Genomic DNA, 72,089 nt, shown 5'->3' with positions numbered 1-72,089 from the left:
AGTGCAGTCAGTCATCCAATCAGTCAGTAAGTCTGTAAATAGCCTGGCCGATGGCTCCTTTGAGCTTTCCTCTAAGAGGAATTCTCTTTCTCCTTGGTGTATTAATAGTGCCTGTGCATTGTTTCCTACAGCAGCACTGCTGCAATCAAAGGAAGTTGGCCTGCCAAGTATACAGATATTTTCCTTTGTCCCTATGTTTAGCAGGCATGTAAGAGTCAGATATGTGTGTGTGAGAGACTCTGCCTGGATGAAGGTGCTGTGTGGCTGCAGAAGCAAGTGCATGCGTGCTGATGGGATTATGTTAGGATGTCTGTTTATTTATGTGTGTTATCATACATGTACGATGAGACATCCTGGAATGATTTGTGTTTGTCAGTTTGAGTGTATCTGTAAGTCACTCACAGACTGTGTGACCTATTATTTGAGAATTCAGGTGCATTAAATGATTGTTGGGGTATTTCTGTTTGATGGACCACATTATTACATTTTACAACATGCTGTATTGGTCCACAGGTATGCGTTATAAACAGAAGAGATTGGGTACAGTGTGCATGGTAATTTAAAGTTTTGTTTTCACATTTCGTCTAACGTTCTTTGAGCTTTTCTGAATGGCTTTTAAGTGCTTTTTCTTGAAAACGAGATATTGGAGCCAACATTTCAACAAAGTAATTAGGTTTATTTGAATGGAAACCATTACATGCTAATGTTCTCTGTGGCCCTTTATTCATTTTAATTGAGAGTGTCCAATCGAAATATGATTGTCTGATATTTTAAATGTCACAAGATTGAAGTCAGTAGTTCAAGACCTGTGTCTTTGCAGTAAATTCATTAAGTGTTCAGACATTTTCACTTATTTTGTTAATTCAAAGGTAAATTAATAAAATTGCCACTTTTTGCCCCCCAATCTTTTCTCAAAAGTCAAACCTGTCATTTATAAAAATATTTAGACAATTTATCACAGCACCGGCAAATTTTGTCCATTTTGGCGCATCCTATTTTTCTTCCTTTTTGTTAATTATCGGGAACTTTACTGGAATTTGCTAAATCTCACTTCATGTCGGGTAAATAAATCAACTCCAAGAAACTTGCTATAAATATCTAAAGAAGATGTGGCAAAATATAGATCAGACTATTTCTAAATTCTGCAACCTCAGTAACTCTGAAATGGAAGTTTAAAACTAACTTTCTAGGCTTTTGGACAAAATAAATAACTAAAAAATAAGGACTGGTCAAAGTCTTGAGCAGTCAATTGAACATAACTTTGGAAATCCTTTGCAAATATGGGGCAAAACCTGCTGGAAAAACCATCATCCCATTAGTGCTTCCTTGCTAAAAAGGTCTTTATGATAGAGTAGCTACAAAGAAACCTCCTTTGAGTCAAAATCTTACGACACTGGGAGTTTTCCAAATGGCATTTAACAGCTCTGAAGGCACGAGGGAAGGGATTCTTTGGTCTTATTCAACAAAAAACTCAACTCGTTGAGCACAACTCCGAGCACTATGTCCACCACGTACACCATCCACTAAATACCCATGCATACCCTGTCCATACCCCTGTAGGCATTAAAATACTCGGGTTAATCATCCCCCATTGCACACACGCACATTAAATGTAAGACATGTGCGGTTACATCCTAAGTGAAGCTGGTTGGTCGTCCAGTGGCCAAGTGGTGGCGTTGAGGCATCATCAGTCACTTGGAGTCTGTCAGTGACTCACCAAGGGCACAATGGAATTAGTGAGATTCTCTGCAATGTGACAGCTTGCTCTGGCTAAATGGTGTAATAATCTACCCCTCCTCTTGCAAACCTCCAGCAGCACATGCACTCGTACACACACTCATTCACGCACCCCCCCACCCCCCATTTGCCCTCCCCATACCAACTGGCACAGATAACATTGTCTTAAGCTATAAAAAAGATTTTTTCTCCTCCCTCCATTGCGGTAATTATTGAATTAATGCAGATGGAGAGAGACATCTGCATGTTAAAGTGTTGGCCTCTCTCTTATGCACAGCAGATGTTCCCCTGTCATTTACTCAAATTATGCTGCTTAGATACAGAAGAGAGAGAGGGAGGGAGCGAGAGAGAGGATGCAGGAGGGAGGGACAGAGTGACAGAAAGTTGCTCGACATTGTCTTACAGTCCTCCAAGTGTCAGCTACCGAATTCATGTTGGATCTGTCCTTCAAGTAAAACGCCTACTTCTCTCACTCAGGCAGTCCTCACAAAATATTTGCTACTTCTTTTATTATAAAGTCGTGGCACCATAAATTGAGCAGAATATTTCACACGCACAATTTATGTGAAAGGAATTGGAGAAAAACACTTAATTTCAAACTAAAAACCATCAAATCTAAACACGTTTCGGAGTTACGTACGACTATAATAGCTATTAAAAAAAGCAGTTTCAATGCACGCTATATTGATGTCAATATTAACTTTGATAGCTTCACCCAGCAGTTGACCTCTTGACCCTTCTTGTAGGGACACTGCAGTAAAGATGAAACCTAAAGGACAAGATCCTTTTAAGATTATGAGTCGATTATTTGAAGCGATGGCGAGACATGGAAAGAGACTGTGTATTAGCGTGTGTCCATATGTGCGTATGGGTGTGTGTCCCTGATGACAGATAACCAGGGGACCTTCTCCTTGGGATTATATTCCAGGTTGGTTTGGCCTCATCTCTCTGGATTATGTTGATAAAAACATTCTTGTATTATATTTTCTGTGCTTATTTTATTAATACTCTCAGGCAGTTCCCAGAAAAAGCTCCGTCCCACGCCTGCTTTAATGTAATCTTCTTCCACTTGAGCTTTTAAAATGTTTTGGGGGGGGTTAGCTGTCTTTGTAATACCTATTCTCTCCCACTCTTGAGGTTATATTTACCCTTGCTGCATCGTTGCGCACTGTAAATGACAAAATTATTATAAATATTTGGAATCGGGAAGTCCCTGACTGGGCTAAAGCTTTAGAAAGTTTCTCCTTAAACACGAGTTATTTTAGGATATCTTATTGTTGTTCTGTAATGATAAGGTTTAGCTGCTTTTAACAGTCCAACATTTTAGATGACACGTGTAATAGAAAAAGCAAAGCATTAAATTCTCAGTTTTGAGAATGTGAAATCACAGTTTGCAGCATTTCAGCTTGAAAAATCAAACAATTCCCAAATTATCAAAATTACTTGACAGTTTGTTTTTTATTCCAGTTCACCTTTTGTAGCTCTTCCATTCATTGGTGCACAGCATGTGACGCTTTTTAAAAAATTATTATTATTCCTACTCACAAATGTAGCTAAATAGCAAAATGCTGCCATCCAGGCTTAGAGAAGTAGGATGTTACTTTTCCCAAATGCGCTTTGGAGACGTACATCATGAAATAGGTGCAGCCTGTAAATTGTATTCACCCTCATCTTCAACTTAAGGCAGCTGCTCAGTAGCGCACAAACATAACTGAAATGCATTATAAAGGTGGTGTTTAGACATTTTAAACGCATGAGTCAGATTTCCAATTAGCAGGCAGTGCACTGAAAACAGACCTCATCGTGTGAATTTAAGCTGTTTTCTCTGTTTGTGCATTATTTCCTGCAGTTTGTGGCACTGAAAGAGGTTTTGACCATAAGTTTAAAAAAAAAAGTCAGGAACTTGCATCATTTTCCAGTATGTTTAAAAATCATCAGATATCAACTCTTTTTTTTTCACTTGTTTCCATAATTTTCTTTGTAATTGCTTTGATCCATTTTTCACTTTATCAGCTTTTTTTTAATATCCATGTTCGACTGGATGATGGTGATTTAAACCTAATGGACCTCATTAGGTCTTGTAGAAATGTTTTCGTGCTTTTCCCTCTGTGCCTTACTTTGGCGAACTACATACTAGCGTTAGTGTTAGTGTTGTAGCTGTGAGTGCTACAGTGTTATTTTCTTGTGCTGGTTTGCCTGCGGTGCACATCCAGTAAGTAATATGTAATCAGACCTACATGAGGCTGACTGACCGGTCATTGATCTCAGCCCAGATCAGTGTTCGGCCAGTGTTTTTTATATCAACCCTTGTCTGAATGTTGAGTGATTTTTAGCCTCAAATTTAAGAATACAATTTTTTGGGGGTTGTTTTTATATCACTGGGTTTTTGAGGGTCAATCCTAAACACATGCTTTTGGAAATTGACTTTCTTGGGGTTTGGGAAACTGCAGTGCCTCCAAAAGTTGTGTTTTGCAAGTTCTACAAGGTCACATTAGTTTTTTTTTGTGATCTACTTGCAAATACACAGTGGACTGTGCTTGCTCTCTCATGTTCTCATGGAAGTTTTACTTTATTTTCCCGAGAAGCATTCTATGAATCAGCCCATCCACACACACGTATACGCGTACTCGAAGCCCCTACCTCTTTACAAAACCCAGCAATCCAATGGAGTCCGTAAAACTTCTGTTCTCAAACCAAAAGCCTTAAAGCCAACAGATGCCTTTTCGTTATCATTGCCAGTTATCACTCTTAGCTTCCTCTGATAAGACTTTACTTTCTGACCCACATGTTAAGGAGTTCAATTTATCAGATGCACCAGAAGCGCGGATGGGGAGGTGGAGGGATGAGCGAGTCTCAAAAATACCCAGAGGCTTGAGAGATGAGACGTAATATGCCTTTTTTTTTCCTGCCAGGCTGGTGGTGTTTCTGAAGCGGCGTTAGTACAGTAAGGAGCTCAGCATCTAAAGAGGCTTTGGTACATGCGGAAAGATGGGCCATATTACAGCGAGGCTAGAAGCCTGCTTGATTAATGGGCCAGGATAATCACCTCATCAAATCACTCTCACTTATTAAATCTTGTTTAATATCGTAATGAGGGCCCTCCCGAGCTGCTTTGGCAAATTCCCCTCTCTCCCCGACTCTCCACTGCTCTTGCTTTTCCTCTTCTGCCTTTCCGTTTCAGCAGGAAGGCTGCCGGTGCCAAGTTCCCCTCTGTCCTTGTCTGTCTCGCTTCCTTTTGTTGTCTTAAACTTCCTCTTTCTCTGTCTTCACCTTTGCTCTGCTCCTTAATATACAGAAAACTGATCCTTTAATTTGCTGCTGTAGTTTTCGAGACTGCGCAGTTACAATACATCATCTCTAAAGCTGGAATTGTTGTATCCACAGCCTCAGTCTATTCACCTAATCTCCCTTATTTATGATGGATGATGTGCTAGATCGTATGATCATAAATCAAAGTATGTGTGGGTCAGGACCTGATTGAAGAGTGATGCTACTTCCCAAGGCTTTGGTACACTGGAGTTTATGGAAACACTTCAGGTGAGGTAATATCTCACCTGTCTCCTTCCGCATGATTTGTGATCTATATCTGTAGTATCACGACATTCCTGAGGTTACTTCTACTTGTGCATAATGTGTGTGAGGTTTCTGGAATGGGCTAGCATCTCCTTCACTTGACCTCCGAGCGAGACGATGTGCCTCAGAAGAAAACAACATGCCATTGTCTTATTTATGGTGTTCCATGTGTCACGGTGCAATCTTGGTTGCACAGCTGTCACTTTGCACTTCTTCCAAGGAAATAAAAATATTTCTCCTTCCCTCTTTTGCCCTCTCTCTCGTCGCTCTTGTGAATTGTATATGCCTTTCAATATTCATCCCCCTTCCACTAACTTCATCTCAAAGTTGTACTCTGGTTTGTCGTCTCAGAAGGCTGGCAGGCAACAACTGGCTCAAGGTGACCAGTTCAGGCTTGGGATAGAGGTTAGGGCTGCATCTTCTCCCTAAGTGCCTTCCATTTTTTGCCTTTATTGTTGGGGAGCAGCTGTTGTGTACCTGGACCCCATGAGTGGCGCCTATGCTGGGTATCTTGGCAGCCAAGCTCCCTAGCTTTGGATACCAGAGTGAATCAATTCTTAAAGATGACTGTCTGCGTGCCGTGTCACATGGACAGGCCCAGAGTGAAGGGCTTAGGGGGCTCTGGAGCTGGAATGCTCTTTGATGGAGGGGCTGGAGAATGAGGAGGGAGGGGAGGAAAGGAAAATATGGAAGGGTATGGTCCTATTGTTGTGCCAAGGAATGCCCTTGACGGAGATAGAGGGGTATTGTTTTAATGTCCATGAACTCTTTTGGACATGGAAACCTAAAGGTGAAGGAACTGCAATGGTGATGAACATCATAGCATCTTTGCTGATTTCATACATGCCTGGAGAAGTTCAGCTGTCAGATCCTGCTTTTTGCTCTTAACTACGTGCTGAAAGTTTCTCTGGGATGTGGCATGTGCTAGCAGCTTAGACTCAAGCAGCCATGTGAACGTGTAAAGGTTGGCCAATTATTTGGGGGCTGATATCGCCCCTCTGCCATAATACCCACAGAACCAAACTCATCCTAAGCAGTGACTGACAACAGCTGACCAGGACCTTGATGATCTACCTGGCTCACAAGCCTAACCTGTCTAAAGTCTGCTCAGAAACCTGAGAAAGTGAAGATTATAAAGGATGACAAAAACACATTGCCACATAATCTGACCACCCTCCCTCCCACACGCTATCTCTTTTTCGTTCTTCTTATGCTCCTTTGGAAAACAATACCATTCGGACCGCCCCCTCCCTACCTTTCTACCTTGGAAAAAGCAGGTTTATTAATAGTTCATAGCAAGGTGCTTGGGGCAAACTGCACTAGAAGGTTAAGGATGAGGTGAGTTTGCAGTCGGTGCTCAGCAGCCATAGCAGCAGCAGTAGCGGTAGCAGTTTCTTTTTTGGAGAAAGAGCCTCATGGTCATCCCGTGTCCGTATCCATTTCATGACAAATGAAATACCACAGGCCCTCGCCAGAAACAATGGCTTGTTTGGCTGGCTGGAGGCTGTGGTTGTGGAACGGTGTGTGTGTGTGTGTGTGTGTGGTGGCGGTTGGGGGTAGCGGGGATGGGTGAAGGGGGGATTGGAATAAGATTGGCTTCCAACCCTTGCAGCTGTCCCGGTTGTCACTCCTTGTCTTAAGGCTCACTCCTGGCTCAATGCTCCAGCCCATGGATCAAGGGGATGTGTGTTGGCGCATGTGTGTGTGTGTGGGTGTGTATGTGCATGCATCCCGAACCCCAAGAGATACTGCATGTCGATTCTCAGTACTGAAAAATGGCTCCAGACACAAAAGGCAAGTTGTACGGTGTTAAGACCCCTTCGGTATGGAGCAGACCCCAGGCATGAGGTCATCAGCCTTGCTTTAGCAGCCTTTGTCCTACTGCTTGATTGACAGGAGGGGTGGCTATCAAAGACAATTGTGGGATCAGTTACAGCTATGGGTGTCGCTCAAGATACAGCAGATCTCAAGTCAAAACACTTGTGAATGTAGTTTAGAAACGTAAAACTAGAACCACGTACACTGTGTGCAAATGCACTGCGATATTCAAGCGTGATAATGGTTTCGCACCTCAGCCCTGGTGGGCTCACCTTAATGTCAATTATAAAGTCTGTGAATCTTTTAATCTGCGTTGATAACAGGTGATGAACTTTAATACGCAGCTAATATTCCATAAGCAAGCCTATGTGTGCATTACAAAGAATAAGACAAATCTTCCCCCCACCCTCTCTCTCTCTCTCTCTCTCTCTCTCTCTCTCTCTCTCTCTCTCACCCTTATGTCTCAGAGATTAGCCTTTGCTCAAACACCTCCTGTTCATCTAAGTAATTAAAACATTAGAATTACTGGATTATAAACTGCTTTCCATTTAATCCAGCACTCGATGCTCCCATCATCTTGCCAAATGGGTCAAAAGGAAATATAATGGGGCTCTGTGATTTCTGTTTCAGGGATCTGGAAGAGGCAAAGGATGCCAATAATGGCTATTAAAAGAGATGTGTGTTTGTGTGTGTATGAGGGAGTGATGGAGAGAGAGACAGAGCGAGTGAGAGCGAGAGAGAGAGCGAGAGATCCCAGACTGGCTTTGCCCCGAGTGCCATCTGTCTTGGACCCACTAGACCCAGTTTAGCCTGGAAGAAGCCAAACCAGTTCAGCTTCTATCTCTGCCCCCAATGCACAGTTATGTACACACAAACACACTCCCTGTGAACGTATCTTCTTTAAGTGATTAAAGAGCTTCTTAATTAAGAAAAACATATAAAAGGGAGTCTTTCATCGTTATTTGAGAATTCTACCAAGGTTAGGCGTTTGTGTGTGCGTGCTTCATAAAACCTGTTAACAGGTGTTTGCCCTTGGGACACCCACCTCATCCTCAAGGCCTTGGTGGGTGTCTTCAGTGGGCTGATATGTTTTATATATAAAAATTTCTTTTTCTTTTCAACTGGCTACTTTTAGCACATGTTCTCACATGTGCATGCATTCACAAACATTCACTTTTCTTTCAGTTTTCAGGGAAGTCCCTCCCTTCTCACTTCGCCCCCTGTGACATTTCTTGGCAGCTAAAATGAAGGGGTGCTGCGGGGATTCACAGTTGCTGTCTTCTCACCTACACTGTCTATACTAATTTGGATGATCAGTATGTGCTTGGCATGTTTTCTGTGCGTGCATGTCTCTGAGTTTACATCCCATATCTTTGTGCAGCCTTTTTATTTATTTATTTTTTTATTCTGTGGGTATGGAAGCACGCGCGTAGTGTCCTCCGCAGCATGTTTTCTGTCGGTGGGTGTGTGTTTTGTGCGCTCGTTCTTGATGGTTTGTGTTTGTGCTCCTCGCAACAAGAGGTCCAAGTTGACACAGTGACAGTTCCTCGCAGAGCGACAGTGGGGCCCTGCCATCCAACAACAGAGGCTTTGTCGCTTTGCTCCTCTTGGCTTGTTACGGACTTCCTTCTTTCTCTCTTTCTGTCGCTTTCTCTCCCTTTTTTATTGAGCCCATTTTCTTGTCTGAAGTCTTAATTTGGGGCGCTGGCCAGTGGGGAGAGGGAAGAGAGGGTAACCGAGGGAGGGAAGAACAGGGGGAGAGAGAGAGAGAGAGGAGAGGAAGTGCAGAGTGGTGATAGCTGCAGATGGACGGCCCTTTGTTCCTTCTTTCCCAGGCTCCTCTCTTGAGCCTCCGAGGCTCCAGTTGCGTTCAAGCCTTCCAGGGAGCGAGAGAGAGAGAAAGAGAGAGAGACTGGGAGGAAAAAGAGGCCACAATGAGCTGCCCAACTGGAATCTTCCAATTGCACAAACAAATTTGCACACATGGAGGAAAAATGAAAGCAGAAGAATTGAAGAAATAAGTGAATGAAGAATAAACAGAAGCACGCAAATAGGGACAAGATAGGACATGTTTAAAAAAAATCAGTGAGTCTAAGCTGTGCATACTAACCACTAGGTGTCCCCATCACTGGTGCCAAATGTGGGCAGCCCAGAGTTAATCCCAGATTCTGCCAGTGGCTCTGGAGCAGACTGGTGTGCTGCTCCATCGACAATAGCTGAAATCCAGTGTTAAATCACCAACACATGCAGAATGAATCCATCAATCTGTGCGCTGCGGAAATCGTTTTTCATGGTTTCAGATTAAACCCGAATCATTTTTTCTGTTTAATTATAGGTCCAATAATCAAATAAAAGCACAGATGAGCAAGAAAAGGTGATGCACAAATGCGGGCAAATGTCCATTATCTGTATAAAGACGGAATTATTCTACGATTCAGGCTTTTAGCCCGCAGTCATTTTGCAGGAGTAGGTGTCAAAATGTTTCAAAGAGTGGACAGCTCATTTGGTCATTAGTAGGAGGACTGCACAGAGAAGAAATCGAAATGAAATCCTAAGTCCTTGTGTTTCTTCATCACAAAGGTTCCCCAGTATGGGGAATTACGTCAGCTCTTGTGTGTGGTAATATTTACTAAAAGTTCTTCTATTTGTTGTTGGGTCGGCGTGCTGTAAATCCCTCGCTGCCACCGAGCTGTAAAACACACTTTTAGACTAAATGCATGATGAAAGCTTAAAGGAAGCCTTTCCAGCTTAAAACAACACTCTTAACTAAATGGAAAATGTTCTTGAACCTGAGTGTGTGTGATAACAAGTGATCACGAAGGGAGGAGGGACTTGGATAGGGACCTTGGGGACCGTGTCAACGTTTTGTGTGCCGGAGCAGGGACAAACATTGGACAAACATTGGGAAAGGCTGGCAGCCTTTGAGATAGTGGGCCGTTGATCTAAGACTGAGGAGCTAAAGTCCACTATCTCCTGTGTGATACGGCAGCCAAGGTCTTGCTGACACACAGAACAAACATGGATACCTGAAGACAATGACCTTTGAACCCTCAGCAGGATCAGTGGAAAAAACAGGAAGCAGGGAAAGTGACTCTAGTGGCTTCCTCTCTGCAGGCCAAGAATGAATCAGGTGGAATGATTGTAAGTACACGGGTCACTGTACATAAACCATGCACGCACGCATACACACACACACAGGTGCACACACAATGTTCAAGAGTAGGAAGCACAGATGTGGTGTGTGTGCATGTGCCTGCGTGCGAGCTTGTGTGTGTGCGCGGTGGAGGAAGCGAGAGAGTGAGTCTTCAGATGTAGCGACAGATGGTATTTGATTACAGAGCAGACGGTCGGTGTTGTACAAAGATGCTGTCTCAGCCCAACCTAAGGAGCTGTAGCCTCCGGTTAAGGCGAGCGCAGGGAGGCAGGCAGAGGACGAGAGGGAAAAAAAGAACACGAGAGAGAGAGAGAAAAGAATAAAAGCAAGCAAGCAAGAAAGACACAAAAGAAGCAACTCCAAAAATGAGCATCAAAGCAAAAAGAGTGAAAAGCAGTCAGGCAAGAACAAAGGAAGAAAAGGAACAGCAACGGGCAGGCGTGGTGGAGAGCACAACCGAGGTCACCATAAGAAAAAAGCAAAATGATACCGAGAGAACGAACCGTGCCTTAAAAACAAAATAGTCCCACGTTCTTCGTAAGTGATTCCTAAACTCACAAGCACATATTTTTAGAAAACTGACAAATAGGGAAAATATAACGGGATGAGTCATGCATCTTCTTTTAAAATGATCTTTGATCAGCGTCTCTTTTTTGTGGCCAATCGTTATTGTAATTTGAAGAAACACACACACACGCACATGATTTATTGGTTAAAACTGCAACGATTACATGTATAATTGCCTGATGGACAAATAATGAACATTAATGGTGATACATTTTTCAATAAAAACACGCACAAGGCATTGATGCGTTGCTTCTTCATTTCTTTTGGATTGTTAGCCGATTGGTAGAAACCCAACTGCTTCACAGCATTTCTCACTACTAAAAGAAGCGTGACAAAGACAATAACCACAGATTAATAATGAAAACGACGACTCCTCAGCTTCAGTTGTGAATTCACTTTCAAGAGGTTTGTCTCTTTGCTCGGTCCTCAGACTGTTTTCTAAACATTTATAATCCCCCTTTTCCCACTTTACAAAGTCTTTCATAAATCCTTTAATTATTTCCTGCAACCCTTTTTTCTAATGAGGAGAATACTTCACTGTGTGTATGCGCTCGTGCTCGATTGTTGCATTTAGCCTGATGAGGCAGCACCTGCAGTTGTCTCCGGAGCCTGTAGAGAAACTATGATGGGAGGACGGTTCTCTGCAGCCAAACTCCTAATTAATGATCACTCTGCGAGCAGGACAGCTCTGATTCACTCAAACAGGACAGAATAAATTGCACTGTCGTCAGTGATCCTTTGATAACCAAAAAAGCTGGGAAGCAAGGTAGGAAATTTCAAGCGAATACCATTCACCATGAAATTACAGTAAAGTACTGACAGATTACACAGCATGAAACGGTGTACCTTAATAATCTATAACATTTTTTTTACTCTAAAAAAGATTTGACTGTTATCATACCGTTATTCTTCTTCTACTCTTCTATTATTTTTGTCTTTTTTGACAAGATACCCCCTTTGTTGCGGTTTTCCTATCCCTTTTTTCATGTGGTTAAAGAAATTTGTTACATTCCAATTTTAAAAGCTACCCTGAAGCTGATTAGTCATTACAGAACTCTCAACTATGGCCATTACTAGCTGAACCCTATCGCTTTTTGGCCACAGAAACCCAATAAACTGCTTTACACACCCATCAGCTTATACAGAAACTAACTGAAATTACCACAGCACTTCTAAATTGATCATTTGATTATTTCGATTTCCATGATTCTTTTTTTTAATGCTTGCTAGCGGAACAAAATAGATTTCTGCTAGTATGTTTTTCACTGAAAGCACCAGCTTTTACAGCATTCATGTACATTTCTAAGTATAGATATCTTTATAAAGTCAGATTTTTTCCCCATGCTTTAAACACAAACGCACACAACAAACCACAAACAGCTGCCACTTTTCACTCTCTTTTTCATTTTTATTTCAATTTTTTATTCATTTTGCACAAGCTTGCATATATACTGCACATACATTCAGTTCATAGAGGGTGAAGGCACGAAAGGCAATTTGACTACTGGTTGTTTTTGGGCTGGGCCAAAGCAATACAAGGGAAAAAATCTCAAGAGAAAATACAAAACTGCTTCAAACTAGTTTCAGCTTTCAAGTCCACCCTCTGCCCCGTCAAATCCAGTTTTTGTTTGTTTGTTTTAACCATCCAGTTTCACGTAGCTGCCAAGATCTCCACTCATCTTTTCGGTCAATTTACCTTTTTTTCTTTTTTGAAATTGTAAATTCGATAAAGTGTAAAATCTTTTAAGTTGGTTCTACTTATTCAAATGCAGTACAGCCTTCCCTGTTTGAAAAAACAAAATGAAACGACATCAAATAAATTAGGATAAATTAAACCAATAAATTACACAAAATCTGCAAGACAAATAGACACCGATAACAGGAAAAAAAAAAAAAGCAGCCATGTCATGAGTTTTATTTTTACAACCTGTGTAACTATTCAGACTGTATCCGAAAAACATGGCTGTTCCAGTTGGAATTACTGCACTAGAATTGAATAATAATGTCATACAAAAAGCATCAACAAAACATTATTTACATAACATATTGCTAAAGTTATACAAAGGCAGTATTTATCACTGTAAGTCCACGTCATTGATATTTACAATAAAAGAGGAGCAATGTGATAATAATAAAAAAGGAATTACTACTGAAAGCATCGAGAAACAAAAACCTCTTTCAAACAGGTCAGAAAACAGATCAGAGGAAATTATCTCAACACACACACACACATGCGCACACACCAAACACATGTTGCCAACGCTTAATGAGAGTCATTTACATGTCAGGATGGTACTCCCAGGGGTGGGGGAGGGGCCACAGTGTTGAGAATTGTGTCACACACTGGTTCACAGGTTCTCATAATCGGTCTTTTCTCTCACGCAGACACACGCAGTCATATACAGTGCACACACACACACACACACACACATGCATGCATGCGTACTGCAAAGCATACAGAAATTCCACAAAATTCCAAACTTTCATCAACTTTTAAACCCAGTGAAAAGGGGGTACAAATCGCTTTTTTTCCCCTTCAATCTGCAGTCTGGTTTTTTCCCCTTTAATCTGTCACTGTACAGTGTTCCCCATCCATGGATGGCACTAGTCTTCTGATGACAATGAGTTCCTGTCTCTTGGGTCAAATCTAGAGCTACGTTGGCGGAAATCTGCCCTTGTTTTTTTGGATGACACAAAGCGCACAGGCTGCCAACGGGCCGCGCTGTGACATCACCGTTACCCCACCGCTCGTCTGATGCATCGTTCTGTTCGGAAAATTAAAGAAATGAATGCTGGTGCAACTTCAAGGGCACTGCCGATGGGAAACCGTTTCCCGTTAAAGGCATGGCAGAGGGGGGGGGAAAAAACAACAACAACAAAAAAATACCCCACTCCTCTGTGGATATTTCAGAAGAGTGCTTATGAGTCCAGTTGGAGAGTGGGTGAAGTCTCTTTTTTTTCCTTTTTTAACCACTCACCCCTCTCTAGCACTCTGAGTGATAATAGAAAAAAAAACTCTGTACAGCTATTCTTTGTTTCATCCTGACAGTATTTACAGCAGCAACAACAATATTTCATACTCTGAAAAGGTATTCCAAGTTTATTTTTCTTTTCTTTTTTTGATCTCCAGAAGACAGCCATTCAGCACAATACAAAAAAAGGTAAAGAAACCAAAAGGAAAAACTGGTCACAAAACCTGCAAAAAACCTACTACTATTGCTCCTAATCTACCAACAACTCATTCAGAATACAGATTGCAACAAAACTGTCACTAAAAATACCCTCAAGATTTCTTTTATGAAACAGTTTCTAACAGTGCCTTTCAAAGAACTTCCACTATATATTTTTTCCCATAGATTTATACTTTACAATTATAAAAAAAAGGCTATATATGCATTTCAATAATGTTATCCTAAAAATTAAACGACCCCAGAAAACGAAACCTGACAAAAATATTCTCAACGGCGTTAAGGTCTTGCTAATCCTTATTTTATTTATTTATTCTTTTTTTTTCCTTTTTCTTTTTTGCACACAAGTTCTTCATTATCCTGAATTAATCTTTTTAGACGCAGGAACTCTTTAAGTTTAGGGTGGAGTTGCAGGAAGGGAGAGGGTGTGGAACGATAATAATCTGCGCATCAGATAAAAGTGTCCTTTCCTTTCTTTATCCTTTGTCTGTGGCGCTTTAGAGCCCTTGGCTGGTGCTTTGAGACTGAGACATGCAGGGCCTAGCCCATCCTTCAGTGAGAAATGTGCGCCGCTCGCTCTCTCAGGGCTCCGGATCTTAAGAAGAACACTGTCCGGGGAGGAGAAGGGGGACATAATGAAGGGAGTAGCTCTCTGTCTTTCTCTGCCTTCTTTTGTCAGGCCTTTTGTCTCGCTTAGACAAGTCAGCAGGTTAAGCAACCTGCCCCTTTTGATCTTTTGTGCCGCACACACAGACACACTATAAGCCAATGTCGCAAGGTGAGATCACCAGCTAGCTCGCACGCACCAAGCAAAATATCAAAGTCCACTCATTGCTTCAAACTTACCTCTTCAAAAAGGGCATCTAATACTTACTAACTGCTTCGTAAAATCTTAACAGCCTGAGAGGATGGGTGAAAGTAAAAAACAAATCAAAAACAGTACATATAGAAGTTCAGCTAAAGTGAAAAAATTTGGGATTAGAACCTCAGGTAAAAGTGAAAGGAATGCCGTTTAACAAACTGGGCACAGTGGCTTGAACAGAGACACACTTTGGGTCTTAAAAGCTGCCGGTGTGGGACGGCAGGACAGAGCAGAGGGCTTCAGGTGCATGTTGCTCCTTACTCTGCGCCTTTGTCCCTGGTCTTTGTAGTGCTGAGAGCTTCTCCGTCTACCCCCTGGGGGAGAGTCTTCACCTCTAACCTCATATTGTTGCACTGAGAGAGAAGCTAAATCACTCAGCAGCAGGTGAACATAGAGGGAAGGAGCATTGTCAGTGTGTGTGTGTGTGTGTGGTCGTCACCAGGGTAAGTTCTACTTGAGGCAGAATTAATAAACGGCTGTTTATCAGCCTCAATAGATTCCTTTTATCTTCATGTCTGTTCAGTTAACAAACCGGTACTTCAGGTTTTGATATATTCAAGTATCGACTGCTATTAAAGTAACTTCATAATGCCATTTACACCATATATAAGCTAACCACATTAAGAGCCAGCAGTGTAAATATGTTAACTTCTTTCACGTGAGCTGTTTAGTACTATAAAAATTAAAAACAAAAAAAAAAGATCAAACTCGCACTTATTATGTATGTTCACTAATTCAGAACACAGACGTAGAAAAATATTGTGTTATTAGATGAACAAGTGCTCTTTAAGGGGGAGCGGATTAGTTTTCAAAGGTGGAACAACTACAAAAAAAATGTAGCTTTATTTTTTATAGAACAGCTATAATAAATCAAGAAAACACACTTTTTCCAAATACTTCTTATTTACTTCATGTTTCTTTAGCCTATGTTGGTTACTTTTAGCATCATTACTGGACCGATCCTGTGCAGGATGAGCTTGTCACTACAGGTGAATAGAGAAGCCCACTCTAATAAATTCCCTGGAATAAAATCCAAATCCAGCAAAGTTGCCCCAGCAACCAAACAGCGAAACAAACAAAACAAAACCAAAGTCCACTTCAGTGATGAACAAACTGAGGGAAGTGAGTAAGGAGAAGGAAAATGGGGAATGAGGGAGGTGGAGGTGGAGGAGGAGGAGGAGGGGGGGGAAATACTTCAGAATCTAAAAATCTTTTGGAATAATATTAATAGCAATAATTTATTTCTTTCAGCAACGGCATCAAGGGACAAACAAATCTTGAAGTGCCAATCTTCAGCAAGCAGTAGTGACAAATAATAATCATAAACAACAACAATAAGAATAGTAATCAAAATAATAATGTACACCCAATAAACACAATGCCCCTATTTGCAGGGAAAACACACTTCCAAAAAAAAAAAAAATGGTAGAGCTCAGTAGCTATTTGAAACTGGTCCAAGTCTCACAGACCAGTACCAAAAGTCCAGTTTTAGTCCAGTCAACAACCTCACTAGGCCTTGCTTTTTGTGTGCATGTGTGCATGTGTGCATGTGCCTGCCCTGTTAGGGACATCTTCAATAGCACAGTCTATTAGGCACCCACTTTGTTTTTGGGAGGGAGGGGGTTAGGGTGGGGCAGTTCACATGGATACCCCCTGAATTGGAGGGGCCTCCGTGGGTGCCACGAGTCAAGTCTTCAGGGAACCCAGCCTATGTTCTTAGCGGTATAAATGGGAACTCGGGAACTCTTTCCACACATGGAGGGCGCCGTTAGTGTTGATCACAGAACAGGCCAAACAGAGTGTTCACACGGTCCAAGAAAATAAAAATAAAAACACCCAATAAGATCAGAGCCTCCTCAATTCAGAGTCATAGAAAAACAAAACATATAATAACCAGCATAATATAAGAACAAGAACACAATAGCTAGGTCATTTAGGAACTGCCACAAGGGGCTTTAGATTGGGAATGCTACTCCATAACTTTCATACATCCAAAAAAAAATAAAAACAAACAAACAAGAAAAAAAACAGGAAATCAAAAGTAAAATTGAAGAAAAGGGAAAAAAACAAATCATAATATAATTTTGAAATTCTATGAAATCAGAAAAACAAAGAAAGCGCAAAGCGGTAAGCAAGGAGGAAGAGGAGGAGGAGGTGAAATTTACTCATGTAGAAGCTCTTGGAGACAGTTTGGGGACTTAAAGATCTCTGGGACCTCGCTGTCCAGTTTGCAGATGACCTTGTAGATGGCCTTCTTCCAGGACGGGTCCACGTCTTTGCCGGCCACGATGGCATTGAAGAACTCTCGCAGTGTGATTTCTGCCACCTCCAGGAAACGATCAGGGACCTTCACGAACACAGAAAGGAAGGAATGAGCAATTGTGTAAACAGATGTGAGGAGTACACAGGCAGTGAAGGAAATCCTATTTTAAGGTATTTTAAGTCTCACTGCAAAGTTTGCGTCCTTTATGTCACTGGACACAAAAGCACCGTTGTAGTGGTTTGAGTTTAAGGCACTTCGTTATAATGCAAACCGAAAAGTGTTTCGACCACTGAATACTGAGGAAAATGGGAACGAAACTTAACCGACTGCCAAAACCCAAACCAACTTTCCCAAACAGCGACAGTCTTCGCCCCCCAGTTGTAGAATATGTTCATATTTTCAAAGTGGATGTAAAACCATAAATCTCCTGTCTCTTGAGTCGCTACTTCCTTAAATGCCGGTTGAGGTGTTGGCCTGAGAAAAGTCACTTCTTGCGAATTCTCAGGTTTCTCACACCTCCCACTTCCCCCCACCCTCCACCAGCAGCGTGGCGGGCGTGACATGTTTATGAGTCCCACTGTAAATCTGCGACCAAACAAGAGAGCGGAGCTGAAGAGCGACAGAGAGGTGCTGGCGAAAGAGGAAGTACTAAATGCTTTGGGAACGGGGAGACACGCTGCCTCTTTAGTGTCCCTGACAGCAGCGCTCACCGACACCATGGAGATGATTAGTCTGGCAAAGATCTGTGACACCTTCCCCCAAGCCAACACTCTGTCACACACAGACACACACGCTTATGCTGGTGTGAGCACACACACCAGCGGACACACCTCCTTGTGCCAAGGAGATGACACATCCTGTACTGTGACAGAGCTCTACATAATGCTCGCTGCATGCACGCACACACACATACACACTCACGCGCCGGGTACCCTGGTGTATTTGGCTGAGTCTCTTTCCTCGACTCAGAGCTCCAGGGCGACGCAGCCTTCAGGGGTCACCTGCTTGGATAATGCTGACTGTCTGCCTGCCCGCCTCCCTCGATGCTCACACACACAAACACATATTGTCTCACACACATACAGCAGCAGCCTGCCCAAATGCCTGACAGTGCGCACTCCACTCCTCTCCTCCAGTGTCCTGCAGATACTCATCAGGAGTGTCAGGACACAGCAAGGTTAGTGGCCACTGGAACACACACACCGATGGACAAGGACCCACACACACCGACAGGCCTCTTCAGCCACACACACATATGCACTTAAACACACATGGGACAGCTACCAACCCCCCTCGGGGTGATGAATGGAGGCTAAGATGCCTGTGTGTCTGGTTGGTGTGTGTGTGTCTGTCCACTACTCAAGTGAAAAGGTGAGTTGTGAATAAGGAGCTTGTGCACTGTGTGTCTGTGTGTGTTTGACAGAGAGAGAGAGGGAGAGGGAAAGGAAAAAAACGAAAGATAACCCAATTCCCCAAATATTGAATTCCCGTCTGGTGGGATAAAAGTGGATATAATTCGTTGTTTGGGCTGCTTGTCGTTCACGGAATACTGGCACAATGACCCCGCTCTGAGGCCAGCTACAGTAAGTGTGTGTGTGTGTGTGCCCGCGTGCACTTTTCCCGAAAGACCTCGCTAACGGGCCGGTGCCGCGTAGCGCCCTGGTGTTAGATGCAGGGAGTGCCGCATTACTAAGAATATTCCTGCATGGAATTTCTCCTGACGTTTTGACTATAAAAGGACAGCAAAATGCTGACTGCAAGGAGAAAGCAATGTCAAGGAGAAAAGGGTATTGGTATTTCAGATCCTCTTGACTGAGAGAGTGAGAACGGGAGGGAGGGAGAGATGGCGAGAGAAGGAGGGGCCGAGAAGAGTCTAAGGAGAGAGAGCGGCGCAACAGAACAAGGGAGTTATTCCTGTCCCACAAGCCTTTGTTTTGTGAGTACATGTGAGTTGTGTGTGTGTGTGACTGAGCTTCCTCCTGACCAGCAGTGAGCCTAAACTGTTTGCACCCCCCCTCCACCTTGTCCCATTCTACCCCCCCCCCCAACCCGCCTCACTGCCCCCCTCCCTCTTCATCTTTCTCTGTCTCTCTAGGGTCAGCTGTTGGGCCTTTGTTCCAGAGGCATTGTGGGGGATTATCCAGTGTGGCCGTTCATTCGCTCGGCTGTCCGGTAAATGGGGCCAATCGCGTGGCTCACAATCCTTCATACATATTTCATAGGGCTTTTTAACAACTTCTCAGCAGAGCCCAAAATTAAAGGACAGATGTACAAAGAGAGAGGGAGGAGAGAGGGATGGATGGAAAGAGGCAGCGAAGTGGTGGCGAGGGAAGGATGTGGAGTTGCGTGTGTGTGTGTGTGAGGAGTGACGCCTGGAAAAGGCAAACAAGGTGACTGAGAGTGAATCTATTGCTAAGCAGGCTAAATCTGAAAACGAACCTTTTCTCTTTGACTTTTGGTCCATTTTTAAAAAGTGGAGTAAAAAAGAAAGCTTAAACGTGATGCCTTTAATGTGGACTAGCAAAACAAGGAAGGGGTAAACTTTCTTGTCTTGCTCATGTTGAATTTCGGCTGGCGAATGCGTGCGGCAGGCAGCGGCAAAGCGTTCAAAAAACAACCAATAAAGAGCTCTCATGAAAATGAATGCTCTCGCCCTGTGTAACACAATATGAAAAGCGGAAGACGGAGTGGGAAAAGGGGTGGAAAGAATCGGCAAAGATGATAAAGCTGCAATACCCTGACATTTACATTGTGCTCGGTGTTAGGGGGCCTTCTAATCAAGGAGAAAGGGAGGGTGGAAGAAAAAGGAAAGTAGGGTTGATAGCACTAAGGCGGTAAATCAGTCTTTTTCAATGGCTACCCCCTCTCCCTCACGACACTCTCTCCCCATTCTGTCCATCTCTCTCTCACTCGTGACAGGTTGCTTTGAGACAGAAGGATAAGCTCTTTTTCAGAGAGAGGGAATCGGATTTCCTGCTTTTTGATGAGATAATAAAATATGACGGAGGACAATAGGAGCCTGTGGACAGCTTGCTGGGAGCTATTCACTCCAGCAGCAGCCCTCATCTTAAGACTGCTTAGACAAACGTTTAAAAAGGTAGCCAGAGGCCCAAGCCCTCAAAATAAAGGCTACTGTTACACACTCTGCGTGCAAGTCTGTAAGTGTGTGTGTGTGTGTGTGTGTGTGCGCGTGCACGGGCCTGTGTCTTTCGCATGTGTTTCGGTAAAGCCTGAGAAATCTCTTCTCTCTCGGTGACTCAGGGTTGGCTGTTTGTTTGACCAACGTGTTTCTCCCCTTTGCTTTTGGGAACTGTCAGGAGATGTATTGCACCTTCTATTTGCACAGTGTTAGCCAAACAAGACAAGACCCTGGAAGATAAGGCTGTATGTGTGTGTGTGTTTGTGTGTGTGTGTAAGTGTGAGTGAGTGTTCTAGCAAGCTTTTGCCTTGAAGGATGAAATGCAGGGACACTAACATAAGCCCTCGCTGCAAGCCAGGTTAATTCCTAACCCCAACTCAGCCTGGGAATACCAACACTTCCCATGCTTTTTTGGTCACTGTGTTTGTGTTTGTGAGACGTGGAATTTATAGATTTTGTAGCGCACTCAATGCCACAGATGGGGGGTTATCTGACTCTGATATGCAATAAGTATTTTTGTGGTACCCGTGTCTTAAGTAATCTAAAGTTTGCACACAGTAAAGGGTCTGAAAACAAGAGCTGAAACTGACATTTGAGTGAGTCAAGCCAGAGGTTTGCAAACCTCGAACATGCACTGGCCCATAAGCCTCCCGTGCCTCACATATCTGCTCCAATCAATAATCTACAAAGGCCTTGATAAGCCCTTGGTCCACACTGTCATTTTGGACAAACACAACCCATGTCCCCTCTCTTCCTACCCCTCGCCACGCTTGCCCCCACAGCCTCCCCTCTTTCCCTCCGATAAGACTGTGCCACGGCTGAAGAATCCGACCAATCGGGAAAAGAAAGGGTAACGTCACAGAAGATCCGTAGTTATATTTTTTCTTCATTTTCGCAACATTGTCCAAAATACAATTTCATTCTTGACATCTCTCATTGGAGAGGTTTGCGCCAGCGTTTAGGAGACTGCTGGGACGGGAAATGGGCCTCAAAGCTGAGCAAACATCAGCCACCCTCACTCCACTGATAGCCTTGAGAACAGGGAGCCTTGAGGGTCTGTCGTGCATACATGTGTGTGTATATCTTGCTGTCTGGTGTGCCTATGTGGACACGAGCATAAGCGTCACATGGACTTTTCTCAAGGTGCACCTCTGCTGACAAGTCAAGGGCATGCCAGGGTCAAAGACACTGATGAAGTCGCTCTCCTATCCCATCCACAATGGGAATTTTTCTTTCCTCTCCTCCTGCTGTCCCTTCAGTTTCTAGAAATTGTGAATTGTTTGAAGGCTACAATCGACAAAACATGGTGTGTACAAAGAATAGCTGCTAACAGCAGGGGAGCTCTGAAATCACAGTTTGTCCCGTGTCTGGAGACTTAAAAATTCATCGACTCAGCTTGCATGAGTGAGAGAAGCCAATCTGGGAGGGGGGGGGGTCACTGAGCGCTGTAACAGGGCCTCCTGAGGTCAGGAAGTCAGCTCAGCTTTGAGAGACTGAGAGCGCAGGAGGCAGAAGGGAAAGAAAGGAGCAAGGGAGTCTGGAAGATAGGAACAGGACATCTGGAGAGGAGGAGAAGAGGGGGAGGGAGGGAGAGGAAGAATAGAAGGGTAGGAGGAAGGAGGGTGTTGGGTGGGTGGGTGGTTGGGCAAACAATAAAGGATGGAGCGCAAGGAGGTGCGGCGAAGGAGGGAGGATAGAAGATGGATGGACGGATAGGAGTAGATGGAATGGAAGGGCAAGTGAAGGAGCAAGATGGCAGGAGACGAAAGAAAAATAATAAACTGCAGATTGGATTGAAGGAGAGAGCGTCTGGCATCAGTGGGGGAAGCATGAGTGTGTGTGTGTGTGTAAGATATTGGGGGGGTGCTTTGACACATCTGCAGCTCTGATGCACGCCCTGGTCATTTTGGCATGCGTCCCTTTGCCACGCTTCATTAGTCTCTCTCTCTCTCACACTCACACACACACACACACACACACACACACACACACACACACACACACACACACACACACACACACACACACACACACACACCAAGGGAGACCAAAATGGTCCAGAAATAATGACATAATCAGCAGCTGTGCCACAGAGCAGGCTGCCCCTCACAAGGTGACCAGGGACAGAAGGAGGAGCGAAAGAAGGAGGGAGCAGAGGGGAGAAGAAGAGAGGAAGAGGAGGATGAGGTGGGTGTGCGCTGTTGGAAAAAGCAAGCTAGCACAACAAGATGTGTGTGTGTGTGTGTCTGTGTGCGCGAGCAGGTGAAAAAGGAGCAAAGGGATCATGTAGTTCTTTAAGTGATTCCTTGCTACCCCTGTTGCCCCAGGCTCTACACGCAGCTCCGGTCATTTAATCGGAACACTGAATAAATCTGTAAATCACATATATGCACGCACACATACATGCAAACACACACACACAGCCTTCACAGTGAAGAAAAGACCTGTCAGGGTGTGTCAAACGGGGGTCCTTAATAGCCCCAAGCTATTCAGCGAGAAGCAGATGATCACACGCTCTATTCTTTTCTTTCTCCAAGTCTTCTCCGTAAGAAAAAAATTAAAAAGTCATGAGAAAAGTTTGAAGTGGCGGTTCAGTGAAGGTGTGGGCTGATATCTGAAGGTTTGTTAGAGTAAGATCCATTTTGTAGATATGCTTACTCCTGCCAGCAGATACCACCTGGGAACAGTAATCTTGAAGTCTCACTTTGAACAATTAGCACCAGAACAACAAACGTCTTCATTTCTTTTTCGGTGGTATCTTACCAGCTTGTAAGAAGTATTGAAAGTAGAGTCGAAGTGAGGAATTGACAAACAGATTATCCAAAAGATAAGTAAAGGTGTTGCTTTTTGGGGAGATGCTTATTTTTGAGCTTCATTTTACAAACAAAATTCCTTCCACCTCAATTCCACTGACATGGCAGAGTGTAATATCCCTAATTCTAGGATGGCAAAACTTTGGAAAACGGACCTTTCGAGCCTGTTATCATCACCAAGTTATTACATCTCACTGTCTTATTTATCTCAGCCCGAATCTACAACGGTCTATCTCTGACTCAGTTTATGTTTATTAAAACAATAAATATGATTGCACAACGCAAGACATTTCCCGCCCTCAGGTCAGCATCGTTGCCTTAACTCGAAGGCTTTTCATCATCTCTGTGAAAAGCAAAAGGCAAACATATTCATGAATATGTTCACAGAAGACGAGTGGATTATTTTACGTATTGCCGCTGCGTGTGACGCATTGCTCTGCAGATTTAAATGTTCAGGAGGAGAGGTGAGATTTTAATAGGCAGGAAAGAAAACCAAAGTAGATACTGTGTAGACAAGATAGGGGAGAGAAGAGGGCGATGGGAGGTGTGTGTGCATGTGTGCTGTTGACATAAACCCACTGGCAAATTGTACTGGTTGTATTTTTGGCAGGTCTGAACCTAAATCTATACCGCCAGCTTCTCATCTCTCGTGCTCCATCTTCTACCTCCTTTTGTCTTCAATCGCTTTTCAAAGAGAACCCTAGAGCCGTTTGAGTACAAGCGCTACACCTGTGTGAAAGCGTGTGTTTTTAGGTACTTATGTATGTTTATACTTGTTTGCGTCACTGTGCATCCAATGCAGTGGCTCTGACCTTTTCACCTCAAATTCCCTGAGGTCAAACGCGGTCAATGCCACCCCATCCCACCCCCGAGCCCCACAGACACACACAAACACACCGTATGTGGTGACGGAATAGGGGAAAAAAAGGGGGGCCAGGAATGAAGGAGTGCAAGACGGGGAGGGGATAAGCAACAGCGGCGGCAGGAGGAGGAGAAAACAGACATTAGCTTCTCTTGGTGGAGAACAAATGGAGCCCCGAGAGGGACGTGAAGAGGAGGAACGAGGGAGAGCGGGGGGAAGGAGAGGTGAAGCACACAATGCTATGGGGCACGGCGGTTGGACAGACAGCATCTGCTCTCAGCTCTCTGTGGCTCTGGTAATGGATGGAGAGTTGGAGAGACACTGAGAGCACGGGAAGGAGGGAGACACTGGGAGGAGAAGTTGGGGAAAGGAAGAAGAGGATGGACTAAAGAAAGTTTTGTCCCTTTTGCTTTAAGAAACAAATAAAAACACAGCAGAGAATCTCCATGGCAGGATTTTTATCAATTCATATAGAGAGATGACAGACGGACAAAAGGGGAAGAGAGAGAAAAGGAGTGAAACATCTTTGCAATAGAAAAAAGAGCAGCTGATAAGGGAGGACACATGATACCCGGGTGTGTGTATGCAGACAAGGGCTTCTCACCGCCTTTGCTGGTACCTCCCTCTCACATAGAGATCACAGGGACTTCCTCTTTAAGCGCCCAGGTGTGTGTATGTGTGTGTGCCCTCTGTGGGAGGAGTGGTCACTGACAGAGAAAACTTGGCCTAAGCTGCCTTATGGAAATCTGAGAGTTTCCCAGAGCCATCATAAAACTGCCTCTTTATGAGACCCTCAAACTCTCTCTCTCTCCCCCCGCTGTCTCTAACCCATTACCAGGTCACACACATTCCTGTCTTATGAAAGATGATGTGTGTTGTCATTGGAGGTTCAAAGACAGGCAGAGGGGCTGCAGAGTAAAAAGAAAAAGGACACTAAGTGAGAATTTTCACTTGAGTCCTCACATGAAAGCGCTGCTCGCTCAAAGTCAAGGCTTTGGGAGGCCGGGTGTGTTTCGGAAGACTTTGATGGCGATGGACAGAGCGAATGAGAAGCGGAGAAGAAAGAGAAGAAGAGAGGGGATCAGGAGGGGGGTTTGAGAAAAGAGGAAAGTAGAGCCGGGGTCTAGATAATTAACGGCAAGCTCTTTAATTACTGCTGGTGTTCATTGTGCCAGAAGGAATGTGACAATTATGCCATTAAAACTTCCTAATAGGGGGGAAAAAAAGCGAAGGGGGGTGGGGGGGGATAACGGAAGACATGCAAAAAAGAAGGATGAAAGAATGAAAGGAGGGAGGGAACAGAAGGAAGAGAGAACGACGAGAGGGAATGAGGGAGGAGGGATATGAAAGGAAAAGGGGAAACAATCGCGACAAAAGAGAAGCTGGGAGGGAGATGGGGAGCGTTTTAGGCCAGCACAGTGACAGAGCAGATTAGCATCAAACAAGAAAGGCCACAGACGTGTGTGTGTGTGTGTGTGTGTGTGTGTTAATGTGTGTTTCAGTGTGCGATCACTGAAACAGAGGACATATTCATTCCAAAGACGCCACCAAGGTGGATGGAACTTTGATGATGCAGAATCTGGCAAAGGGAAAACTCAGTGTGTGTGTTTGAGTGTGTGTGTGTGTGTGCGCTTGCTGAATCTGCGTAGGCTCCTGTTTCAAGTGGTGGTGCAGGCAGGTAGGGGAGGAAGAGGAGGAGGAGGTGGAGGAGAAAGGGGAGAGATCCACAGAAAAGGGCCTTGGGGGCATCCTGATACACATCCAGTACATTTCCATCTCCACATTACCTCTATGACTCACACACACACACTCACACTTACACTCATACACACACACACATAAGACGGGAAAAAAAAAACATAACAAATGTGTCCGCGCACATATGTAATACACACAAACACATCATTCCCACACAAACATCAAAAAGCAAAAAACACACAACCCACGCACTCACACACACACACACACACACACACACACACACACACACACACACACACACACACATTAATAACACCCACACATGTGCACCGAAAGCCACACACTAACACTCTTGCACGCAGAGTCTTCGTGCTCACCAAGGCGGTTGGTTTGTCAGGGGGGTTAGAATTTGCATGGCTGGGCAAATTTTCCTTGTGCTAAACTCTAATCAGCTCCTGTATCTCTCAGACACCTGCCCAGCGAAAAAAAAAACAAAAAAAAACCTTAATATGCAAAACACCTTCCCACCCTCCTCCACCGCTGCAACTCCTCGGCCAACAGAAGACTTATTCACCTGGCCTCTCTCACTCTTTTCCTCTCTGTCTGTCTTCTTGCAAATTTTTACATTTATGTATGCAAATAGGCTGTTCCCCTTAAGCCTGGTTCAACAGTAACTTCCTGGTTCCAGGAGAAGAATGATAGTCTTGTCTAAAAGGTGCCTCATCTAATTTATGTTTCAGAAACAAGGGGTTTTGTCGGGGAAGGGGGGGGGGGGGTAGCATGTGAACGCTGTTTGGGCAAGTACGGGATATTCACTGGATGTTGCGTGCATAGTTTTTTAGGATTTGCAAACTCTAGTCATAGAGATTACGTGAGTCACGCGAACCTATCCAAGAATGTCATTTTGTTTGTTTCGCAGTGAAGTATGGCGCCGTTTGTAGTGTGAGCTCGTACGCTGTGTGTGTGTTTATAGGTTCACTTAGTTACATTATTCAAATGTACTTACATTAAAGGCCAAAAAGCCAAACCTACTTGAAATTTAAACTCCATCTTCAGCCAACCTTTACTAGTTTAAGCCATTAGTAGTATTAATGTGCAGTCCACATATGAGCAACTATATAATTAATATATCATTCTGCATAAAGCATGTTTTAAAAGATCTCTGGAAGAGGTCTTTGATTTCTGACTGATAATGTCGGCCTGACTGTACACCCAGCAAGTTTCTGGAGTGGGGTATTTTTTGGTAGCTCATTTCCCAAAAGGGACTTCCATTTCCTGTTAGGGGTGTCAGGTGATTGCTCACAGGGAGAGCATAATTTGATATGAAAGCTGAAGCAGTCTTATGGAAAATCTCAAATTTAAGGAAAAAAAAACCCCTTAATGATTAGAACACAATAAAGATATAAAATAAAATAAAATCCTTACCATTCTCCTGTCAGAGTAGGTAAAGGGCTGCTGTTGTTTTAGTTTAGACCTGAGTTTTACTGACTCACGCAATAATTTCTGCGCTCCTCACGAGCAGTTGGATAGAAGGACTTTCTTTCTGTTTTGCTCTGATGGCCTTTTGCCATATTAAGACCTCATATATACAAGTGCCTGCCACACTCTTTCAAAGCCTCCCTTAAGAGAGTTGAAGATGGATGTGGGGAACTGTGTGTGTGTGTGTGTGTTTGGGTGCACATAGAAGAGCCCCAGTGGACAAATAATGACAGAGAGAGATAGACGGAAACACAGAGAAAGAGAGTGAGGCACTTTAAATGTGAGCGCTTGCAAAACTCCCACTGCTCGCAAGGGCACTTCGCTCCTGCACGTCATCTCTCTTTCCCCCCCATCTCTCCTTCTACCCTTCTTTCTCCCCTTTCCATTCGCCCCTCAATTCCCTTTTTCCCTCCCTCCCTTCATCGCTTTCTCCTTTGTCTCCAAGCTCTCACCCTCTATCCCCTATCTATCCATCTCCCTCTTCCCCCTTACCCCCCTCTTCCTCTTTTTCTCTCCCCTTCCCCTCACTAAAACAGTAGGACGCTTAACCTTGATAACAGTGAGATTTTTCCCCCCTCAAAGTGACACACACACATACACACACACACACACACACACACACACACGCTGGAGAAGTGCTTTGCCAGCATGCCAGGCCGGTCCAAGGGACGGCTGTACCCTTCGAGGTGAACAGGACACTGGGAAATGCAGCAACAACAAAACCCACGCATACACAGGCTCAGTCTCTCTATAACAAATACACAAACATGAGTGCTCACCTGCATACACACACACACACACACACACACACACACACACACACACACCCAAATCCAACTCTCTTCAGGGCCATCTTAAAACAAGCTTTTAAAAGGTCTTTTGTCAGCTGACATTGAGAGAGTACGGGTGATCCTGAAACATCATACACACACAGACACACACGCACACCACCACACACACACGAAGGTAGGCAAAAGGAGAAGTGAGAGAAATGAAACACATTAAAGGTGAAGTTGCCTGCTGAGAATTTATGATTGCAATACGCTGGAAGATACACACATAAACGTCACGCCACAGTGACAGGTAAATGAATACGGGGAAGTAAAATGTTGTTTTTCAGAAACAAACCTGCAGACACACACACAGGCACCCTCCCGAGAGGAAATTAACAACGATAAATGCAAAACTGGTAAGTTGTCAGGGAGGCTTCTTCCTCATTAGATGAGAGCTTCTCACGTAGACTGGAGTGAAAAACACGGATCTTCCGATCTGGTGATTCTGAACTTTCCCTTCACACAAACCCTGAGAAAATGCACCGTCACAAACAAAAACACTCTGGGCTTTATGTGATGGCGCAAAAGCTACCTTATACTGTGCATTACAGCACAGTGTCACAGGATGTATAAGAGACTTGAATTCAGCATTGAGGACAGTTGCAGTGAGACAGTGTCAGAGAGGACACGGTGTCACAGTACCCGCCTACATCACCAGGTATCAGGTGAAATTCAGCAGTTTTTTTTTTCTGCTCATAAGGGCGGCATGTGCACTCAGTTCCTCCTTAGGAGCATGTGCAGTTGTTACGGTGTGGCATGCACAGAATCGCTGAAACCTGGCCGGTGTTTACCTCAAAGTCGTTGGCCTTGTTGTAGTGCATGTTGAGGGCCCGGAAGAGCTCGCAGTCTCGGCTGACGCTCATCTCCTCTGCTCCGGTGACTCCGTCATTGATGGCCTGCCGGGCAAACTTCTCCATCTGAATGTAGTAGAACTCCCGGAAGTTGCTGAACCACTTTATCAGCTGGGAGGTTATGCAGCGGTTAAACTGGAATCAGAGATGAGGGAGGGTTTAGCACGTTTTAGGAAGACTGTTTCATGCGAAATTCAATTCAAAGACATTTTGGAATATGCAAATACGCCTCGTGCAAACTTTACAAAGACAAGGCTGTCTTCTGTAGACCTAATTAAGCCGCTGGATTTGAGCGTGAGGGGAGAAGAAGTGTAAGGATGACACAGTGTCTTTTCATATACGAGAGCTGACGCGTGATCTGAGGTGGCGAGAAACCCGGGTTATGGAGTGAGGGAAGATAATAGAGATATTAAGTAAGACAGCAAGCCGTGAGGGGGGCAAGGCGAGAAAAGAGGGAGTGGAAGAGAGTGTATGCGTGTGGCTGTGGTTCATCTTCCCCGCTGGGAGCAGACCACCCCCCTATCATAACCCTGAGAGTGGAGGGAGAGGTGGAACAGAGGGGGTGAGACCGCAAACACATAATTGACCAGAAAAACGATTAAGTCATCATCTGAAGCGCCCTGGCCCGCGGGGGGCTCAAACATGTACTTAACCCCATTCACCAATTACACTCTGATCCTCCTCCCCTTTCCGCACCTCCCGCACAGGAAGAAAGGAGAAGAAAAAGAGCAAAGAAAGAAGGAAAGGAGGGAGAAAGACAGAGATAAGCGCTGTGGCTATCTGATCTGTGCCGCTCGGCTGGATTCAATAGGGCGAGGTAAACCTATTAAGAAGCTCTGCGGGTCTCCCAGCTCTTTTTTCCGGCTGGCCTCATCAGTGAAAACACACTGTCTAAACATCCATACAACTAGATAAGGACACCAGGGGCTCAGGATAGTTGCCTAACCATAAAATGTTGCACTCAAAGTTGTAATTTAATTCCTAGAAACACACACACAGAACATTTTTGCTTCGCTCCTCAGACTCCTTGAAACTGCTTGAGCTCAAAATTTTGGAAAGCTTGTACCCCTAAACCATCGCCCACATCCTTGTTCACACACACAAAAATACACACACACACATACGCACGCACACTCACAGGCCTTCACTCCTCCCTCCCCTCTGCTCTTTCTGTGGTGCTTGAAGAATAGAAGGACAAAACGCTACTAAACGCTGAGCGGACTGCTCGCTGGGGAGGCAGAGCGGTTTTGACATGGAGATTAGACTCTGGCCATTGTTCGACAACACAGACACACAAACACACAGACACACACACTTTGTAATCTGGGATGGCAGTCAAACACACGCAAGCGCACGAAAATGGGAGGAACCAAACGGCCAGAAAAGTTGGGGAATCAGAGGAGGTGAAACAGTCGCACCAAGGTGGAACAGGGCTAAAGGAGTGGGCCGTGCCTTTCTGGAATGATCAGCGGATGACATAATGGCGGAGTGGAAAAGAATAAGTCCGCTCGACATTGTTTGGCAGGGGTTTAGGAGGGTGTGTGCAGAGAGGAGGGGTTGCATGGCGGCTGTCCTAAAGTGCAGGGTGAGCATAAATGGGGTGGAGGGGAGGGTTGCAAGAGAGGAGGATGGGTGCAGGTCAGTGCTGTCGGACAATGGCGTTTCACTGGGGGTGGCGGTGCGGGGGGTAGAGGGTAGGAACGTGAGCAGTCAGCAAGCTGGGGTCGTGACATCAGAGTGTCAAACAAACAAACTACTGACACTTACAAATACCTGGGCTGCGCGGGGCTATTCTTAAACACACATAATGCAGCAGGCTGGCGAAGTGTGACGGTGCACAAACGTTGTTTCACTTAAGTTGTCAGTGTAGCGTGAAGCATTTCTCGCATCCTATTGGGTGCAAATTAACGATTGGTGTTTGTTTGGCGAATCCACGAGACCGCGTGTGTGCGTGCGCGCGTCTGAGCGCGTGCACGACCGAGGACTACATACTGAGATTGAAGTCGGTGAAAGAGTTGCCATCGCTCATGCAGGAGACCTTAGGTGTCACTACAGCTGAGTGACGGACACATTTTTCACTTTGGACAAAGATTACTTTATTATACGGACAGCTTGGGAGAAGATGTATTAGGGCTCGTACGACTGCAGTAGCACAGGGCATACAAAAAAAAAGATACAATATTTACTAGAGTGCAGGTAAATACACTAAATTATATTATATCCGCATTAACTGCACTCAATACACTCAGGGATTTAATTTTGGCAAGTCCCCCTACAGCTTCCAGCAGTCTTGGTTCATTAAGTTGCTGGTGGGGGGACCGACACCCCCTGATAGCAGCTAAGGACGAGTGTGTTCAGTGTAAAAGGAGGGAATCGGTTCAAAGGAGCACATCACTGCAGCTCCTTAATCAGAGCTGGCAGGGGTCAGCCAGCACAGACATGAGATGCAGTGAGGAAAACGTCTGTGTGTGCATGTGCGAGTCACACACACACACAGCATATAAGTATATATAAAGGTGTGTGCGTGTGTGCGTGTACGTGCACTCACTTGGCTGAGAGGCAGATGAGAGAGAGACAGTGAAAGCGTGTTTCTCACACTCACACTCGAGAGCCTGTGAAAGGTCAGCGCTTAGTGTTAAGAGCACAAGATAGAAAGCGCCGCACACACGCTCACACGCATGTTGTGCTCATGCACAAACGCATACTTAAGACCACAAAAGGAAAACACTGCAGTATTCTTAATCGGAACTATATTAGTAGCCTGCCAAAAGTATTCCAGTGCTTTGACTGTCACTCACAAACTTCACACACACATCATTCATATTTATGTAGACTGTTAGATTGGTTTTAAAGTTGATTTTTTTTTTTTTTTTTTTTGCGGTGTGGGGTTTATTCAGATGTTATTCAGATGCTGAAAGGCATGCAGATGAAAGGCCAAACTGTCTCTGTCGCCAACATTTTCTCTGATATGGTGGTCAACAATGGAGCAGAAAGCACACAGATGACCTCAGAGCGCTAAGCTACCATCCAGAACAACCGGAGAGGAGAGCAGAAAGACAGAGAAGCCTGTGCGGGCCTCCCTCTCTCTCTTTCTCGTTCTCTCGTTCTCCCGCTCTCTCTCTCGTAAGCCCCTTCACAGTCATCAGGGCTTTCCAACGTTTCCTGTTTTCGCAGGAGTGAATTGTGGGAGATAATCTCTGGCTGCCTATTGGCTGACTGCACACAAAAAGCGGCCCTGGAAAGCGGGCTTTTGTTACTGCGGTGACTCAAAATCCAGCCGCTGGCTTTTCTTTCTCCCCGGCCCCGCCGAGGCGCACATACCATGCCACACCATCAGCGAAAAAAAAGAAAGGAGAAGGAATGACATATAGAAAAGAGAAAAACCGTCCTGGCCTCCGCTGCCGCCACAGCACATGACTGGCCCAAATGCTGAGGCTTGTTGCTAAAAGCCAGAGAGAGATGGACCAGAAAAATAACAAGTGCGTGTGAGGCAGGTTGTGGTTGCTTGAAAATGAAAGCGAAATGTAGAAAAAGCAGCAAAATCACAGCTACCTATAATTCATAGACTGTAAAGCCAAAGTACAATAACTTTAGCTGACTTTATTAATTGACTGAATGCGTTTATCTAATCTTTTCATTATTCGCCAATCATTATCCGTAACAATAAGGTAGATGTCTTCAAACTAGTGAGAGGATATTCTGTCATATCAACAATGGCTTCGTGACACATCTGACAAAACATTTCAAAAAACACCTCAAAGTAAAGACAAAAAGTCAGAAAAGAAGCTTAATGAAGGGGAACAACAGCCACGGCGTCCTCCACTTGTTAGGGCAACCCACTTCCCACGTTCACAGGGTTCTTGACAGTCCAGACCTGATTAGTCAAGACCCGATTAGCCTTCGCGACTTTTTGTCTGAAGACAACCACTCGCTAAGAGGCTGCGCGGGGTGAATCTAATTAGATGGTCTCATTCCCATACATGTCTTCTAACTTACAGCTCGAGTCTATTGTCCTCCTCTGGAAACAAAAACAGACCAGTGTGTGACTCATAATCCCCTTAATTATCTTGACCTTGTTTAAGTATCTGATGAGGCCATTCATGAGGAGAGGCCACCTCCATGGGAATGATTAGTCACTGGAGCAAAGTGGCTAAAAGCCTTCAATATTAAGTGTTTGCGCTATTTAAAAAAAAAAAATGAAAATTGAAATCAGTCTGATCCCGTAATGATGTTTTGTTTTTTTTAAAATGTGAGAATTTCCAAACATCGAAAGAAATCATTAGTTAAAGTCAAGTGAACCGCGAGTCACGGTTGGTGATGACGGCACACAAGAGCAGAGGGGAGAAAAAAGGGAACCGTTATCTTCTGATTTGAATGAGATAACCTGGATCTGTCACAGTGTTTACTCCTCTGTGTAGTCCAAAAAGAAGCACACATGCATAAAAAAACCCGATAACACAAAATGACCATGTTATCTACAACGGCCATTGTGTTACTGGTCTCTTTTTTTCGTGCAGTATTGTTTTTCGTTTTCCAAATTTTTCGTTAAACTCCCAAGTGGCGCTTGCGCTTATCCCTTCCGTCTTCCCTGACTGAACTTGTTTGCTTCGCCTCTCCCTCCATCAAACCGTCCTCCTTACACCTGCTCAGATAACCACTCCTCTGTCTCTAGGCTCCATCCTCCTCTCTGCGCTCTCCACCCTTCCATTACTCATCCCGGTCTTTATCTTTAGAATACTTATAGGCTCTCCAGCTCCCTCACGTAAACCCATTCCACTTCCTCTTCTTTCATCTTTTGCATAAAGCCAATGCCTTAGTAAAGGAAACGACATCGTTTTAAGGGAAGACAAGTGTACATTGTTCGTGGCAACCGAAGCTGGCATATCACAATTAACAAATCAAACTTCCCCTTTTAAAGCAGGTGCGTTGGATGTAGAGAAGAAACTGCGGCAAAAGACAGAAAGTCGGAGAAGGTGTCTGCCTTTGAGATGTGAGTTTAAAACAGCAAACAAAGAGATTATTGAAGGGTGTCTGGCAAAAATGGAAAGGTTTGTAAGGTCAAAGAAAGTCTGTAGATCATGAGCATGTTTTGGACTCACCTTGACATCAGAGAAATACATCTTGAGCATGTTAGAGCTTGGGTAGCGGGTATAGAAAAACATGAGCTTGGCCTTCTTCAGATGATTTGGGGAGAGACCTTCTTGGATCTGAGAACAGCTGGTATTAAGGAAAACGACAGTAGTTTGAGGGGGGAGAACATCAAAAATAAACTTCTACATCAAGCAAACACAGACATTGCCACAAACTAGAACTTGGTAATAATTTGCAGTAATTTTGGCAAGAAATAATCATTTGGATGGTGGGTAACCAAATTTCCTTTTAGGCATGAGTGCAGGGTTACTGCAGAGGGGGGTTGAGGAGGCTGAAGACGGTGCACCAAAGCAGAACCATTTGCTTGCAATTAGCATCGTGCGTATCAGGTGTGAGAGCGTCACGGTAAATAAAACGCTGGCCAGCACTACAGCTCTTGCTTTTACATAAGGAGACTCATTTCACAGTCAAAGCGAGCAAACGCCTTTGCCTACACCCTGTGCTAACCTCCACCCCCCCTAAAAAAAAAAAAAGGAAGAAGAAAAAAGGAGACATTTGCATATCACAGACAAAGACAGCAGTTAACGCCAGTGACGGGCAAGAAGGCCTAATGGCTTGGCGACAGCACATGCCAAGCCTGAATATGACTGTCTGATGTTGGCTTCATATCAGTGACAAAACAAGGTCTAGGAGATAGTCCTGAACACCGGCACAAAAACCCTGCTCGTGCTCACAGAGACTATATTCAAATACACGTCAGATTCCCTCGTCTTCCTAATGGATCGCCTGGATTGAGCAGCAGCGAGCGGATGGAGATGGAGATGGGTTGGTGGGGGCACCTTGAGGGATAGCATGGTTCCAGCCTTCAATTACATCCCCCTCCTCCACCCCCTTGCTCCACCCCTGCCCCCCAGCTCCTCTGATGCTGCCAAACCCTTGGAGGAGCAAAAGAAGGAGGAGGAGAAGGAGAAGAGGGGCTCTGAGGCTTTGGACTCAGCCAGTGATGGGGAGAATGAAACACATCTGCGCCACCGAACGGCCCAAGCCATTTCCATGGTGAATTAACGGCCGTATAATGCAACTGATAATATCAATCTGGAGGATAAGACATTGAAAAGGGAACAGGGGGTGGGGGGGTGGGGGGGAACGTGTTAAAACCCCGGGCTGTTTCAACAAGGGTTTTCATCAGCGAGGCAGGGATTTAAATCGCGCAGGAGATACAGCTCTAAGTTTTCCCGAAGACTGTTTACACTTGAGCGGACAGGATACATTGCTCGACATAATTTATGATGAACCGGGGTGACTGCGGCCGTTAAAATCAGTCAAGTGTCCAGATGTAGCTGTAACTATAGAGCGGGAAGAAGGCATCAGCTGCTCGATTGGATTGCCCTTGGCCTCGGGGTTACACGGCAAAGCCAGCAAATGCTGAACCACGCTGGGTTGGCTCCTTAAAGACCCTGTCTACTTTGTGTGATTCAGTAAGAGAGAGAGAGAGAGGGGAGAGTCAGTTGTATACGCAGCGAGGGTCTTGTGGGGGAAACCCTGGCAGACTGGTGTTACTCTGACAGGCCTGGCCAAAAGAGCAGCACTTCACTTTCCACACCACACCATCTGCTCCGAGTGGAGGGGATACAATGGGATCCTCAGACAGAATGAGCGAGAGGGAAAGGCAGAAGGAAAAGAGATCTCTGTTGCAATAAGGCAAGGTGGGATTAGTTTGAAGCCACGCTCTTACACTTAGATTAATTTGTTTTTGCTTTTTCAATTAGTATACGGGTCGCTTCATTCCCCCCCCTCTCTACGTCCTTATCGCCGAAATTAAAATTTGTTCTAAGACAAAGATGTTAAGGTCTCACCTCTCCGGTTATATCACCATACCACCTCCACTGAGCCACCAATTAAGAAGCTTCATATTTCCTAATGAGACATTTCTATTTCCAATTCACTCACAGCTTGCAAATGTAATTGTGATTGGACTTAGGGGTGGTGTGCAAGGCTATTATTTTGTCATGATGGTGCACTCACACCAGCTGGCCCACTGTTCGCCTGCCACATCTGACAAGACATCATCATTCTCACAACACTTCCCCAAAGCCCAAAGTCATGAGAGGAAAATAGCTGCTCTACTTCCTAATTCCAGGTGTAAGGACAAGAAAATTTGGAGTCGGACTGTGAACAAATGAGGAAATTGATAGCAGCCATCTGCTCCACAATACTGCCGAGACCTGGTGAACTTGAACACACCTCGCAAAATGTCTGACAAGCTGTCCCTGACTTCTGAGGCTTAGGGAAAAAAAAACACACTAATGGAAGCTGCTATGAAAACAGATGCAAATTCAAACAAACAAATTCATACATGTCACGCTAATTAAAATAAAGAATGCGCAAAACTATATCTCGTAAATGGCAAACTTTGCTTCGAAACCTGTGGAATGAGAAATAAAATATGAAAAAATAAAAACAAGCACATGTCAAACACATGTGGACATGTTCTGTCTATTCTTTCCATTTAAGAGTACGTCTGTTAATGCCCTGAATTTATAAATGCTACAATGAAAGCCACAGCATCTGGCATATGTGGTTTGATTGTTCTCTACTTTCTCTCAGTCTCTGTATGTCTCTCTCTTTTCATCCCTCCATCGGGAGCCTGTAGAAGCAAAGGATTATGGATCTCTGGAAAGCGTTCACCCTTGGGTCAGAAGACAAGACAAGGCGAGGTAATGAAAGATAAACAGCTCGCTGCAAACACCTGTTAACGTCCGCTTCAAAGAAAAGACAGAAAGGAGGGAGGAGGGGTGTGTGGGGTGTGGGGGGTTGCAGGGAGGGAAAACAAAAAAAGAAGTATTTGGCTGCCAAGCAACAGCCGAAGGGCCCCCCGGGCTGTTGACAGATCTTTATGAAATGAAAAAAAGAGAGAAGAAACGACAATGATTGTGGGCTTTTTACAACAGCGATGGATGATAAGAGGAACACAAGAGAAAACACAAGCAATCATAAATATACATCTTTCCCGAATCCTCGGGCAAACCTTTTGTGACACGCACACACAAAAAGACACGCACACATGCATCCACGCACACAGACACACAAAAGGCTCGGCACTCAGGTGTGCACAAACAAGGGAACCAAAGTGTTAAGTGTACATATTCACTCGCTAATAATATCCACAACAGGTACAGAGCGGTAGGATTAATTAGTTAAGCACATAATGAATGTTAATGATACGAAGACAAAAAAAAAGGTAGTGTGACGCCAATCAAACTTTTATGAGGGTTAAGGGGTGTTGAATACTTAGGGACTAAGGAGGTACACAGGAAACGGAGAAGGCACTGAATGGTTAAGCTATTAGTCCCGTGTCCCCAGGGGATTCAATTTGAGCCTCCCATAGGGGATAGCCTCTTTATCCACAGGGCATGATTGGGGCACACAGGGGTTAAACTATAAGGCAGGCTATATAACACTATTGTGTGCCAAGTTCCAGGAAGCTATTCCCCTCCTTGTTCTTCCAGGCCATTTTTATAAAGAGAATTGGGGTGGTTAATGTCGTGGGGGCCTAATCTCTGCGAGTAAGCGATATGTGACAAGAAGGCTTTTAAAGCACTTAGGTTTGAAGATGGAAGAAAAAGCTGTAGGGTGCTGTGAGAAGGAAGAGGTATGAGTGTAAAAATAAATACAACAATGCAGTACAATGGAGAGGAGAACAGCAGTGGGAGGAAAAGTGATTCATCAACAATTTCTCAGTTTCTTAGGCTAGTTTCAAACATACTCAAAAAGATTTGATTTTTAACTCTTTGTGGCTCAGATGCAGAGTTTCGAACCTGTATCTGTGGGGAATTACCACCAGAAATCAGATTTTTTTTCCCCCTTGGCTTACAGAGGCATGAGCTAGTCTGATGCCTCTGTAAGTCGGGACCACACAATGTTAAAACATTTATTTATTTGGCCTTTCAAGCGTCGAACGCAGCTGAGACCGATAACACGCGCACAGTCACACGTGCACCACCCTGATTTGTTAAAGGATACGTTGCTGCCTGAGTAAGGTGAGATGTCAGCCATGTCCTGGAGATCACTGCACTCAGACTTGATGAGGGACAGGGAGAGCCCCTCGGCTGTGCTGCCAGGGTGTGCTGGTGAACAAGAGCGATGGTGGTGCCCCAGGTGATGACCTGACGACATCTTGGTCCTCAAGCCGGTGCTTTCCCTGGACAGGTCCATGGAGTCTGGTGAAGAACGGTCCTTGCCTGTGTAACTACCTGGGGGTGCGCCAAGAGGACTCTGGAAAGGATAGCCCATGAGAGGCAGTGGAAAGGGGTGTCTAAAGGATGGTGGGCTGAAGCCCATGGAGGCAGAGAGTGAGGAGGGGTGAAGGGCGGGGTGGTGGTTTCCACCGTGGGCACCCACAGCTGAGGCCTGGTGGTGGTGCTCACTGGGTGTTTTCCTCACTACTAAGGGCAGTGCCTCAGTTTGGTCATTGGTTGCGCCGGGGATCCCGGGCATGCTGGTAAAGGAGTCGAGCGGATTGGGAATGATGACATCGCCAAAGCACTGCAGCCTCTGGTTGGCGGTGTGAAAGTTGGGGTTATCTCCATTGACAGCAGTAGGAAATCTTTCAGGAGGTATGGAAAGTGTAGGAAAGGCTTGCTGAGGTGTAGGGCGTGGAGGCTTTGCAAACACCTTAACCACTGTGTCCACCACCTGGGTCATGGCAGAATTGAGTTCCTGCTTCAGCGTTTCTGCCAGCTGTTTGCCTTCAGCATGCATCGAGGAACCCGGACCTCCGTGTCCTTTGTTCCTGCTAAGCCCTTCTCTTCTTGGCTTCTCTCCGTCAGCCAGCAGGGCTTGCTCCTGAAGCAATGCCCTCGCCCTGTCTATGAAATGGCCCGGATCCAGGTCAGACATCTCATTGTCTGAGCGCAAGTCATCTCCACCCCGATCGTCACCTCCGTTATCAGACCTGGCTGGGCTGTCCTCTGACATGTTTCCTATGTCATTGTGGAGGTCGTTGTGTTCTGAGTCATCAGTTGAGTCGTATATCTGAAAGAACTTCTCCTGCAGCTGCCGTAGTTGCTTCTGCATGTCCTCCAGCTGCAGTTTGAGCTGCCGTCGCTCTTCCTGCTTCTGTTCCTTTCTCTGGCACACCAGCTGGGTGAAGCTCTGCTGTTGCTGCTGTGGCAAACGCTGTTTACGCTTGTTCTCTCGGCTACTGCTGCACACCTCGCCTCCCCGTGGGCTGCTGGGGGCCTGCTGTTGAGACTGAGGAGGTGGGCAGTCCAGCTCCATGTCCCGTTCTCCATCCATATCATGGTCACGCTCATGACGGGTAGCAGCAGGTACTACCACGCTGGGGGAATGGCTCATGCCACGGATAATGTTCTCTACGCGAGCTCTCTTGGCACGCAGGTGTTCATCATTGAGACGTTCTATGTCAAAGGTGGCCAGGCCAGGAGGACGGCCAAATGGTGACAAACACTCTTGTGGGGTGCTGTCGTGGGAGGAGTTACTGCAGGCATCCTCTTGGGGAGCATCAGAACTTGCATTAGAGAGCCCTGATCCAGGGAAGCCAGAGTCCCCTCTATCACCCCTGTCCCCTCTTTCTCCCCTCTCGGGCCCTCCTCCATTTTTGGCGATGTTATTCTTGAGAAGCTGAGAGATAATGGTGGTGCCAGGGAAGGGCATCATGGTGTCCTCGTATGAGTTGGCCCTCTTCAGTAGCTTTCGGAGTACATTGGACTTGGACTCACTGTCACTAGCTGACACAACGCCAGGCCCACCATGTGGCTGCACAACGGAGCACTCCATGGAGTCGGTGTCTGATCCGTGGTGAGAGTGGGAGCTCAAAGAGTTCATGGCACTAAAAATGGCTGCTTTGGCGCGGGCAATGTTATCAGTGGTGGCTGCGGTGACTGCTGCTGTGGAGGAGGATGTGCTGCCCACGGTCCGCTTAACACCAATGTCCACACGTCTTCGCTTGGTCTGTCTGTTCAGGAGGGAGTCGCTGTCATGGTCCGGCATCACGGGCTGCTGCTATTGGGCCATATCCCACACACCCAGTCCTCTAGGATCAAAGCCTCTGAGTACCTGGAGGGGGGAAAAATCACAGCTGCATGACTCACCAAAGTGAAAAATATTTTCAGAATCTAACTCCCTCACTTCGGCCTGTCCTTAAGCAAGAACCAAAGCTGTACCAAAAAAAAAAAAGAAAGAAAAAAGCTTAAACATTTTTTCATATACTGAAAAAGTCAGAATCCGTTAACCTCTAGAGAATTGGAGTAGCCGATTCGATGGGTCTAAACTAAAGATATTTCTCTCAAGGCAGCAGGGAGTACCTCGTCTTAGTTTCTGCAAGTGATGAACGTTAAACATTCATGATTACATTTAGGTAGTAAGGACACAGGGCTAAAGGGAGACGGGGTCAGAATTAGGCCTTGGCTCGACATTCCAGGGCAAAGTCCTACATTTTATCCTGTCCCATGTTACATGCTGCGCGACACTGAACCAATTCCCACGGAACACAAAGCTGCATAAAATTATGATAATTACTTAAGTACTTGTCCTCATTTCCATGATTGTGCACTGAGAGCCAACGTAGGAGCTCACAAAATCAAATAAAAAGAAACAGGGTTAAGATCATCAAAAAACAAAAAACAAAAAAGCATGCAGGAGGAGGCAGTACACATTCTACGTATCACTGCACACACTTTACTGAAGCCTAAAACGCTGTCGGTCAATTCAACAAGAAATTTCAAAATATTTAAAACCACGTTTAGTCTTTGCGCAATTGTAAAAGTGCTGCATTCACATTAATCAATATGGCCATCATATCGTACTCAATGGGAAAAGTGACACAAAAAAGAAACACAAAATAGGCCTATTGATTTTGGTGCCAGCGTGAGCTCACTTCTGTGTTTTTTGTTTGTCTTTTCATCTGGCAAGGGCAGTTAATTCTGCTCAAATGAATAGGTCACGCGGGTCAACTCTGGCAAGGAGCAACTTAAAGCGCTCTTACAAAAAACCCTAATGCCCTTCTGAAAGCAAAACGTTTTGTCAGTACAGGGCTGCATCAATAATGCTATGTAAGCAGCGGTGGCAGTGCCTCAGTCAGAGCCATATCAGATGCAGCCTATCTCAAATGTTATTGTCAGAAACAATTTAATGTTTCTGAAAAAAAAATTACATATTTTGAGATGAGTAATTTCTGAATTGTTTCAGTGTTTTCTTAAGATAAAAGTGTAGGTGGGCATTTTTTTTTATTTTTAAACAAGACAGTTTTTGTCAGGACTCACAATGGCTCAGTCAGAAAATGATAAAATCTAATGAATTTAAGGTAAGTTAAATTTTTATAGTGTGCAAACATAAAAAAATATTGATTTGGCTCACATGGAAATGCAGCTGCAGTTATGTCACATGGCAGATTCAGATCTATGTTTATAATTTAACATTTAAAGGCATTCATTTCGAAGGCTGTCTTTGAAGTGCAAGTGAAAGCAAACAGCAGGAGAAATTTCTCTCTTTTGATTCAGGAATACTTTTTCCTCAGCTCCAACTAAAAGAAACGTATCATCTTTACATTGTCAGTGCATGTGAAAAGACTTTTTAAAAGACTTCTGTCTTGCCACTAAGGCTCACACTTTCACACAAACACACGCACAAACACACACACACAACATTGCTGTTGGCTTTGTTGCAAACTGTGCAGTGTGGTGCACATGTTGCACATGGTATTTGATGTAATTTAGGGAAGAAAAATGACATTTTGTAGCAGATAAAACTGTGAAAGTACAGTTTACTGGATGCACACTGGGTTAAACTGTGACACCAGTATTCTAAAATAAAACATTTGATAAATGCCTTTGGCTCAGGTCGTGATAGCCATATCCAGGCATACAGACAAGACCTGATACATCCACACGAGTAAAAAAAAGAAAGAAAGAAAGAAGAAGAAACGCACTTCACTGCGTCAGGAAACTTGCTTGAAATAGTCACCAGCACCTGTCTTTGCCGAACACGCACCTGTCCCCTATTGCCCATGCGCACTCTCACACTCTCTCGTTCTCGCTCTTAAAGAAAAAAACTTGCAACAATTTTAAGCATCAGTCATACTCACATACAGAAATTCACTCAAACTTTAAGGATACACTTTAATTAAAAACTCATAAACAATACACGCATAAACGGACCATTTAAACCTCTCACGGAAAAAAGGGAAAATGCAAAAAGTTTTTTTTTTTTTTTAAGGAGCAAAGTTCAAGTTTTAAACTCAATTAAAAATAATTCTTTAAGGTTTGAACTAAAAGTCCGGCAACATTTCTTCAAGTGAGACTGAAATCTGTTGGTTTGGATATCTGTTTAGTTGCCAGCGAACAGACTTGGATATCAAAAGAGTTGCGCACACAATCGAAACACTGCGCTTTATCACATCTGTCCTAGAGAGCTACCGCACAAGATAGAAACCCCATTTACCAACCGGGAGGGCTGACTACCTCGGTAGTTTACTGTGCAAGACTTTTTGTTTGACTTATCAATTAAAAATACCGTAATGAGTCGAAATAAGACTTAGCCAATGGGACAAAGACAATATGAGGTCATAGCAAATTCACAGTTTACAATAAGCGCGGAGGAGAGCCAAACACATGAAGCCTAAAAAAATAAAAACAAAACAAAACCAAAAAAAACAACCAAAAACAGCCCGTGTTGGAAATCACGATTCTTTTCGCATAAAAACTCGCTCCCCAAACTTACTTTTTTAAAGTTGGAAATCAACTTGATCTCTGTGCTTTGATGAGGAAGGCTGGGCTACCGCTCGCAAATCATCCTCGAGACAAACACGGGCTGCTCGCACAACTCTCGCCACAGATCAAGATGAGGGTACGAAACAGAGCAAATAATGTCGTATCGAAATGATTAGCAGTTGATTACCATAATAAATTTCCCCGTTAACGATGTTTGATTTGTTTATTTTTTCCGCCCACCGTGCGCAGGCGAGGCAGAACCAGAACAAGAGAGGGAGGTATCCGAGGACAAGGTTACTTACCCTTTTGATGAAGAGGGGGACAACCTGAACTCCTGCGGGGGGAAAAATGAGAATACGCGCAGGGCACCGAGGATTGCTGTATGCTGGAATATAACAGTTTCTCAGAGAATGAAGAGCTGGAATAAAGTCGGCGACGCGAGCGAAAGGAACAAAATAGGGGAAAAAATATAGAAGATGAAAAGAGCTCTTGCGCGTCGGTCTCTCCCTCTATCCTGTGCTGTGTGAAAGAGTGAGAGACATAGAGAGTATGCTAGAGAGAGAGAGGGAGAGAGAGCGCGAGACCGCGTGTATGTGTGTCTCCGAGGCGCACTGGATGCAGAGGACTGGATGCTGGAGCGCTCCTCCGCCACTAAGATCCACTTTAAGACGCGGCTGAAGGAAACAGGAAGACGTGCGCGTCATGAGCGGCGTGATGTAACTATCGCAACCTACCAATAAGAAGCGTCCGTCGGGTCCGGAGAACAACTCGCTGAACTTGACCAGAGAATGGGACTTGAGCATGCTACCAAAGAGAGAGAGAGAGGAGGAGATAGAGAAAAAAAGGAAATAGCAGTCTTACTAATGTTTCTTCACAAATCACCGACGACGCGAGTAAGAATTGTTACACACTTTGACATCACACTTCTTAAGCAGCGGAGAAAATCACAACACACAGACACACACATACACATGGCTATCTTATTTCTTTTAATGGTTATTCTTTTAAAAAGAAAGTTTCTGTAATAAACGGTGTAAGTGCTGCGTAGTCCCAGGAAATGTGGAATAAAGTGTCAGTAGCTTCAGCCAAGAATTTGGATAAGAATGCTTTTGAAATAATAAATGTTGGGAATATGAATCAAATAATTTGATTCATTTGGAAACGGATTAAAAAAATATATTAAAGTTATTGTTAACAGTAAATGTTGTACCGTTTTTACGCAAATGTCTCCAGACATCTTTCAGCCTTCGTTTTATTTGTTTGCAATAAATTTCAAATTAAAGGTCTCTTTTGGAATCCAGTTTTTTTAACGCTTGTGTATTTTCAAGTTTCGATCATACTCGATTAGGCATTCTTTCAAACCCAGCCATCTTTAATGATTATAATATAATAATATTAACTGTGTAATTTGATCCTTGTATGTCAAAGGAAACGATGCAGGGCGTATTTTTTAGATCAGTCATGGGTATATACCGCATATACTTTTTTGTTTTATTTGTATTTTTCCGGCAAAAACACAGCCACACGTTTAGACCGTGCATTCTCGTGGGGGACAAACAAGTTGGGGGTCACTTGAGTATTGGGGGATAAAAATGGCATGTAGAGATATTTTACGCACGCGGGTTTCTCATTGGTTGCACCCAAGTCTGATTAATGGACGAGCAAAGCAGCACATCACGCTTACAGCTCTGCTTTTGAATTCAGATTATCCAGAGAAGCCACTGTCTGAAGAAAACTAAACACCACTTTTGTAAAAAGCTCAATTAAGAGCCGAATATCGTCAGGAAGCTTCTGTCAGTGTGCTGTCACTAAAATATTCCCGTTCAAAACCTAAAGATGAATTCTAACCTGGTGGTAAAACGAAGAAGAATAAAGAAAAAGAATTTACCTGTATGTTTGCAAACCAAATGATTTTCAACATATTAATAGTTTTTCCACCCACCTGTAACACAACCCTGCACACAGTGACACCTGATCCTTTCCACGAGGCTTCTGATTTATGAAATGATGACGGCTGCTCGCTCTCAGTCCTCCTGCTTTCTTACAAACTGGATGCTTCATCATCACACAGCCGCTTTTGCGCGCGGCTAAACAAATGTTTTAACCTTCGACATTTACAACAGGTGACATTCACAATTTTTTCTTAATATTACGAACATTTTACTGGAGCTGGATTTAATGTTTAGGATGGAGAGAATTATTTTATTCGATTGTTTTTGAGGGTACATGGCACATTCACCTATACTGCTGAGCTTACGTTCCAGGTTGGCAAATAATAGTTTTCAGAAGAAAATTATTATTATCATTAATATTATTATTATAGTAACGTAAAAACTTTGATTTTCATTTTTTCTTTCTTTGTCAAATTATATTTAACAAATGTTATAAAACGGTTTAAAAAAGTTCTTGCACAATTGCTCATGAAATCAGCTATTTTTATTCCAAGCTTCTCGCTTCGGATCCATTTTGTTGCACATTTTTCTTTTTTCTTTTTTCTTTTTCCTTCTTTCTTTTTTCTTTTTCTTTTTTTTATCCTACTGAACAAACAGGATCCTAAAGTACTTAACGAGAAATCTTATTTTCCATATGCCCCTCTGTCAGGCGCCAAAAAGGAAAAGGCGAGTCTCTTTTCCATGTCGCAAGCAAGTGTTTTTTAGGACGAACGAATTGCAACGAAGTCAGCAAAGTTTGGTGTCTGGAGTGGCTTTTCCAAAGCAGGTGTCCCGGCCCCCCTCCTGCTCCCTAACTGGCCTGTGGCTGATTTGGCCTCGGCTCCCCTGGGTGCCGTCGGTGCGCACACAGGCTGGAAAAACAGGCCGGGACATTAAAGAAAGCGTGTTTGGAAAAGGAAGACTCGGATGAGGTGTAGAGGAAACGTGTGGTTTAACACTGGCTGCTCTTATCGCGGCCCATTCCAGGTGGATCAACCCGTGGATTTGTTTCAAACTCCCTCTCCCTCCCCCCCACCACCTCTTTTGGATCGAGTGCGACACACCTCGATGCCCAAGACTGATAATACGCTCTGACATTGCGCACTGATGGCCGAATTTACTGACATATTTATTAGAGCTGTGCCCAAATGCAGAAGGAGGGAGGCTGCAAAAACAATATTTCTCCCAGAGGTGTTATAAAGCCACATTTTTATCTCGTCCTGAGTGGTAATAAGTGCACGCACTCGGCGCATGGTATGTCGAAGTGGAGAGGAGCCAGTGGATTTTTCCTTAGTATGAATTTAGATCAATGTCGCCATTATTATTATTATTATTTTTATTATTATTATTATTATTGTTATTATTATGATTATTATTATTATTGTTATTTAGCCTGGTGAATTGAATGTGAACAGACCTAAGCCGGTGGAGATTTCCTGAATTTAAGTTTCCTGAATTATTGAAAGAATGAATATTATTTGGCAGAAGAAGAAATCTCGTGAGCAGCAGTTATAAAATGACCTTAATCAGATAATGACTTGATGAGCTCCTACAACAGCTCATTTCTTTTCAGAGAGACAGTTTTTGGAGAAATGAGAGAGCGACAGAGAGAGAGAGAGAGAGAAAGAAAGAGACAGAGACACAGAGAGAGAGATTTGCGAAATCATAAGCAGGGCGAGATGGTAGCGCTAAAAGCTGTTTTGTTCCGGAGAGGTCTCCGGGTCCCTGAATAAAAAGGTTTAGGAGACAGGACAGAGGAGAGGAGAGGAGGATTCGGGATTCGAGTGTAATAAGTGAGTAGGAGTCTGAAGTCCTTGTTGGGCCTCATGTCCAGGACTTAATGTATTCAGCTTTCACGGCGGAGATGAGGATGCAGGAGGAAAATGTGCACTTGTTTTTGTGGTCAAGGTAAAATGGAATCTGAAATATAAGAAAGGTCCATAAGGCCCCAGCGCTGTAGTAAAATAACAGCAATTTACACATGTTTATTAATGATATTACTCCTTGGCTACCGGGTTGTGATAACTGGCACAGTGTGTTTACCTCCCCACTCCGCAACCACTACCACCCTCCGTGACCCACATCTCTCTTTCTAGGCTACAAGTAGTGGCGATTATGGAGGCGTGTGCTTGTGCGCGTGCGTGCGCAAGGTGGCGGGGGTTGGGGTCATCCTCTATGGCCTGTTTTATGGCAATTCACACGCACGCACACAAACACACACTATCTCAAATTCAAATATGCTTTATTTGCATGAATGGGTATTGGCCATAGCTGCAGAAGCAAATGTATGACACAACATAAAGAGAAGCTAACAGGGAAATATGAGATGCATGTCCAAACCAAACACGGAGCAATGATAAACAGTGACACACACACACACACACACACACACACACACACACACACACACACACACACACAAAGCCATGCACACGAGGACTGCATATATATCTATATATCTATATATATATATATATATATATATATATATATATATATATATATATATATATATATATATATATATATATATAAATACTCTGACATTCGGGATACAGTCTGGGGATAAAACACACCTTTCTAAAGATTAACCCAGTTTCCAACAGTTAGATATGAACCTGTTCGCTCAAACATCTCATGGATCTCCTTGTCAGGCCTGCCTGAAAATAATAGCCAATTAAAAGAATGCTGCTCAGTGAGGCTGACGGGAATATGGCTGCAGTCGAACTCATTAAAATCACAGATGCCGCATATTCCGAACATCATACATCTGCGTTGGATGCCTAAAATCTGACTTTAGCTTTACGTTTACGTGTCGCTCTGATTTCTGTTAAGTCTGAGTAAATTATTTCTTGGGAGAATCTTTTTTTTTTTTTTTGAAATCACTGGCTATGACGGGATCTGGGCTAAAGTCAACAGGAACGAAGGGCGCACTCACACATATCAGCACACACACCCACACACACACATACACAAGCGCACACACACAGCGCCTTGGAGGTGCTTGGGCGAACAGACATGCTGGGAAATCGCCTGGAACTGTATTAAGCCTGACGTCCTTAAAACAAACAATGGCACCATGAAATAAGGGCTTATGCGCTCAAAGTCAAAGAGCCCCTTTAGCAACTCTCTCTGTTTATCTCTCCCTCTGTCTGACACACACACAAGCTCTCTCTCGCGCGCGCACGCACTCACCATTTCTTGGGGGGTTACACACTCAGGCTCGCAGCTCCATCGGGAGGGGACCAACTTTGCTCCTATGAACTCTCACCTGTCAACATGGAGCAGAGGACTTTACTTGGTAAACATGAAAGGACTTTAGCTGTTTACTTCTGGCCGTGACTTAGCCTGATTTATCCCACTGCAAGGCCACGGTCACAGCTAGTTATGCGAGTGCTTTTCAAGGCGAGGTTAAATCCACACCGATCCCCGTTCAATAATGGGACGATTTGAATACGTAGCTGCATTTTCAGCGACTTCAGTTATTTCCACTGGTCACCTGTCTGTGCCATTCACTGGTAGTCATATATCCGGCATGCGTCCAAGTTGATTTGACTGGATTAAAGTGACACATCCGGGTAAACGTTTGATGTGGCTCGAGATGCCATCGCCCCGTATAAGTTATGATTACACTAAAAATCTCGTCATTTTTCGAATTTAAAAACAACTCTTTACAAATGAACTCTCATCATATGGATTTTTTTTCAAACATGGTGGTCCTGTGTCCACAAATAAAGCAGCATCACTTTCTATGTTTTTCAGTGTAGTGTGGCATCAAGCTCTGCATCTGCACCACCTCTGCCTGCAGTTCTTTTATCCCCCCTTTTTTTTATATATATGTATTTCCACAGCCACAGTGCTCCCGTCTGAATATGCTATTTGAAAAAAAGGGAAAGGCAAGAGCTGTAGCAGATAAGCGGCGGTCTGTTTTCACTCCTCTGATCAGCGGTAATTATATTTGTTGGCGTGGAGGCAAGTGGTCCTCCCCGGGGGGCGTATTGTACTCGACTCACTCCATGTCATAAAACAAAATTACAAGGAAAGGAGAAGATATCCTACAATAACAGAGGCGAGTCATGAAATCAAAGAGGAGCTAAATTAAATCTGAAGAGGGGGGGAAAAAAGTCACGGAAAATACATTAGGGCTATGAAGGACAAGGGCAGGGGGCCTCAAATAAAACGCAGGTTAATGAGTTTTTAATAGCTTCTAGACTATATGGTTGGTTAACAGGCACACATACACCTACCCTGACACACACACACACACACACACACACACACACACACACACACACACACACACACACACACACACACACACACACAAAGCCTTCTCCACCTGACTGAGACATTTAAGAGTAATTAGTGATCATTTAAGCTTACCTGTGCTTCAGTCTATCTGCACTTACCCAAATACTATAAAGAGAGGCGTCTATATGGTCCATAGTGACAGGCTTAAGTAGCTTTAAAGTGCCTCTCTCACCACATATTAGTCTCCGGTTATAAGTTTAGCTCTTTGAAACAGTCTGCTCTCCTGTTACAGCAGTGGACATTCACACTTCTCCTCCTACCTGTTGGCACCCTCTTGTCTGCTTTATGTATCTGTGTAACCTCTGACCTGCAGCGTGGATGTCTGGCCTGCTTTACCCAGCAGGACCTCCCCAGCAGAGTGGCCTTTTGCTGGTGACCTCTCACTGACCTTTCACACCAGCCTTAGCAGAGGTCAGCGGGAGGGTAACTGGCCTGTAAACACATACATGGAAACAGACACACACATAAACACATACACAGACTAACACTCACCTTTGAGGAGAGTGCTGATTTCTGGTTACTCGTTGCCAGCTTATCAAAATAAACACAACTCAAATAGGGAAATATTGTTATTCTTGTGCTTCTCTGTGTGTCTGTTCGCTGTAGTTACTTTGCAAATTAAGATTTGACATCAAATTAAATTTACCTAGTTTATGAACTGTGACGCGCCATTCTTAGATCACATTAAAATGTTGCAAGGAGGTATTATACTATTGAGTTATAACTGCAGTGATGCGGACGCCGCACCGGTCCGTCGTGGTGAAGAGGGAACTGAGTGTAAAAGCGAAGCTCTCAATTTACCGGTCGATCTATGTCCCGACCCTCACCTATGGCCACGAGCTGTGGGTAGTGACCGAAAGAACGAGATCGCGGGTACAAGCGGCAGAAATGAGCTTCCTCCGAAGGGTGGCTGGCCTCTCCCTTAGAGATAAGGTGAGAAGTTCGGCCATCCGGGAGGGGCTCAGAGTAGAGCCGCTGCTCCTCCACATCGAAAGGAGCCAGTTGAGGTGGTTCGGGCATCTGACAAGGATGCCCCTGGGCGCCTCCTGGGTGAGGTGTTCGGGCATGTCCCACCGGGAGGAGGCCCAGGGCAGACCCAGGACGCGCTGGAGAGATTATATCTCGGCTGGCCTGGGAACGCCTTGGTGTTCCCCCGGATGAGCTGGAGGAGGTGGCTGGGGAGAGGGAGGTCTGGGCTTCTCTGCTTAGGCTGCTGCCCCCGCGACCCAACTTCGGATAAGGCGGATGAGGATGGATGGATGGATGGAGTTATAATGCACAATGTAGGGGTCATTTTTGTGACTTTTACTTAAGTAAAGGATGTCACTACTAGTTCCACTAGTGTGAATTTCACCATGACATTACTTTACCGTCTACCATAGTTTTTCTATTAGTTACTGTGTTTTACATTACCTATAGGATCAAGTGTTAATGTATGCATGTAGCTTGTAATTACTCACCATCTATCCTCTGTTGGGCCATGCATGAACATGCCCCAACCACAGGTTAAAAACCAGCAGCCTAAAACTGCTCATTTAAGTTAATGCACACACACACACACACAGAGGGCACGCACACTCGAGAATCTGCTGTGCATATACACGGGCTCATGTTAATGCAAACGCGTACACACGCACACGGCGTTTTCAAAGACTTCCCTGTGGACAGAGGCGTCTGCCAGCGCTGCTATAAATCACGTTGAGGCTGGTGCTGAGGGCAAGGCGCACCTTGTCCACATCGCCCCCACTCCTGGGCTGAATAAACCATAACATCCTGCCTCTCGTGCTGCCCGACGCCCTCTGAGCATGACCCTAGAGGAGACCCCCCCCCACCCCTCCTGATGCCCTCATCTGCCCTCCTCCTCCTCACTCCATCCCCGTCATTGTTCCGCCCTCCTTTCCAGTCTAACTTGTCTATCTTTAGGAATTTTAGCTGTTGCTGTGGACTTTTGGGCAGGGCTCTGTTTACTTGGAACAATACACAACCCCCTCCTCATCTTCATTTAGGACCTTTTTTTTCATTCCAATGACTTCCTGCTAAAAGAGTGGGATTAGTGAAGGGGGGGGGGGAAGCAGAGAGAAGGCGAACAGTGAACAGCAAAACAGCAGGAAGCAAGCATTTATGGGGGTGGGTGGGGGGGATGGGATGCTGACACCCTCATCCTGTCGTGTGCCTACTTGGCACAGGTGTTCTCGGCCAATCAGCTCCCTCTGTTCCATTTACCTCAGGGTGTGCCGAATTTGGCTGAGAAGGTGCACCTTCCTTTCATGACCCTCTCTGGAGGAAGTATAATGTCTCTGGAAAGAAGGAGAGGATTTTGCAGACCGGTCAGGAGAGCCAAGTGTACAGGCTTATAATAGAGCAGATAGCAAACAGACACATAAAAGTGAACAAAGACCTCATGAAGTGTTGAGTTATCTACTGATTATAGTTCCCTTGATTTTTATGGCTGCAGAGGGAGAAGCTAAGCAAACAATCCACGCAGTGGTTGGTTCTTGGCATTCCAGTTGAAGGTCTTACAGTAGACAAAACCCACATTGGAAAAGAAAATCTCTGCTGTGTGTTGCTTGGCATGAAACCACCGCGCTGATTACTTCCTCTAAAATTCAATTTCTAAAATATCTCAGAGTTGCCAATAAATCCAATGATATGCAAGAGTGTGTTTTAATTTAAAATGCTATTTTCTGAGAGAAAGGTGGTTGAGATGTTTTTTGAGTTTTTTTTTATACTTTATACAGTTACAATATGTTTGGGAAAACTAAATAAATGTAGATCTTTATTTATTTTCTAAATGCATTGTGTAATGAAATGAAATGAAAATAAAACAAAATGCAACAACATTCAAATGATTGAAGCACTAAATCATCACATGACAATGTAATAAAATGTTGCTTTCAGTGAATATGTTATCATTTTGAATTTGACGTCAGTGTTTCAAAAAAAGTTGCTACACGGATAAGAAAAGACTGCAAATCTTGTATAATGTTAAATTCACACATGGTCGAACATCACACAACTACTTTTTAACCCAGTAACAGCTCAACAACATGACTGGGTTTAAAAAGGATCTTTTTGAGAGAACGTTGGGGAGGAAGTTTGGACTGAGACTAAATGGGAAATTAATTTTTTTTCCTTTTTAATTACTTTACAATTAATATAAAATGACATTTGGGGTGTTTTAGTTTATGTGACACTGATTAGCTAGAACGTGTATAGAGGCCATGTAAATGGTAAATAATGCATATGTATATAGGATTTGGAGAAATATATGTTACTGTCTAGACAATACTTCCAATCCATCCATCCATCCATCCATCCATCCATCCATCCATCCATCCATCCATCCATCCATCCATCCATCCATCCATCCATCCATCCATCCATCCATCCATCCATCCATCCATCCATCCATCCATCCAATGCTTATCCAATTTAGGATTGCAGTAGCCTGAAGGTATCCCAGTCATATGGTATAATCAATTTAGAATACATGATACCTCATGCATGTCTTTGTACTGTGGAAGCTGGAGTACATGGAAAGAACCCATGCATGCATAGGGGGAACATAAAAGCTTCACACATAAATATCCCAGCTGATTGGTGGATTCAAACCCAGAAACATTTTCTGTGGGGAGACACTGCTGGCAGAGAGGTTCTTGGTTATTTCTGCATGGTAATGCCAAACCAAATTCTGCATCTTGCATGGTTACATAATGAATAAAAATATATGACAAAAAGTTTTCGAAACCTCTGAACGGAAGCAAGAAATGCTCGCAAATGCTTATACCGTGTTAAACAGAAGTAAGAAACCCACATTTTGAAGTTTACACACTAATATTTGGTAAAATGTCTCATAGCAATTTCCATACAACCAGATGCTTTTGGTGGCCATCAACAAGCCTCTGGCGTAATTTTGGCTGGACCACTCTTTATTTAAATTGGTTGGTTTCCGGGCTTGGTTCACACATTTTCAACAGGGTTGAGGTCAGGGCTTTAGGAAGGCCGTTTCAGAGGCTTGATGTTAGCCTGATATTGTTTATCTATTGCACCAGTTTTGATGTATGTTTGGAATCATTATCCTGTTGGAACACTAAACTGTGTCCAGGTTTCAACTGTCCAGCTGCTGTTTTGAGGTGAAGTTGAAGAATTGCAGAACTTTTAGTACCATTGGCAGCAAAACAGCCCAAGAGCTTGACACTAACACCACCATACTTTACTCATCCAAACACCCAAACTCTTGTTTTTGTGGTCAAAGAACTCAATCTTTGCCTCATCTGACCATAAAACTTTACCAGAAGGTATTTGACTTGTCCGTGTGGGCAGCTGCAGTCAAACTTGAAGGTATCAATTGTGGAGCAGGGGCTTCTTTCCTGGTCATCACCCTCTTAGTCCAGGACATTGTAAAACTCACATCACTGTGCACAGTGATGCTGGTGTTCCAGTATTTTCCAGATCATGCAGGCTTGAACCTGCATGAAGAATTTCACCTTGAAAAAAGAAAGTTCAAAGAAATCATTAAAAGCCCAAACCTACCATGACATTCATGCCCATGATGAGTGTTACATCTGTAAAAAAACAAAATATAAAAAACATTTCTCACTTTTAACATTTGATATGTTGAGCCTTTGTGTCTGTACTATTTATAATTTAACATGGGGGTTTAGATGATTTGTAATTAATTGGATTCTGTTTCATATACAGTTTGCACAGCAGCCCAACTTCTTTTGGAAACAGGTGTATATTTGCATATTGATGTGCACATGTTCACACATAGATCCTAATCTCTCCCTAACCCCTTGTATGCTTGGATACATCCACCAGAACGCCAGAGGAGTTCTGAGAGGACAAGAATAGTGAGGCATGTGCCTATTTGTGGCATCATTGTGAGAGAGATAAAAGATCTCACTGTTATACTCGCACATACACACACACAGTTGCACTCTCACACACATGCATATGCTTGAGCAGTTATGCACTATATTCATTACTGTAACCTTCAGCAAAAGAGAAATATTTACTTATCAGGAAAGTGAGATATAACCTGAAAAAGGCAAACGTCCACCTATGCAAGTTTCTTAACCTCTCAATCTTTCCCTCTCTCTCTCTCTCTCTCACACACACACACACACACACACACACACACACACACACACACACACTGTGCAGACCATATCCAACAGACTCACAGATGCAATGGGCAGTTCTTAGAAGAGACAGTAAAGTAATTTTCTTTTTATACACCCATAAGCAGCTTCTTTTACTCTGCTGCCTGCAATGTGTTCACTGTGTATGTGTGTGTGTGTAAACAACACACCGCGGCTCCATGCCTTTACCATGGCCTAACCTGGCTATAAATGAGTTGCAGTGGCACCTGTGCCGGTGCAGATCCAGTGTTAGGACAGAGGAAAGTCCCATAATAGGACACAATCTCTTTTGTTCTGTTGGTATGAATAGCTCTAGGAATAAGTTCCCCCTCCTCTGACCTATAACTGTTCTGAGATGGGCCATGTCTGTCTTAAGGCGCCACTTGTGTTTTACACAGCAGATAAAAACACCTGAAAAGATCGGTATTATAAAACATTCAGCTGTAAATGTGCTATAGCTCAAGGTCTCATAAGAATCAGATCTGGGACACAACATTTCTTTTTCTTGAGCCTTTGTTGCTTTTATCCTTCCTTATTCTTGTAAAAGTTTATGGGATTGTCATAAACCTTATTGCACATGAATCTGAACAATTTTGCTAAGCTAAGGTGTCCTCTCCTGTCATTATCAGGTCAATCTGATTGATTCCTCTTTGCAAATCTATAAGTGTTACATTATTAATTTACTCATATGTCTGCTAAACTTCAGCCTTAGGAGTCGCTCTTACACTTTTATCTGGTTTTAGCTTTAGTTTTCTTTGTGGCATGCAGTGTGATGAGATCAGCCCGAAAGAATGAATGTTACAAAAGTTTGTGCATGCCACTGCACACACTGCTGTTTTCTGTGTCTTTAGCTAAGCCAGGGGACAAGTGATGCCTGAGGCCGTTCCTGATCCTCCTGGCCTTTTCCTTGCAGGAATCTCCTCTTCCTGTACGGAAGTTTATTGTGGCCAATCCGCCTGTCACTGACGTTTCCCAGAGGAAAGTGACAGCGGCTTTATTCACCCGCTGACCTGTGAAAAGGATAAAGGGGAAAAAACAGCTAAGTATGTGTCTGCTCATGGGGGTGTAACCTGACTAAGGGCTTCTTTTCTCTCTAGTAAGGAGACAATCTGATTCTTCTACAATCAGCACAACCTCTGCATATATGTGTGTCATGTGTACGCATCCAGTGTCGTGTCCTTTAACTGACTTCCCTACTCCTTTCGGGGCTCTTTTGTGTGTCCAGACAAATCTTTGTTTTTGCCAAGTGATACAGTTTAATCTGCGCTCTAAACAAACAGTCCAGTTCCTTTTTTTAGATTTTTTTTTTTTGTCTTTTCATCTGAAAGTTGAGGCCACACAGCTTGAAGGGAGAGAACAAAATAGATGGATAGAAGGATGAAAAGATGATGTCCATCTGCTCTCATGATCTCTCTCCAACTTTGACTGGCATCAGCCGTTTCTCCATCCCACTTTGGTCCCATCAGCCCCACAGGACTTAGGCACTGGCCTTGTCTTGACCCAGTTCAGGGCCTTCATTCCGGACTAGTTGATCTGTTTAGCCCCCCTCCCTCTTGTGCTAGGGTTCAACCGAGAATCCTGAGATTATCGGATGGTCACTTAAGAGGGAACGAGAGAGACCGAAGTGCTGTCCACTTAGCTGAAGATTATCCTTTAAAAGGAAGGGCTGGCGGTGGAGATGGAGGAGAGAAGGAGAAAAAAGGATGTGCTTAAGAGATAGATATAGAGGGGGCGGATGGAGGGAGAGATTGGGAGGACATTCAGAGATATAGAGAGAGGGCAAATGAATCATATGGAGATAAAGTGTGTGTGGGAGAGGGTTAACAAAAAAGCGAGGAGAGAAACACGGCATAGAGGGAAATGTCTAAACGAAAAGCTGAGATGGAGGTGATGCGATTGAGCGAGAGAGAGCGGAGGAAGGCTGACAGAGAGAGGCAGAGATGGAGAGATAAAGTAATGGGGAAGCAGGACAAGAGCTGGATTAAGCTGTAAAAACAGTGACTGTGAAGAGTTCACCACCCAAACTCAACACATTTAGGAAGGTTTTTCTGGGTTGCAGGGTGCACTTTCCAACTTATTTGTCAATCATCAACAAAACAACTGCATGCTAGATTTGATTTATTCAGAGTGGGGATACTTGTGATTTTATTTCTATGTAGTCTTTGTTATTTTTAAGTCTGTCGACCATTAAAGATGTTGCACATTTGTTACATGAAGGAAAGGAACTCTTAGTTTCTCCAAATCATTTCTGCTAGCTATCATAAAATACAGGGAAATAGGGGAATGCTGGCTATCAACAATCTGTTGATACACAGAGTTTTTCTTTAAATGTGAGCACAAGGTTTGTCGTCATGCAAACTCATGTAGAATGAACTCATATTAATAGTCGACGGCTCCCTGAGGGAAACATCTGACTGCGAAATGCTCTGCACAATCAGCCATTAAATACTCCTGGTACTGCGTAGGTCTATTGCCTCCTGCCAATCAGGTCTAATCCATCAGTCACAGACATAGAAGCTCTCGGGGTGTTGTGTGGTGTCTGGTGAAATGTTGGCTGTGAATCTTTAATCTTTCAGGATGAAGCCTCCCTCCTGTGCGTCCTGCAGATACTCGATCAGATTTGGATGTCAGGTTGATGCTTTGGGTTATTTGCCTTAAGTTGTTCCTGAGCATTTTTCGGGGTTCTGTGTTCTTCATAATGCCAAAATCAAAGTTTTAGCAACAAAACATTGCATAATAACCAGACAAACAAAATACTAAATGGAAAAGTGTAAGGCTTGACCTTTTAATTTAAACATATTCCAGTATTCCTTATGTTATGTTATCTTATCTTAAGTTGTGGTAAATTTCATTACAGTTTATATCACTGCTGGGAATCTTCACTAATTTCATGGCACCATGTATGGATGTAGTTTTTTTTTTCCATTTCATTTCTTGCCTGACAGATCACATGCTCCTTGTCCTTCACCTGTTTTCCTTTTTTATTATTGTTATTCTTTTTTCATATCTGCTCTAAAATCCAAACTTTAAAAAACAATGAGCCATAATGAATTTCTCTGTTTTTTTGTTGTCGTTTTTCTTTTGTTATAAACGCTTTTTTTGTGTCGTGTTGACCGTGTTTACTCATTCATTTGTTTTCTCCAATACTTTAAAACTCAGCACCATCGATTCATGAAGTTATGTCAGTGAATAAAGTGAGTGAGCTCATTCGCTACTGTCTCATCAGATCAGTGGCCTTTCCAGTGCCCAGTTATTGCATTGCCCTAGTAGACAGGATGTGCGCACATACACAACGGGTAAACTGAAGGCTGAAACTGAGTGTTTCAAATGTGCCACACGGGCTCTGTGTAGCTGCCCCTCCCTGAGCATGACGAGAGAGATGACACTCTCATTTGAGGCAGCAACGGGGATTCAAGGATGAGAGGTAGGGAAAAAGCGAGAGAGCGAGTGAGTGAGAGAGGTGAGTGTGAGAACAGAGGAAGAGGATGGTAACTCAGCCCCACCACCACCTCTCCACACACACACACACATAAACACATAAACACCCCCCCCCACCCACCATGTTAATCTCCTCATTTTCATTTCTCTTACCATGTGGGATTAGAATGATTTTATTTAAAGTGTCAGCTTGAGCTTCTGGATTGAGAAATCTGGATTTTATAGGGATTAATATTACAGAGAAAATGCACACACACACACTCACACACACATTTCAGATTTTTTTCTTCTCTGTCACTCACTAATGAACTGCTTGACCAACAAATGGTATTTATCCTCAATATCAGTGCAGGGGAGGTGGACGGACGTTGTGATACATGGTGAAGCATGTGCAGCTATGTTAGTGTGCGTGTGTCTGTGTTTGTCTTGTTATTATTTATTTAGTTTTTTGTTAAGTCTTAGGTAACAACACATTAGCTCTTTTTTAGACTCTTCAAATTCAGACCCCTTTTTTACCACAATATCCTTTTATATGACCAGAACGTCACACAATCTCCTGTTAACTTAGGCCAGGCCAAGTGAAATGAGGTGAACAAACTCTAACGAAAGCTTCACCCTTCTGTGTGTCAGATTTAACATCTAATCTACATTAGTATAAGGCTTTCAGGGGAAAAAAAGAAGAATAAAAAACGGCATCACCTTTTTATCCTAGGGCCAAGCCTTTTATTCCGCCTCTTCTCATTACATTAAAGGATGAGGGCGGCCGTACAGTGGCTGAGCGGTATTTAAAGACACCATCCCCTTCATCTGTTTAATTTCTCTATATTTAAGAGACTCCCTCCTCCCTTCGCTGCTGCCTCCCACTGTTTAATTTCTCTTTATGTGAAGACTCCCTGCCTTCATCTCACTGATTGATCTTTGTCTCTGTTAATGACACGGAGGAGTTAGTTACCACAAGATACAACCTTTAGGACAACCAGGACGATGTGTCTGTGCGGACACGGAGCGACTTTAGGTTTATACACCAAATCTTAAAAGGTCAAAATGTTTTTACACCTTAACCTGTTTACAGTTCCCTTAAATTACCATATTTTGTATCTTTTAATAATATGTGCACACCGAAAATCCTTATACAATTGACTCACTCCACCTTTAACTGGTAGCAGATACAAAAAGACTGAAGGCATTAACGGCATCGGCAAATGATCAGAAGGACGATTAATTTACATTATTGGGAAAAAAAATGATGTTCAAAAGAATTCAGTATCAAAGTACACACGGTAACGGTTTGGTAAAACAGATTTTTCCAGTGCACATCAGATGAGCTCTTTCACGCTTGCTAGTTTAAGACAACATCCCAAGTGAATAAAGTCTTGTGAGTTTGATCGTCAAAAAAGATGAAATTAAGAGTGATTTAGGGTGTTTTTAATTTTCTCTCTGGTTGTTTGTGCTTTTGCTGTTTAATAAGTGTTACAATATTCCAAGGAAACCTGTTGTTAAAGCAATTTTTTTTAATCTTACAAGAGTTGACAGAATTGATTCCTATAATGTTTTGCCTATTTGTTGTAAGCTCTTGTGGTTGGTGTGGTCAGCCAATAACTTCAAAGATGTTGACAAACATCATTAGTGCTTTAACCAATCATTATTTTAATTGCTGATTGACTTGCCAATATGTTTTCCCATCAACTGATGAATTGGTCTGTCTAAGAAATTGTGAGATTCACTTTAGAGTTATAAATCGCAGGCTTTTCTTCAAATAAAGAGAAGCGCGCGCGCACACACACACACACACAGACACACACACACACACACACCTACACACACACACACACAAATCAAAACATGAATAATTAATGCTTTTTATAACCCTGGGATCAGTCAGGGGTAATGCTGCAAGTCATTTCCATTACATACACGACACTTCATACCGTTACAGCAAAAGAGCTCATGATGTCAAAGTATACAAGTATTCAGAGGTTATCCTAACGCATAAACACTGATGCACTCACACCCATTTTAAGAGCCAGGTCTTGGGAAGTAGGTTAAGCATGCCGGGTTCACCTCTCACTGCCTCGAGTGGGAGGGACGGGTGACAGAGGTGGATAGAGTGGGAGTGCGTAGAAAAAGATGGAGAAATCTTCCAGAGGACATCTGTCACTGTGAGCAACTTGTGAGCTGCTTTTTTCCAGCCTGCTGTGTGACCCACAGATTCTCTTGCATGACTGACCAAGAACTATGAGAGTTTTTAGAGGGGCCCTTAGCCCCTGAGCAGGGCCTGGGAGACCCCGTGTGGCTCTAGATAGGTTAAATCATATGAGGCAAGCATGATACTAAATGCTCAGTCTGAATCTTTGGATATTTATTAGTATATTCAAAGGCTGTTTTACATAAACACACATTTTTATAAAAACGCCATATAAGACTTTAGATGCTGATTTTTGTGGCCATGTGTGCACATCTAAGGGCGGCCTTGGTGCTGAATAGAGGGCTGCGCATTGCTGAAGTGAATGCATGAGAAGATTTCTCTCCCTCTCGCAGGTGTTTAAGCTGTACAGTAAACAAAAAACGCTTCACACACATAGACACACAAACACAAAAGGCTCATTGTGTGTAACAGTGTGTCTGCTAACCCATCCTTTTTAATCTGGGATTATGGCATTCCCATCGTGATGGCAACTGAGGAAACAATGCTTTATTTCATGGGAGCAAATGTGCAATAATGATGTTAACACCTCAATCTCCCTTATTTAACCATTAAATGGGGGCTCTCTGTTGTATACACACACACACACACAAGAACGCACACTGTCACACACACTTTTTTGTATTTGTCCCTTGCTTTTGAAATTAAATCTCTTTTGAAATTAAATCCGGTCCAGGTATGAAATACAAATTAAACTACAATTTGTCAGCAACAAAATATTTGTGCGTGTGTGAGTGCGCGAGGGAGTGCCTTTGAGCCTTATTGTGAGCATGTAGCATGGCTGGTCCCGTGGGGTGTAATCCGACACTAAAATCATCCATTAACACACTATCACGTCTATTCTTCTCTGTTGTGTCACACTTCCATGAGCCATTTGTGGCTTTATCGCTGCAGCATTGCAGCCTCTTAAATGCAGCTCCCAGTCCATGTTACTGAGAATTCTTCTTCGTGGACGCAGAATATTAGAAATCTGTGTTGCTTAAGCCAGAACGTGGACTGCGTCAGTTTTAATCTAGTGAAGACATCGAAAATGTATGTAAAATGTATGCAAAAGTCTGTTTTTGATTTTATGTTTTTTGATGTGCAAGTAATCAAAGCAGATTTCATGAGTGAAGCGGCGATTAAATGCTGTCTGGATTCAGAGATCGGGGCCAGAGGATCATACTGGTCGCTTCTGTGTTTGAGAGGTAATGGTGTGCTGGTCTGTGAATAAGACTTCTGATGATGGCTGTATTTTTATTGTGAGGGCCCCAGGTGCTGCCAGCGTCACACATGGACACTCATGGCACCGGTGTCCTGGCACACGTATACATGCACACTACCAGAGAAGGGGCCAAAATGTGGTGTGTGTGCTGAAAGAGTGAGTGTTTACATGTGTGTGTGCTAAAACAGGTCCTGGTGGTGCATGCATATGTGTGTGTGGGACTCTTTTGCCAGAGAGATAACCAGTGTTGGTCTGGAATGCAGATGACTATAATCGTGACACCCTATGCTAATGCTAATCCATCTCTGCACTTTGTCATATTTTCCCAAAGGTGTTTCATGCAGGAATTTCATTTTTTTAGGTCATGCATTGCACTCAATGCCTGGTAAAATAAGTAAATAATGATGACATGCAGCAGAAAATCTTTTTTTATCACAGCGTGTCAAGAAATAACTCAGGTGCTTCTTAAAGCCTCGTAAAAATTAGCTGTTTATCTCTGAGCATTTACATTAGTGCTTTTTAATTTCAGGAGCATTTAATTACTTGCAGGTTTAAGTGCACGCGAATGTGCATGTGTGTACATATAAATGCATGCTGGCATGTGTGTGAATGTGTGTGCGTGCACGTACCAGCTGTCTGATCGGTAATCAGTTAGCAGTGGGCTAATGCAGCCTCCTTAACCCATGGGCCTCATAAGACCGACTCTGGCCCAGCCCCTCTTTCTGCTACTGACAAATCCATTACCCAAAACAAGGACATCAGATGTCAGCAAACACACACTTGCATGCACAGATTGTCTATACATGCTCCAAAGTGTATTTGACTGAGGTCATGAAAGGAAAAATGTCACTAGAAAGAAAAATATTGGGTAATATTGGGTTTTGTTTTACTTTCAATTCCAAATTGGTTGCTGTACGTACTGTGTATACATTTACGTAACTACTTACATCTTTAATCCTCCAAAACTCCACTCTGCCTCTCAAATAAGTTCTTAGTTTTAACTTAATCTTTCAGAAAAGAATAATTAGCCTATAATAAAAATTTTAAACAAGGGAAGCAGCCTTTGAAGGAAAAGGAAAACCTCTCTAAAGGGATCCTGGGCATTTTGTCAAGGCTCTGTGACCAAACTGCCACTCTACAAAGGCTAACATAAATAGCACATAAACTACACTGAAAACAGCCCCTTAGAAGTGCCACAAAGACTGTGGTGGTGGCTCCCCAAGGGCCCGATGGTAAGCAGCAGCGTTTACATATCAGCAGCCCTTGTGGCATGTATGTTGATCTGGCAGGTTGGAGAGCTTTGATGCTCCGTCACCCAGCAGGTCGGGTGTATCGATCCCCAGGGCGGTGCTGTTTTCTGGGCTGGCCTGCCTGGGTGACAGGGCCCCCTCCTGGAAACCTCCCTGGTGCCCATACCCAGCAGATGGCCTCAAAGAGGAACTAGAGACGCAGGGCCAACATCCAGCTCTCAAACAGAGGAGCAGAGCAGCAAATGGCCTGTTAATATTTCATACAAACACTCTCACTCATCTCCGCGCGAGGAAACGGACAGGACTGAGAGCGTAGCACAAGTGTGTGTGTGTGTGAGAGACAGAGAGAGAGAGAAAAGGGGCAAGTGTGTGTGTCTGGGAGAAGACTTGAAAATATGAATAGTTTTCCCACTCAGAGGGGCTTCACAGATCAGCTTCTTGTGCATAATAATCAATCATCACTCACTTATTTGGTAAAAATAAGACTTTGGAGATATTTCCATGTGAAGACTTTTACTCAAATGTACGAAACTTCCTTCCCAGTACATGAGACCCTCTTCTCACTATCACACGTGCATTCAGACAGGCATTCACCTCCCCATTTACTCTCAGCACCAGATCCTTCCTCAAGCTTCTGCCGTATCTTGCGAGCGTAACCTGTGTGCTAATAGCCCATAACCTCTGTGCAGATCAGTGGAGGTTATGCTATTTGCTAGTCGGTAATTGCCCTCTTCATCAGTACTCTGTGTGCGCAGGCAACAACGTGGCCAGCCCCGGGGTCCTCCTGATGTCATTAATGTGTGATTAGGGCCGGTGGGGAGCAGCAGTTAGGAGGTTAAAAAGCCCCTGACAGCCCTCATCATCGGCGAGGAAACCCTGAGACTGATGCAGGGGCTGCGCAGATGGGCGAGAGCAAACGGCTGCCAAAGCTCTAACTTGTTATTCCTCCTCACCTCCAAAAATGAAGCCATGCTAATAAATGGTGCTGACATGGGCGTGCATGTGTAGAGCAGTAATCGCACAATTACTTTATACATGCACCGTGCGCAATACGAGCACAATATGTATAGACACAGAAGTTTTCTTAATTGGGGAGAAAATAATGTTTGAGTAAAAACTGCTGTTAGGAGCGAGACCTAGAGAGAATTAAGTACCCTTAAATGCACAAAGGTTTGCCATTCTTTTAAACTTAGTGACAGTGATTGGACTTGAAATGATGAGCTGGTCTTGGGAATAAAAAGCTGACAAGTTAAACTTGACATAAGCAATCTAAACTACAACCAAAAGTGTCTGCCTAAGTGCTCAATCATGTCAGGGCTTTCAGATTCCTTTAAGTTGTCATCTTTAATGCATGAGACAATTTCCAGCCCGGAGTGTGCAACAAAGTCATTAGATTGGGAGGAAAGATGAAATATAAATCAAGCGTCCCTCTCTGCCCCCTCCCCAGTGAACAGGTGGCTGAGTTGAATGAGAGGGTGCGCTAACTTGGCTGTCACCGTGTTTTCCAACAGAACCGCTGCCTTCTAAAGCCAAACCACCGTGAATTATACATCTATGGCAGTAATTCTCTCTGAGGAGAAAGCGGGAGAGAGAGAAAGTGAGAAGGGGAGCTAAGAGAGTTAGAGAGATTAATGGCTGGAGCAGTTGTTTTTGACGCAGCGATCCTTGGCTCCGCATCCCGCCCGCCGCTTATTGGCTTTTCAGAGCACATTTATTTATTTCGTTAACAAGAGAGAGTGGCCACATTGCTGTCACTTTTTTGGCTCGCCCAGCGTCACAGCAGACTTGTCATCTCCTACGCTGTGGCGTGCGCCTTTGAACCCTGCCGTGGACTACAGAGTGAGAATATTAATAGTGCAACAAAACAGGACTTTAAAAATAACACGGTTTTGTCAGAAGCCAAGTGTCAGCGACTCTTTTTGTCTGGCAGACTGACCTGCAGGAGAAAAAAAAGTGGCGAGGCTTAAATGCGTCACATGTTTTATAACAGGTTTTCTAGGACTTGTGAGGGAAGCAATCATGACTTATTATCTCATGTAAACATCTAGACAAATGCTTACTTTTTATCATCTAAATTTACCTTTAAAAATATGCTTTGATTATGTCTTTAGTTTGACACCAACAAGATTTTTGTAACTGAAAGTGGAGCCTATTGCAACCTTACTGGCTTTCCAAGAAGATGTTAGTGTTGATGATCAGCCTTGATATCGATAAGATAAAATTTTCCATTTGTTTCATAGCTACGATTTAATGCTTGGCACGTTTACTGATAAAATGTATGCAGTTGGTACACCTACAGGAGATGCTTGGCCATGGAAACCCATGCCATGAAGTTCCCAGTGCACAGCTTTAGCACTGATTTTAATGCCAAAGGAGGTTTGGAAGTCTGCCGTGACTAAGTTTGCAGAGTTCTGGTGACATCCACGTACTGTGCATCTCAGTCCAGTCAGGGACAGCGCTCTGTAAATTTACTTGCTTTGCTACTTTGTGGCTGAGTTGCTGTGGTTCCTATAGGCTTCCATTTTGCAATAATACCGTTTACAGTCGATCGTGGAATATCTAGCATGGAAGAAATTTCACAATTTGACTTCTTGCAATGGTGGCATCCTATTAAAGTAGCATAAATGTCCCATTCTCAAATGTGCAAGCGTTTGTAAAGTCTGGTTTTAAAAATGTTTGTAAAGGCAGATGTGCTTGATTTTTATACACTTGCAGCAATGGGAGGGAATTCAAAGTTTAAAAAGTGTAGGCCAATACTTTTGTCTCTATACTGTACATCAAGTCTCATTCACATTATTAATCTCAGTTAAAAAGAAGAAATACAGAAACCTAAAAAAATGGTAAAAAAAATCTGCAGATAGCTTTTGGCATCATGTCATGCTGAAATTTCAAAATAAAAGGGACAATTCACTCCAAAATGAAGTTTACATGTTTTCCCTCTGACCTGTAGTGCTACTTGTTATTTACTTCACTGCATATGAGGGTGTTTTTTTTTATATTATCTTGCCTCGTATAGCCATCTATCTGTCCATTTCTTAACTGCTTACCTAAAAGGCCCTTGTGGTGCTACAAATGCCAAAAATACCTCTGAAAGCTCAACAGTAAAGTCTTTTTCCAGGAATCATAACAAAGCTACTTATAAAAATCCACAAACCTTATTGTAGCCAATGACTGTGACAGGATGCAAACACAAAAAGTGCCCACCCGGAAATGAACTGTAATCTTGTTGGCTGCATGCTTCTTTTGTAGACAGTAGAATGGGAGAAGCATCTTAGCAAATGCTGCTTTTTTGGCCATGTAATTGTATAAATATCAAACATGTATTGAAAATCAGGCTCCATTTAGTAAGACAAAGCTAAAGCTAAGATATTTAATTACAGTCAAGAGAAGGCAGACATTTCTACAGCCAGTAGAAGGATAAATGCCATTACAGGCTAGAGATGTGTGCATTAGATTTTGGGTTAAACTGCTGCTTTAAAAGTTCTAAGCAAAAGACATTGAGTAGGCTGATGTCAGATAAAACTCAGGTGAAGTACAATCCAATATGAATAGTCAATCCATGGACTAATCTGTATTCAGCCTCCCAAGGGAGTTCGCACAAAGGGCCATCACCGGCTTAGCCAATAAACTTATTCAAGTCAGTTTCAACACGGCGCGGCATGTTCCAACATAATCTGTCCAGGAGGTTGTGACCTCCACATCCCCTGCCTGTGGAATAAAGAGGACCTCAGGTCGGGATGACAGGAGAAGTCTTCCAAGGAGTTCATGTTACCACATGTCATAATAACAAGAAGCTACTGTTCCCCCGCCAGGCTCCTTCCCCCTTTGTCTTGGAGGGGCTCTGAACAGGGGCAGACAGGACGCGCTGGCAGAGCTGAAACTGAATATTATCATTGGGGGGAATCTTGTTTCATGTTACAGTGCACCCTGCTAGCTGGGTGCACCGCTGCTTCACCCAACAGGGAACGGGTCACTTTTAAAATCTCGGACACAAGTTTCACTGGCAAGCACAAACACCTATTCACACTTTCCAGTTAGCATGGCTGAGCTTCAGACGTATTGGTGGGTTCTACATAGATCTCGCTGCATGTCCACCAGCAAGCTTTGACCGCTTAACTTTCCTACTTACCCTCCATGGTGATTGAGAGGTCAATATCTCACTTTACCGCCAGCTACACTTTCCTCTGTCACTCACAGCTCCCACTCCATTCAAACAGCAGGTTAGCCCAACAAAGGAGACCGCAGGGGAGCTGCCCGAGCCTTCCGCTTGCGCACACACAACACAAGCTCACATGCACACAAACACACACTTAAAACGGACAGTGCACGCCGCGGTGCTGCTTGGAGCTTGACGGGCGCTTTGTGCTCATCCGTCAGCCAGCCCCTGGGTCCTGAAGATACCTTCAGTCAGCGAGACCGGCTCCCTGAAAGGAGGGATTCACACGGCTCTGAAATATTGATGCCAGGAGGGCACCTGGAGCACGCCGACCTTTTGACCTCTCCTTTACATTCTTAGAGGAGGAGAGGAGGTAACAGAGATGGAGAGAGGAAAGAGGAGGAGGCTGGAAGTGTGAGGTGGGGCCAAATGTAATAGGCAGTAAACTTTTTAGGGGATTTAGTTTTGCTAATGATGAAAATATAGGATTGCTACATTTGATATGAGAACCATTATTCAAGTATTTAGGCTGACCAAAAAATTATGCATGAATTTTTAAAGATGTATGTAACTGAAACATCTCAAAAACACTGGAGAACAGATAGCACAGAGTTAGCCTTTGACGCTATAGAGAAATGAAGCGACGAGAGAGAAAGATGGATAGGGAGGGAGTGGGGCAGACAGGGAACGGGTCGGAAGTTTGACATTCCTGTGGGCGATGTGTGTCTCGTCAGTGAACGCGTTTGGATTCTTTTAACGGGAGTCGATACCCCCTTCCGCTTCCCAAGCACTCACTGTGAGCTGAGCCAGGGTAATGCCATTGAACAGGGACAATGGGACCTCTTAAAAGGCAGCTTTTAACTGGGCGTGTGCACGTGGATATCAGTACAGCTGATAGTTTTCCATGTAAGAAGATCAAACACAGAGACACTGGGTGGAAGCTCAGTGAAGAAGTAGATACATAAATAAATAAAATGACTAGAGGGAGTTTGTTTTAAAGAGCAAAAAAGTGTTGCTGTTTGGCTGTTGTACAACATACAGCCGTTCATTCTCCATCCCCTCTTTTTTTCCTCTTTTCTCTCCGTCCTCCCTTTTTATTTTTGCACAGACACACATGCTCCAGCGTAAGCTCTTCAAGTTTAAAGCATGAGATTCAAAGGCGCTTGGGTGCCTGTATCAGTGCTTTAGACAAAAGGGCTAGCTCTTAGGAGATAGAAGGGACATCTGAGGCAGAGAGAGAGGGGGAGACAGGAGCAGCGAGAATGAAAGAGAAAGAACGAGGAGGGTGAGCAGGGTTAGAGAGACAGAGGGTGAGACAGAGAAGGAGAGAGTGAGTGAGACAAGGGACGAAGAGAAGGAGGGGGCGCGATTGCACGCTTTCAACTGCCTTTTGTGGGCCTCTCTGCAGATGTCACCAGCTGTTCCCCTGCACGGAGGGTTCCAGAGCGTGGAACATCGCCTCCGGCCCCGTCCTCGGCCACCTTTCAAGTGTCAATCAGACAGGAGGGGTTGGGGGATGGTGACTGAGGGGTGGAGGACCGGCTGAGGGAGGCAGGAGAAAGGGGGAGTTCGGTGGAAGGGAAGCAAAGGGGGCGAACAGACTGGGCTTCGGTCACTGTCCTGAGAACAGTGCCAGCGATTTGCCATTGATTTAGCCCCCCTCCAACCCGCTCAATAACACAGAGAGGATAGAGCCAGCCGTGTGCGGCGTGCAGACAAAAGAGGCCCGTGGGCAAGGTTAGCTGGAGATCACACGGCTGCTAGGCTACTACTTCCACAGGGCTAATGTTAGCCATAGTGGTAGTGATTAGCAATAGTTGATGCCCTGAACCCAACCCCTCCTCTCCTCCTTGGTTCAACACATGCATAACCGTGAGGGTGACCTACGATTAGAAGTGTGTGTGTTGTAGCGGGGAGGAGAAGGTACAGTGGTGAGAGCAAGAAAAGTTGTCATTGCGAGCAAACAAGCAAACATAAAAGAGGCTGACATATGGTGTGATTGACACTGAGACCAACAGCGTCTAACGAGGAGGAGAAGGTGTGCTTAACACCGCTTAACCTTGGAGCGTCTGGTCGGGTGACATAACTCCAAGACACTTTTATTGACAGCATCAATATCTACTGTACACGGCCGCGTGTATAACCTTCTGATCCAGCCAAGGATGATGGAACCGAAGCCCGCAGCACAGAGCTATTTAATCACCCAGACAGGGTCAGTCGTAGAAACTCACAGACAGGAACCCAAACGATTCTTCCGCAGTTTACATTGGCAGACACGTCGGCATCAGAAAGCAGTGCTGCTGTCACACCGATGAGATATAATTCAAAGCCTGAAAAAACACCCTTATTCCCTTGTTTTATTGACAGCCAAAAGTGAGAGTCGCAGACTGTCACTGTATCTTATCAGGCGGTGTAAGTAGGTCTATTATACACACTATTGCTGCTGCCCTGCTGATAACCTCTGCGCCGGAGCTGTAAAACAAAGGCCTTTGAAGAAGAGAGGAACCGGTAGATTTCATGTGATTTATGATCTCTGAGAACAAGATGGCTGAGCAGAGGTCCCAGACCATGGGTGACCTGAGGGGTTCCTGTTGCTTCCTCATGTGTCTGTATGCGTTGCCCTGGCTTGCAAAAACAAACTCATGCACATAAAGGATTACAAATGTTTTACATATGTCATGAAGAGTAAATGCTATTAAGGGAGACAACAAAGGTGGGAAAAAAGGGATTATGTTCCTAAGAATATAAGAAAGCATAGATTAAGGTTGAGTTGTGCCACCATATAGAGAGATAAGCATCATGATTATTATAATAAGAGAAGAAATCACAAAATCTGGTGCATTGTTTGTATTTTGAGACTCCAGACTGACTGTCTAGCCTGAAGAGCTGCAGCATGAATGAGGGGAAACTGTTTATTTGTTTGTTTGCTTGATTTAGCTGCTTGTTGTGCATTTAACGTAATTTCAATGATTTGCGCTAATCTTAACCCACAGCCTTTCAGCAGGGAGCAGATATGTACAGATTAAGGTGTTGTAACATTTTATTTTAACGACAATTTTAATAATAATCTCATCAAAAGAAAACTTTTAACATTTATTATAGTAAACTAATAAAGGATTCTGCCTTATATAGATTATTTTAAGATATAATTTAGATTTTTCTAACCAGCTTGCAATTTTTATGTAAGTTTGATGTAGTCCGGTTAGACTAAAATACTCTTCACAAGTCAAAAACATATTTCCTTGCTTGCGAACAAGAGATGACCCCTCTTTAAAATGTCATCACAAAACAAAGAAGGCCAAATCGCTCGTCTGCCAGACGTAGCAAAACACAACTTTAGTGGAGGGGCCAGCACTTTTTCCAAGGGGTAATATCCTTTGGCATTAATCACCCCTGTCATCAATCAGAAGAGCGTGACCGTCCCTCCTTTGAGCCCCCCCTCCTCGTTCCCTGCCGCACACTTTGCAGTCTATCACCATTAGAAAAAGTTGAAAATTCATAAATCAAATGAATGACCTCGGCTATCCTGCCACACGCCATCACCACCCCCCCACTCCTCATCACATCCCCTGCCCCCCCCTCCTGCCAGACCATACCCCTTTCATCCTCCTCGACCTTCTATCCATCAGAGTTCATCAAACGCGTCAGAAATCAAGAGTGGCTTCCTCAATATTTCCTCATCATCTACCCTCCATCTCCCGGATTTGAAGCCACCACTGACCAGGCCCCACACCCACCTACAATCTGAGGTCACGGGGTCATTGCGAGGTCTCGTGGCTGGTTGGCTGATTGTGTCTTTGTCTCTGCTGGTTTGAAGTTCTGCTAACTTTAGGAGCCTGCTTTCTTGCTTATGTAGGTGGCCCCATGGCCACAGAGTCCTGTGTTTTTCTGATCCCCTCCTGCAGAAGTGAAAAATAGCAGGAAACGTATATCTGTCATTGTCCATTCAGGAGATCACCTGTAAGGAAACGAAGCGGCCAGCAAGTGCTGACACAATCATCCCTGCGCCTAGCAACACATCCTGGTTCCGGCCCAGACGCGAGGGACCGTACAGTACGTCTGAGCTGCTTCACTTCCTGTCCCACAAGGCAGGGGTAGGGGCGGGTTGACGGTAGGTTATCACAGGCTGGACGGGGAATTCTGGAAAGAAAACAAAAAAAGTACTGGCTTTGGTGTTAGATGTATAATTGAAATTACGGTCAGATGCATTGAGTCAGATCTTATCTACAAGTTTTCCAGAGCTAAAGTCGGAAAACAGACAAACAAAGCAATGGCAGAAAAAAATTTGATCTGTGCCGGAATTAAAAAGTCAGTGGATATTTTTGCATGCCAGATTTGAGCAAGAAATCATTAAGTGTTACATTGCCAAGCTATAAAGCAGGTGTTCCACATAGAAAATGATCTCATACGATATTCACGACACCTGCTTTCCATTGCTACCTTTAGCCAGAACTCGCACCGCTGAATGACCTCCTTCAGTCACGCATGTTTTGTGTTGACTGGTGGTTTTTCTTAATCCTGACTCAGCGAATGACCACTGTTTGATCCTCTTTGTTGTTGTGATGTCGTGTTCCTCCCATTACAAAGAGTACCAGGAAACAGTGGCCCCTGGAGAGATGAGAAAGAGACCCTGTTTGTCATGAGCAGAAGTCATACTCGTGATTACAACCCAGCCTTGCACCTGGCGCCCACTGACATGCCAAGTACACACACTTTGGTATCCTCCTCAACCGCACACACACAAACACACACACACACGCATACAAGCTACAGTTAATATCACAAGATGGACAAAAATAGAAAATACGCAATGAATCCCACGCGCTACATGCAATAAAACGATTACATTTTAAGAAAGTTTATGGCGACCCCTTGTGAATAAGGGAGCAGAAAGTAGCTTTCTTACATACAAGATTCTTAAGAAAGCAGTGGAAGGTTTTACTGCTGTATATAACATAACATTTATTCTGTGACTCGTATTTATTGATTTATTTTACCACTCTGTAATTTTAGAATAATTTTCCCTGTATTGCCAGAAATTTTTTTTAAACTCTCTTTTAACAGGAGGTTTCTTCCTGTTAAAAGAGAGTTTTTCCTTCCCACAGTTGCAAAGTGCTTGTTCTTCAGGGATCATCTGATTGCTGGGAATACCAGTCCCCAACTGTTGGGTCTTTACCTTGCAGTGGAACTAGCACTGAAACAACTATTGTTGTGATTTGTTACCACGTAAATAAACATGAACTGATTTTTACAAATCTTTGAAGTATCTTTTTCATTTTTCTTTTAGGTCCAATCATTAATGTCCAAGCCTTAAATGGTAAACTGTTCATAACGTCCTCAAGAATAGTACTAGGCTCTACTGCGATTTTGTCAGCCAAATGTGTTACTACTAAGTTTCACATTCATCATATTGGCTCCAAAAGCATTTTTACTGCACAAAATCATCAGAATCATCAGTGGCTATATAATGGTGATAAATACCTAGTTAAATTACCCATCCATCCATCCATCCATCCATCCATCCATTTTCTTATGCTTATCTATATCAGAGTCGCAGTAAAGCTGGCACTTATCCCAGTTGCCATAGTGCAAGATGCAGTGTACATCCTGGACAGATCACCAGCCTGTCGCAGGGCTAACACAACAGAAATGACATTTTTTTACAGTCAGAATTTGATCTATTTAATTCAATAACATTTTTAAAATCTAGAAGATCTATGTATTTACAGATATTTTATTTAAGACCAGAGTAAATTGTCTCGGCTGACTTGAATCCTGGTGTTATATGCCCT

General features: G+C 43.8%; 1 protein-coding gene across 3 annotated transcripts; it reads right to left on the bottom strand.

Annotated features, from left to right (window-relative positions):
- Positions 1–12,567: 12,567 nt before the first annotated feature.
- Positions 12,568–44,105, bottom strand: LOC116310715 (prospero homeobox protein 1). 3 transcript variants are annotated; one of them, XM_031727593.2, is made up of 5 exons: positions 42,963–44,105; positions 37,955–40,009; positions 33,940–34,047; positions 28,781–28,975; positions 17,061–17,246 (listed from the first exon to the last, which is right to left on the bottom strand). In XM_031727593.2, exons 2-5 carry the CDS (start codon positions 39,941–39,943, stop codon positions 17,061–17,063), a joined length of 2,478 nt encoding a protein of 825 aa, XP_031583453.1. In that variant the 5' UTR covers positions 39,944–40,009; positions 42,963–44,105. The 3 variants fall into 3 exon arrangements, with proteins under 3 accessions (XP_039454977.1, XP_031583453.1, XP_039454976.1); XM_039599042.1 differs by lacking the exon at positions 42,963–44,105 and adding an exon at positions 42,671–42,720; XM_039599043.1 differs by lacking the exon at positions 42,963–44,105 and having other exon boundaries at positions 12,568–17,246; positions 37,955–39,943.
- Between the last annotated feature and the right edge of the window lie 27,984 nt (positions 44,106–72,089).

This window comes from Oreochromis aureus, linkage group 15, assembly GCF_013358895.1.
Source record: "Oreochromis aureus strain Israel breed Guangdong linkage group 15, ZZ_aureus, whole genome shotgun sequence".
Classification (NCBI taxonomy): domain Eukaryota; kingdom Metazoa; phylum Chordata; class Actinopteri; order Cichliformes; family Cichlidae; genus Oreochromis; species Oreochromis aureus.
Note: the sequence above shows the minus strand (reverse complement) of the source record. Positions and strands in the feature narration are given on the sequence as shown.

Excerpts from the sequence above, each read along its gene's own strand:
- LOC116310715 (XM_031727593.2), bottom strand. The coding sequence starts at position 39,943 with ATGCCGGACCATGACAGCGACTCCCTCCTGAACAGACAGACCAAGCGA. Across the intron at positions 28,976-33,939 it reads TGTATTTCTCTGATGTCAAG|TTTAACCGCTGCATAACCTC; the intron begins GTGAGTCCAAAA and ends CTCTGATTCCAG. Across the intron at positions 17,247-28,780 it reads ACAAGGCCAACGACTTTGAG|GTCCCTGATCGTTTCCTGGA; the intron begins GTAAACACCGGC and ends GTGTTCGTGAAG.